General features: G+C 34.3%; 2 protein-coding genes and 2 non-coding genes across 7 annotated transcripts; 2 read left to right on the top strand and 2 right to left on the bottom strand.

The window, feature by feature from the left end:
- Positions 1-2,925: 2,925 nt before the first annotated feature.
- LOC107844416 lies at positions 2,926-3,918 on the bottom strand. Its single transcript, XM_047397731.1, has 3 exons — positions 3,722-3,918; positions 3,344-3,613; positions 2,926-3,298 (listed from the first exon to the last, which is right to left on the bottom strand). Exons 1-3 carry the CDS (start codon positions 3,916-3,918, stop codon positions 2,926-2,928), a joined length of 840 nt encoding a protein of 279 aa, XP_047253687.1.
- A 28,130-nt stretch (positions 3,919-32,048) lies between these two features.
- LOC124888053 (lysine--tRNA ligase-like) lies at positions 32,049-38,241 on the bottom strand. 4 transcript variants are annotated; one of them, XR_007045939.1, is made up of 15 exons: positions 37,841-38,222; positions 37,337-37,394; positions 36,910-36,978; positions 36,643-36,814; positions 36,476-36,569; positions 36,212-36,297; positions 35,869-35,987; positions 35,691-35,771; positions 35,229-35,354; positions 34,858-35,140; positions 34,662-34,758; positions 34,414-34,570; positions 34,205-34,307; positions 34,024-34,092; positions 32,049-32,931 (listed from the first exon to the last, which is right to left on the bottom strand). XR_007045939.1 is itself a non-coding variant. In XM_047398236.1 (15 exons), exons 1-15 carry the CDS (start codon positions 37,876-37,878, stop codon positions 32,782-32,784), a joined length of 1,758 nt encoding a protein of 585 aa, XP_047254192.1. In that variant the 5' UTR covers positions 37,879-38,241; the 3' UTR covers positions 32,049-32,781. The 4 variants fall into 4 exon arrangements, 3 of the variants coding, with proteins under 3 accessions (XP_047254192.1, XP_047254191.1, XP_047254190.1); XM_047398236.1 differs by having other exon boundaries at positions 34,024-34,117; positions 34,174-34,307; positions 37,841-38,241; XM_047398235.1 differs by having other exon boundaries at positions 32,049-34,092.
- Positions 33,275-33,382, top strand: LOC107850182. Its single transcript, XR_007046466.1, has one exon. It is a non-coding gene; the product is annotated as a small nucleolar RNA Z103 (small nucleolar RNA).
- Positions 33,474-33,581, top strand: LOC124888342. The gene has a single exon (XR_007046468.1). It is a non-coding gene; the product is annotated as a small nucleolar RNA Z103 (small nucleolar RNA).
- Positions 38,242-72,089: the final 33,848 nt, after the last annotated feature.

Genomic DNA, 72,089 nt, shown 5'->3' on the forward strand with positions numbered 1-72,089 from the left:
TTAAAATTTAAGGATGCAGTAATGTACCTTGACAAATATATTTGTAAACTTAATTTTCACAAGTTTAATACAAGAGTTTTAAATAGTCTTAATATATTATAAATGAGTAATTTTAAGCCTTAACATAATTTATCAAAATAGTTTAAGTCAAGATAAGTCAATGAAAATGACCGTGCTAGAATCATGGGACTCGAGAGGTACCTCACACCTTGCCTTCGGTCAACAAAATTCCTTACCTGGTCTTCTGTTTCTGCAGACCAAAATAAAGAGTCATTTCTTTTTGACTAGGGATTCAAAAAGGTGACTTGGAGCACCACAACTCATTTCCAAGTGGCGACTCTGTAAATAAATTAATTCGTATTCAATATTGTCACTTTAATTGGAAAAAACCTTTGACTTCGACCCTAGAGCGAAAAAAGGTATGACAGGTACTTTGAAGGCTTCTGGGATTTTCATAAAAATATCATTATCCAATGAGCCATACAAATAGGTCGTGACAACATCTATTAGGCACATATCAAGCTTTTCATGAACTGGCAGATTTATTACATATCTAAAAATAATTTCATCCATCAGATGAGAATATATCTTTGCATAGTCAATGTCAGGCCTTTGCGAAAAACCTTGTGCCACAATTCATGCTTAATATCTTATGACTTCACTTTTTTTATTTCGTTTTCACACAAAAACTCATTTGTACCCCACTGTCTTAACACCTTGAGGTGTTCGAACTATTGATTCGAAAACTTCATGTTTTTCAAGTAAAGTCAATTCGCTTGAATTGCATCCATCCATTTTGCCCAATCATTTCTTTGTCTACATTCATTGATAGATTTTGGTTCTGAATCCTCATCTTGTTGCATTATTTTAGTAGTAACATCGTAAGCAAAAATATTATCAACCATAATATTATTTTGATTCCACCTGTTTCTCGTCGAGACATAACTTATTGTGATTTTTTTATTCTCATTAGTTTCAGGTATTTTAACATCCTCAGTGGTCTTATCATTTGTTAGATCTCGAAGCTCTTTTAAATAATTGTCATCATATCATGATCATTTTGCTCTTTTATTTTTTTTTCTTTTTTGAGATTTTTATCCTTGGAACTAATCGGTTTACCATGTTTCAAATGTGGCTTAGACTCATTTGCATTGACCACTTGTCCTATTGGACATCAACTCAAACTGGAGCATTCGCAGCTGAAATATAAGATTTAGTAACACTTGGAAGATTAGCAAATGCATCTAGCAGCTGATTTGCTATATTTTGTAAGTAAATCATCTTTTGAACCTCTGCTCACATTGATTTATTTGAGGATCTAAATGAGACATTAATTAATAATGCATTCCAAAGACATTAATTAATAATGCATTCCAATCTATCTCATGTTTCGATTGCTTATGTTCTCCCTCTAATGTCGGGTATATTGATTCATCAAAATGACAATCAGTAAATTTTGCCGTAAACAAATCTCCTGTCATAGGTTCTAAATATTTTATAATAGAAGGAGATTCATACCCAACATATATCTCCAACCTTCTTTAGGGCCCCATCTTTGTGCATTGTGGTGGAGCAATTGGAACACATACCACACATTTAAAAATTCTAAGATGGGAAATATTTGGTTCTTGACCAAAAGCCAACTGTAATGGAGAGAATTTATGATAACTAATTGGTTTTATACTCACAAGTGATGCTGTATGCAAAATAGCATGCCCCCATGTTGAAACAGGAAGGTTTGTCCTTATTAACATTGGTCTAGCTATCAACTGAAGGTGTTTTATCAATGATTCTGCTAGACCATCTTGAGTATGAAAATGAGCAACTAGATGCTCAACTTTTATTCCAGTTGACATACAATAATCATTAAAGAATTGATATGTAAACTCTTCGGCATTATCAAGATGAATAGTCTTTATTGTATAATTTAGAAATTGTGCTCTTAACCTTATTATTTGAGCCAACAATCTCGCAAAAGTCATATTACGAGTTGATAATAAGCACACATATGAATACTTCTATCAAGAACATATAATATTTGAAAAGTCTACATGAAGGGTGAATTGGTCAATATATATTACCCTGTATACGTTCTAGAAATACAGGGGAATCAATCCCAACCTTAGCTACTAATGATTTAATTATCAACTTTCCTTGAGAACAAGCAGCACAAGAGAATTCCTTTGATTGGAGAATATTTTGATTCTTCAAAGTATGTCCATGTGAATTCTCAATAATTCTGCACTTCATATTAAAACTGGGATGGCCCAACCGGTCATGCCAAATGATAAAATTGTTACGATCTATAAATCTTTTATTTACTATGGCATGTGATTCAACCATACAAATACTTGTATGATACAATCCATAAGAAAGTGCAGATAGTTTTTCATGCACAATTTTTTCCCCATCTTTTATTGTAGTAATATAAGGATATTCAATCTTTCCTTTATTTACAGTCTCAATGTGATAACCATTTTGACGAATAACCTTGAAACTTAACAAGTTTCTTTGAGACTTACTACAATATAATGCATTATCAATGGCTAATATTGTTCCCCTAGGTAGTAATAAGGTTTCTCTTATAGAGCCCTCAATTAACTTTGTACTACTGGATATTGAATTAACACCGGCCATTTTCATAATTAAATTAGAGAAACATTTCTTTTCTCTTAATATAGTGTGAGTTGTAGCACTATCAAAAACACACATATCTCCATTACTCATCCTGGATCAAATTAAAGATTGAGAAAATTTTATTATCTTCACAAAATAAAAGTACATATAAGGAATGTGAAATCTCACAATCTTACAATAAAATTTAAATACTTTTTTCGAAACGTAAAAACAACATAATGGAGAAACATGATAAAAAACAACCTAATAAAATAACATCATTTATTTCTCCAATAACTTGTTCAAGATTTAGTTTTGATCTCCAAAGAAGTCTTCAACTTCCAAATGAGTTATATCATCAAGGCCATCAAAATCATCATCTTTTAAGACCAAGTTTGCCTCAACATTGTCATCATATTTTTGTGAAGGTCCTGCTTCATCATCATTTTTGAAAGTCAAATGTGACTCCATCCGGGCATTAGAAGAGGTCTCATATTCATTTCTCTTTCTTTTTAAAGTTTCTTGATAAAGCCTAGCAAGATGCTTAGCCGCCCAACATTCATTCTTCCAGTGGCCTTTCATGCCACAACGATGACAATTACCTCTTGAAGGATTATTTTGAGGACTCATTTGGTTCTTCCTTTTCTGATTACCATCACTACGATGATTATTATATCGTTCTCTGCCATTTTCACGTCCACATATATTATTATGACTCCGATCTTACCGTCTTTCAGGCTGGCCATGTGCTTGTACCCCATTTTCTTCCGGTAGTGGAGCAGCTTCAGTGGAATGAGCTTCATGATTTTTCATCAATAGGGCATTGTGTTGCTCAGCTACCAGAAGACATGAGATCAATTCAGAATACTTTTGAAAATCCTTTTTATGGTATTGCTGCTGCAATATCACATTTGAGGCATGAAAAGTAGTAAGTCTATTTTCCACCATGTCCTCAACATTTATAGTTTCCCCACATAATTTCAATTGGGAAACAATCCTGAATACAACCGAATTATATTCAACAATGGTTTTAAAGTCTTGAAACCTTAAGTGCATCCACTCATAATGAGCTCTAGGTAGTACCGTGGCCTTTAGGTGGTCATACCTTTCCTTCAAATCAATCCGCAATTCAAGTGGATCTTTCACTTTAAGGTATTCAACCTTCAGTCCATCATCCAGATGATGACAAAGAAAAATCATAGCATTGGCCTTGTCCTGACTCGACGCTGCATTATCTGAGGTAATAGTAGCACTAAGACCCTTAGCAACTAGGTGAATCTTAGCGTTGAGAACCCATGACATTTATTTTTTCTTAGAGATGCCAAGTTCCACAAACTCAAGGTTCGACAAATTTGACATGATGAAAACTATCACCAAAATAATGAAGTTAGACAACAATACAATAACAAAACCTCAAAATAGTAGACCTTTTTTTCCCAAAGATTTAACACATTTTTTAATAAAACAGCGTGTTCCTTCCTTTTTTATTCATAAAAATAAGGCTTTTTTTTTTTAAAAAAAAAAACTCTACGAAAATATCAACCCAATAATTATAAATAAAACACAAAATATGAAACAAATTATGATAAGAAAAATTAAGTGCTAGAGACATACAAATTATGATAGTGAGAAAAAAAATAAAAGTGGCAACAATTTAGTACAATAAACATGTAACATATTTTTCTAGTATGCATATATAAAGGTGCCCAATGTTATTATATTATTTAACTAGTGAATTTATCCGCATTTTGTGCGGTCGTAGAAGATTCTGACAATTTACGAACTAATTTGTCTTCTAAATATTGAATGTTAAAAATAGGTATTAAACCATACAATTATATACATGCATAACTCATCTACAATTCAAAATATCACTTATGGAGTCCATCAAGTACTATTAAGAGAGAATCTAAGGGAACACATAAATTGATGTTAAAAAATTACTTAACAGATAAATAATATGGATATTAAATCCTCATCTACAAATTCAAAATATCATTTGTGGAGTCCATCAAGTACTATTAAGAGAAATTTAAGGAAACACGTAAATTAATGTTAAAAAATTACATAACAGATAAATAATATAGGTATTAAGGTGGCTAGGGAATCAATTACTATAGGAAGGTAAAGAAAGAAAAGATAGAAAAATAAAAAGCAAAGTGATAAAGACAAAACGAATTTCTTCACCCAGAAATAAATGACAAAACCTTCTTACAATACAAAAGAATAAATTATCTTTTAAATTTTCATAATGTTTGCATTGCTACAAAATTCAACGGATTAAACTAATTGAATAAAAATATCTCCAAAATATGTCTCAATATGTTGAATGTATTAAGAAATATATCGTTAAAATATATTTCATAATATTATTTGAAAATACTATTTAAATTCAGGTGAGAGAATGTGTCATCTTTTTGTAACATGAATAAAATTAAAAATAATGTTGAATAATAAAAGAAAGGAACTAACATAATCACACTATTTATAAACAGACTACATGTTTCTCATAAAACTTTTGAGTTTATTTAAAATAAAAAAATTTCACCTCGTTCCAAAATATTCGTTATGTTTTATTGTTTGAGATAATTTACACACGCAAAATCTATAGAGTTTGTGTCAGAAACAATAGTCAGTCTTGCTTCTTGGCACATGTGCTTGTGTTTATAACCAAATTAATACCTCAAAATTCAACTCTTGTTCCTTTTTATAATCTCTAATCAACCTCTATGACCTTAGTAAAGAATAATTAGGCAGTATATAATATGATCAAACAAAAAATATAAAAGATTAGGTAGTAATACTAAACAACTTCAGTCATATTTGCAGATATAAATTAAATAAAGTCTCTTCGTAAATAATACTGTAGAATAACAACTGAAAATTTTGAAAAATAAAGCAATGCAATATAGACAAAAGACTTAACCGTCGAAAAATATTCTGAGAGAGAAAACGGAATGTTAAGATGCTTGTGGAGGCAGTCAAATTTCTTAAATAATTCTATTTCATGATACATGATTTTTATATTTGTAGTCATTCATTTATAATGAGTTAATGAAAAAAAAAAGTTAGGTCCCTTCACCTAAACATAAGCGTTACACCTAGTACTATTTCTCTTTATGAAGGAAACCATTATGCCCATGACTATTTTTATTTATGAGGAAAAAAATTATTTAATATGAAAAAAAGATAAATGATAAATAAATGAAAAAAAGATAAATGACTTTCTTGACCATTCTTAATTTATTTCCTTAATTGAATTCTGATTGATTAGGACGAAGTTCCTTAAAAACCTCGTCAGCGTTCATTCTGAGTAAGGATCGAACTCTCCATGAGATTCATAGTTGCATCACTTATAGCTTTTGTTCGTAGATAAAGAGAGAGAGATATTCATCTAACGTGGACTTTTGGACTTGAATAACCTGTGACGTCTTTTAATTTCCTTGATTTCATTTCTCCATTCAATTTTCTTTAAGTTATAATTTAAAGCAAAAAAGTTTTAAGTATTAAGAATTGTGATTCGTAATTTAGGAAATACTATGTTGCTATATTAAATTATGTCATCTTTTGAAGTAAAGATATAAGAATCTTATTTTTGTTTATATCTTCTGTTCTTTTGATCCTTTTTTCTATTTTTCAACTTATTTTTGTTTTATAAGACTACTTTTATCCATTATTATGTAATGCACAAGACAAATAAATTATAAAGATAACAATTAAATTATAAAACTAACACTACGTAAAAATCGTACATACAAATATTCGATCTATAAATGTCTTCCTTGTGATGAATAGTAAATCATTATCAATTTCATAATATACATCACACTTACAAATAGTAAAAGAGAATAAACGTATTTGATGTTTAACCTTTACAAAGAAAATTAAGACTACACAATTCTAAAATAATTTGTAATACCTTTGTTGTATTCAACCATCTTTAACATCAATATACATCATACTTACAAATAGTAAAAGAGAATAAATGTATTTGTTGTTTAACTTTTACATAGAAAACTAAAACTACAAAATTCTAAAATAATTTATGATACCTTTTTTGTATTCCATCATCTTTAACATCAACTTTACGGATTTGGCCGTTTATGGAAAGGAAATGATATAAAAAATAAATAAATCATGAAATGCACTCTATTTGTAAGGGCAAAGTTACATAGATAAAAAAAAGCTTAAACATTAATTATAAAGTAATGGAATTTTAAAGAAGTTTTAAGACATTTAAACTCTTACATTTAAGTATAGGAATAAATGGATGAGTAGTAATTGTAATATTCATTTTTGTGCAATAAAAAAATAGAAAAAAATAAGAAAATTGTCAAAAAGTCCACAAAAAAGATAAATAACAATGGAGATCATAGAGAGGTGCCACATCACCTCCTCTATATTTATCCTTTATATATATATATATATATATATATATATATATATATATATATATTAATTTTTTTCATGTGTAACTTTAACGTTAAAATCAAAACTTGGATAAAAGAAAATAACAAACTACAATATTCAAGACAAGTAAGTTGATTATACCTGACGGATTGAAAACTTGAAAAGGAATAGATTCGTGCTGATAACGTATTTCAATATTAAGAACAAGAATTGCAAGAAAATAACAATAGTAACAATATAGAACAAGATAGAAAGATAACAATATGAGATAATTCATTCAAGTGTATTAAACATTCATTCAGGTGTATTAAACATCTTCCTCAAGACCTCTATTTATAGTATTACATAGGGGGGTTTCATGAGATGTCATAAACATGATGATCAATGAGGAGATAGTCGAGGTGTGGGAGTTACTACATTTAAAGGAGGAATTACACCAAGAAGTAATGGAGGAATTACACCAAGGAGTTATGGGCATCCACATTATTACAATCATTTACAATAGATTGAGAAAAAGTCGAATTATGAATTATAAAACATGAATACACAAAATTTATTAACTACTTGATAGTATTTTTTAAGAAGTCAAATTATCTCACAAGATAATTATGTATAACTTACTCATATAAATAAAATTTTTTTGATGCATTTTGAAGTTTAGATTTTTAATCATATGACTGAGATTTGCTACATTAAGTAAAAAGTATTCGATTAAAATTGAAACATAAGACTTGACACTTGTTGTATAAAATAAAAAATAATTGAAAAAGATAAAGGGTTATCTAGTCATTGCATATTACATCACATGTGGGTTGCAATTAATAATTCAAAATTACATTGTATTTCCCTACTAAGCCGACGTAAACATCCTTTACTTTCATTTCTCCTTCTCTTTTATTTGTCAACTTGTTCATTAAAGTTAAATTAAATTAATATTTTAAATTTAAATTTTAAGAGTTTCAAAAATTATATAAAAAAGAAAACTATAAGTTACGGTTTGTCATATTAATTTAAGTTATTTGACTTTGAGAACGTGATTAAACATACTTCTATAGATGTTTTATGTAATTTTCAAATAATATACATTACTTTTCTTGTCCAAACTTTTATGACATTGATAGTCAATAATATATTTAAAATAATTTAAGTTTTTAATTATTGTGATTTATAATACTTTTCTTCTATTCCGATTTAAGTGACACCAATATAATTTCGAGAGTCAACCAAATATTTTATATCTTTAAATTTTTTAACTTGTTAATTATTGTGTTTTGTAGTATTTTATTTTTTTTAAATATATAACATATTAAATTATTTTTTAGATATTTTAAGTTGTTAACTATTCTAATTTATGACACTTTTTATATAATTTTTGAGTAATATATGTAACTCTCGTTGTACAAAGTTTTGTGTCATCGATAGTCAATTATATTCTTTAAATAATTTAATTTTTTAATTATTTTGATTTATAATATCTTTTTTTACAATTTAAGTGGCACAATGTTTAGATGACCACAATAATTAATTAGGGATGATATAGTAAAATCACGATTGAAGCAACGAATCATAAATGTCTTAAATAACTTACAACAACTAATTAAAAGTGATATAACAAAATTACTATAAAAATACTTGTGAAAAAAATTTAAGTGGACCTCATATAAGATGTCAAGTTAATTTAAAACATTATGAGTTAATTTACCATTTTTATATCTATTTTACCTTTTTAATTAAATATTATTAAATTTTTAATACTTAAATGACTTATAATAATTAATTAGGGATGATATTTAGTAAAACTATGGTTGAAACAATTGAAGTAGATATGTCATAAATGTTTATTTTACCTTTTTAATTAAGTATTATTAATTTTTTAATACACAAATAACTTATAATAATTAATTAGGGATGCTATAGTAAAATCACGGTTGAAGTAGTTGAAACAGACATGTCATAAATCTTTATTCGGAAAAGTATAAATATATCCCTAAAATATCTTAAAATGATACATATATATCCTCTGTTATACTTTGGGTATATATATGTCCCTGTCGTTATATTTTTGGTACGTATATATCCCTATAGTCTATATTTTGGGCTAAATATACCCTTAGCTCAAACAAAACGACATGGGGCATGATCTCTAGGTATTTGTCAGATTTTAATTAATTTTATACCTAAAATTTTAAAACCCACCCAAAGTTTCATTACCCAAACCCAATTATACCCGAATTTCATTTTTTGATTTTAGACCATAAACACCCAGCAATACAAGGATCATTTTTTTCATCATCATCATCAACATTGAATCCACCATTACCGCTGTCCCTTACATTATCAATACCCTTTCTCCATTAACACCACCTCATCTCCCTCTTTCTACTCCGTTCAATTAATCAGATTTCGACTTTCTTATGATTTACGCAGAACCACTTCATGTATTGATGTTTACCCTATATCCCAACATTGCACTGAGACAATGGCAAGAACTAATATATACTCCACGTAGCATCAATTAATCAGATTTCGACTTTCCTATGATTTAGGTAGAACCACTCCACGTATTGATGTTTACCCTAGATCCCAGCATTGCACTTAGACAATGGCAAGAACTAATACATACTATGATTGGTTTAAACTGCATTGATCATTTAATAAATCTTTATACTGTCAGTGTTTACGAATTATTTTCATTAACTTAATCATCAAAGCTACTTTAATTTGCAGAAACCACGGTAGGCAGTTTGCAACATTTCATTGATCAACTCCCATGAGGACTAATAACTTCCTTGAACTGCTCGAGACGAGATTGAACAGAGTAGAAAGAAGGAGGTCAGGTGGTGTTGATGGAGAAGGGGTGTTGATGATGTAAGGGGCAACTATGATGGTGGATTTAATGTTGATGATGATGAAAGAAATGATCCCTGTATTGCTAAGTGTTTATGGTCTAAAAACAAAAAATAAAATTCAGGTATAATTGAGTTTGGGTAATGAAACTTTGGGTGAATTTTTAAATTTTAGGTATAAAATAAATTAAAATCTGACAAATACCTTGAGATCATGCCACGTGTTATTTCGTTTGAGTTAAGGGTATATTTAGCTCAAAATATAAACTATAGGGATATATATGTACCCAAAGTATGACGCCCGTGGCATATATGTATCCAAAGTATAACGGAGAATTTATATGTACCATTTAAGATATTTCAGGGGTATATTTGTACCTTTTTCGATGTTTATTTTATATTTGTACCTTTTTCGATATTTATTTTACCCTTTTTAATTAAATATTAGTAATTTTTTTAATATATAAATGACTTATAATAATTAATTAGGGATGATTTAGTAAAATTACAGATTGGATATTATTAATTTTTTAATACCTAAATGACTTATAATAATTAATTAGGGGTGATATAGTAAAATTACGATTGAAGTAGCTGAAACATATATATCATAAATATTTATTTTATTTTTAATTAAATATTATTAATTTTTTAATATATAAATAACTTATAATAATTAATTAGGTATCATATAGTAAAATTACGGAGCAAGCAGCCTGCTGAAGCAGGCATGTTGAAACCACGCCGACACTGACAATACATAAATGACCTGTAATAATTAATTAGGGATGATATAGTACAATCACAAATAGGATATTATTAATTTTTTAATACATAAATGACTTACAATAATTAATTAGGGTGATATAGTAAAATTATGATTGAAGAAGCTTAAAAAAATATATCATAAATGTCTATTATTTTTTAATTAAATATTATTAATTTTTAAATATATAAATAATTTATAATAATTAATCAGGATAATATAATTAAATCAAACAGCAAACAACCTATTAAAGTAGGCATGTGGAAACCACGCCGAAACTGGCTCTTCTGTAATATAGAAATATTTATTAAGGATAGTCAAAATACTCTTTGCACAAGCTAAAACAGCTACTATTTATTTAGGAACGAATATAAATTAGGACAAAGAGAGATTTTAGTGTTAATTTCTTTTATATAGAAAAAAGGTTATTAATATTTATGGAATTTTAGGGATTGTTTGGTAGAAAAAATAAGAAAAATAATTTTAAAATGAGATTAATTTTATTTTATATTTGGTATAAAATATTACTTAAATTCAAAATTATTTTATTCCATCATTTATATTAAAATAATAAAATTACTATACTATAAAAAAAAATAATCCCATAAAATATCTCACCTCACATGTCCTTAATTCCAAACGTACAATAGATAATTTGTTTGCCGTTTTTGGACTAAACACAACGGCTTTTGGGTAAAGAAAGTCCAGGTTTATATAAGTCATATGGATTGCTGAATGCCTCCTTCGATTTATATTACATCTCTTTTTTAGGAAAAAAAAAAAGTTGTACTAAGAAAGATTTTCAGTTACGTCTCTTTGAATTAATTTATCTAATCACTAAGCTTTATTTATATGACAACAGTTTATATTTCAAAAGTTAAACTTTTAAGTTTTGATAATAAATTTATAAATATAAAATTTTAAGTTTCTTGAAATAAAATTTACTTATTTGAAAATGATGTGGTACTTATGTTTTTATCTTTTTCTTCAGCTACCATATTAGTTATTTTTGTTAGAGGTGGATATGATAGGATATTCATCACTTCAATTTGATAATTTCTATTCTCCAATTTTAGAAATACTATATTAATTGCATTCCAAATCAATTCAAGTATTTTAAAGTTTGATTTTTCGATACGGTATTTTGGCAACGATTGTTTGTTTCATTTTTAACTTTCATATACTCATATATTAAATAATTATAACTTTCACTTTTCAAGAAAAGTCTCAATTATATCATACTAACATGGATAATTGAAGGAAATGTGTCTTTTAAGTCTTGAATGAAGGATTGGTGACATTAACCAACAGATAGAGTCAACATCATTAGGAAACTTGATTAAGTGAATTGTGGACTTGATTAATATTTTCAAAACTTTCTAATCTTTTCAAAAATACAAATCAACCCAATCCACACCTCTCTTCAATCCAAATCAACCACTCTCTCCCCTCTCTCTCTCGACGGCTTCTCTCAACTCTCTCCCAGCTAACAGTTCTGCAAAATTTCTCCCTTCAACCCCCGACGACTTCTACCTCCGGCGACAAATAGTTGGGCTTCGAGTTCCCCTCTTTTCTCCCTTCAACCCCCGACGACTTCTTCCTCCGGCGATAAATAGTTGGGCTTTGAGTTCCCCTCTTCAATTCAAATCAACCTGTCTTTCATCTCTCTCTCGACAACTTCTCTCCACTTTCTCCCAACCAACTATTCTGCAAATTTCTCATTTCAATCCTCGGTGACTTCAATATTTGACTACAAATAGTTGGGCTTTGAGTTCCTTTTCGACTTCAACCTTCAATCGATGTGACAGACTTGCTCTCCGGCCACAACAGCTTCGAATTCTTCATTGTTCCTTTTCTTCTTTCACAGGTAAAAATTTATGGCCTTTTTAGTTTTGAAGAAAAAGAGAAACTTGAGCCAACTTCTCTTATAGTGTTGGTTAACAATTTCAATATTTGTTGCATTAATTTGAAATGCGGTCTAAATAAAACCCTAATTTCTGGTATTTCTTCTCTTCTCTTTTCGAAGTGAATTATGATATTTTGTTGTTTGTTACATTTTTTTGAAGTTTGATTTTTATTGTTTGTGTTTAGAAAAATTAAACGACAATTTGGGTTGATTTGTTCTGTTCTTGTTCTTGGTAAAAATGGTGAAGTTGCTGTTTTTTTATTGAATAAAATTATGCTACTGTTTTTTGTTTCCTCTGACAGATTACCCAAATGGTGCAACATACTATCCATCTGATGCAACAGATTTATCATATGATGCAACAGATCAACCATCTGATGCACTAGAGGAACCATCAGATTATAATTCTGATGCAACAGATTAATAATCTGATGTAACAGATTAACTATCTGATGCAACGACTTTACCATATGTTGCAACAGATTAAGCATCGAATAAAAAATCTGATGCAACTAATTAACCATCTGGTGCAACGGAAGAACCACCAGATTAATGATTCGATGTAATAAATGAACCTCCTATTGGATAAAATCCTATCAACTCTTCCTACAGGAAATGTCCAAGACTTGATTTTTCCAACCGATCATTCATCTGCCGCGATAGACGATCCTATGTTGGAAGAAATCTAAATAATATTGACCGTTGATAATTGTTCCAACAGATCACTCATGTGTTACAACATATGTGTGATCTATTGCATAGATCATTCATCTTTCTCAACAGATGAGTGATATGTTTTGCATCATCGCAACAGATTACTCAGCCATTGCTGCAGGTTAGTTAACTGCTTTGACAGATCACTCATATGTTGCAACAGATGTGTGATTTTCTGCACAAAGCATTCATCTTTCTCAACAAATGAGTGATATATTTTGTATTATCGCAACAGATTACTCAACCGTTGCTACGAATTATTTAACTATTCCAACAGATCACTTATATGTTGTAACAAATGATGTCACAACAGTTGTATGATCTGTTGCACAGACCATTCATCTGTCTTAAAAGATGAGTGATATATTTTATATTGTTGCAATAATTACTCATCCGCTGCAACAGTTTGGTTATATACTGCAACAGATATATTACCTGGTGCAACAGATTGGTGATTTGTTGCAACTGTTATTTTACTATTTTACTTGTTTGATTTACTGTTATCCTTTTTAATGATGCATTAATCAACAATAATATATTATTTTATGTTTCTATTAATTTTTGATAATATGGTGCCCAAAAGAACAGAAACCGAATCAAGTCCAAGTAAAGGAACAAGTGAAGCAGCTAGGCTATATCCACTACTCTATGAGCTTGCTTTACAAGCGTTATCTCAATCGGGAGAAGAATATGATGAACACGGGGAGGAGGAATATATCAAAAGAGATGATGCAAATGCTAATAGCCCTTCCACCGAAGAGTTGGTTAAAGCCTTCAGCCTTGATCGTTATCTTGTGAGAATGCAGTGCGATGGTACCGCAGATTTAACGGGTGATTTCATGGTTAAGTCAGCCATGGGAAAATCTTTCGACGCCTTCAAAAAAATACTTCAAGAACAAAAATTAGATGCTTATTTCAGGGACAGCTGCTTTGGGAAATATCTTGATTTGTCGGAGGACAACAATGCTCGTTTCCAAATGAAAATGGTATATGAACTTCTCAAGCGTTGGTTTATGTATGAAAACAAAGATAAGATGGATAAGGTATGGATAAATTATTGTGGCATGCCTGTTTGTTTTGGTTGGAAGGAGTTTGCCATAGTTACTGGACTAAAATATTATCCTCCTTCTCAAGTTATACCTATTCTACCCCAAAAAAGCACCCCGCACACCCAAAAAAGGCAAAGGCAAGTCGTGTGATCATGATGACCTGGTGTCCATTGTTGGTCCAAGCTTCAAAAACAAAAATTTGATAGAAACTTGAAAGGTAAAGGACTTTCAAAGAAGCACAAGCAGTCATTGTGCTTGGTTTAATTTGTACATAATATTCTTTGGGCGAGAGACGTTAGCAAGAACATAAACCTCGATTTAATAAAGCTCTCAGAGGATGTTGAGGCGTTTAACAGCTATCCTTGGGGGTATGAAAGCTTCAAAATGACAAGCAAATATTTGTTGACTCTGTTAGCGCCAAAGACAGTCAACTTATATGGCTTCCCATGGGCTTTCATGGTAAATGTTTCTTTCTTCTATTATGATATTATTTATTTTTGTCACTCAATAATGGTTTTGATTTATTGGCGTTATTTTATAGGCTTGGACGTTTGAAGCCATTCCTTATTTGAGACAACAAGTGAACTACCAGGAAGGAGTTTCCTGTCTAAGAATCTTGAGATGGTTGTCGGCCAAAACTGATAAAAATGCAAAATTTCTTGATCTCTTCACCCCCCCGAAGGATGCAGTAAGTATAATTATAATTAATTTTTTCTTTTAACTAATGATTTTTTTTGAATGATCTAATCATCATTCTAATATATGTAATGATTTATGTTAGATTGTGCATCCGTCGCTAGTTTCGACCAATCGAGAGTTGAAGATGCCATTTTTTCTTACTTTATGGTTTGTGTAAACTTTATCGAACCCTAAGGTCATCGACAGAACAAAACTAGAATGGTTTGGAATAATAACCATTACAAGAAAAATAATTTTGGAGGGTGGGCTTGTTGTTGTTGATGGTCTTAGTGGTGATAGAGCTGTTGGTGGTGGTAGTGGTGCTACTGTTGGTGCTAATAATGCTCCTCTTACAGTATTTAAAGTAAAACATATTTAGTATGATCATACTGGTTATACAAATTTCGTCTCTCTCAGCGAATGTTCTGCATGCAAATGTCAAGACTGCAGGACAAAACATGATGTAGTGATTAATACTATTAATGCATTAACTGCTTCTGTAAAGGAATTACATCTAAGAGGGGTCTCATTCCATCAAATAAGATTTTATTTCCATCCACTCCATTAGAGATTAGGGCTAAGAGGAGAAGGAGAGTGATTTCCAGGGCATTATCAAGCATCTAAAAAAGCAAAATTGCAACTCCTCTGTTTGTGTATGCACTGAGCAACGTACAATGTCCAAAAGAGAGCAGAACGAGATGAAGAAGGTGAATATATTATGTCTTCCAACTGAAAAAACAAACAGACACATATCTGTTTCAACAGGTGACACATCTGCTGAAAATTATCAAACAGATATATACATCTGTTGCAATAGTTGACTAACTTGTTGCACCAGATAAATTATCTGGTGCAACATATGCCTCGTCTGTTTTAGCAAATCAAATAGATCTTCGTACCTTTTTTATTTGTACCAACAGATGACCTATCTGCTGCAACAGATGATTCATATGTTGCAATGGATGGTTCATCCATTGGAAATTATCATACGAGGTCTTCCTTATGCAGAAATTTATCCCAACAGTTGATTCATTATTGCAACAAAAATATAATCTATTTGGGATAATTTAAAATGGGAGGAAGACCTGTTTGATTTGTTTGAAGAGACGAGTTATCCTTTTCCATTTTGTTGTATCTCCGTGATTAGCATTGACCAATTCTGGCTTTCCAGGTGGATGTAAAAGAAGCTACTGCTAAACAACATTGACAATATGCTACTCTTTTTATGGAAATACGGAGAACAGAAAGTGCAGAAATCGTACGTAAGCGACAATAAAGATCCATGACGAGCAAAGCCGAATTCCATAGCACCGGATGAAGAACAACTTGTCGATACTGAGTAGATCTTTATAGATTGAGCCTATCAAAGTAATCCTTGGTAGTATACTTAAATTATTATTGATGTATTTGTTGAGATCTGTATCCATAATAATTTTATTACATTTCATTTATTTGTCGACTTATTTCAGCTAATTTATGAAGGCTTTAATTTATTTTATTTTATCTATGAATTTTATTTATTCCTTAGATTTGAACTTATTAATTAAAAATGAATACTAGATTCAAATATTACAACAGATAATGTATCCGTTGCAACTGACGACATATATATTGGAAAAATCGAACAGATTTAGACATATGCTACAACAGGTAGGTAATCTGTTGGAATTTATCAAATAGGTCTTTCCACTGTTGTAACAGATAAACTTAGATAGAAGCATCGAGATAATGCAACAGATGACCAACCTATTGCAACAGATAAACTATATGTCAGAACAGGTAGAATAACTGTTACAACGGATGAAGAATCTATTGTATTATAAAAATTCAACTTTCGTTGGACATTAAAAATTGCCACTACATGTAAAAAGGTTAAAGTGAATTGAATTGAAATAAAAAAGGCGGAACCCATCGACGATGTTCAGTTCAAACACCTAAAATAAAATAGGCATCAAGTAGACAGTGTTCATTTTAACTACGTAAAATAAAATAGGCATTAAATATGTCAGTCTGGCACATTTTGCTGACTTGCCGTCACCGTCACTTGACCCCTCCCCCCCAACGGTCATTTCCCCCCCAATTGTTTTATATATTCATTTTCCTCCTAAAATTTAACCCAAAATTCCCAAATCTTCTTCTTTATCGTCATCTTCTTTTATCTATCCAAATTCTTCAAATTATCTTTTTCATTTTTTCCAATTGAGCTTGACAATGTCGAGCGCATCTTCCACTATTTTTTGTGATAAAGATTTTTGATATTGTAAGTGCGGTCATGAAGCTCTATTAAAGACTTCTTGAACTCAAAAAAATTTAGGTGGTAGGTTTTTTACTTGTAAGATTTCAAAGGTAATATTTTTTTATTTAATTAGTTGATTAATTATTGACTTGTAATTATTTTATAATTGTGTTCTCTTTTTTATAGAAATTGGGTGGATGCGATTACTCTGATTGGTATGAAGAACGACACCCTTCACAAGAAAATTATGTAATATGGGGTTTGTTGAACAAAGTCAAGGCTTCTGAAGAGAAACAAAATCGAGCACGAAGATACTACATTGTTGCCGTTATTGCTACTGGTTTGGTGTTGTTGGGCACATGGATATTCAAGCCTAATTGCTAAAATTTTTATGGCAGCGTATGTATTTACTACTGGTTTAGTGTTGTCGAGCACATGGATATTCAAACGTAACTGTTGGAAAATATAAAAAAGATTTAGGCATATATTGTAAAATTTAGGTCATCTGTTGGAAATTATCAAACAGGTCTTCCCACTGTTGCAACAGATTAGACTTAGATTATTAGATTATTCATAAAAATAACATCGGCGTAATGCAACAGATGACGAACCTATTGCAACAGATAAACTATCTGCCAGAACAGATTAAATATATTTTACAACAGATTGACAATCTATTGCATTATAAAAAACTCAACTTTCATCAGAAAAAAATTATTGCCACTACATGTACATGTAACGTAATAAAGTGAAGGGTGACTTGAAATTAAAAATTTCTATTTCACAGGCTCTTTTATATACACAGGCTTCAAGCATCCAGTTAGTACCCCATAAGTCTAGACCTATTGCAAGTTTGCCACAGCGTTGTCACACAGAAAATTTGTTGGCTCGGCCATTTCTGTGCCGATCAGCAAACATTCGATGTGTGCAAGAGCGTGCGAGCTGCTCGCTTTAGAGGCATTATCTTTTGGAAGGATCATTCCCTTGTTTTGACCTTCAAAATCCCATGATTTCTTCATCAATACTTCCTTTGGCAAATGATTCATCAGTTTACTCTCCCTCAACAAGATGGGCAACAGCACCATCAGTGGCTCCACGAGGAGAAAAAGATCGAAATCGTTGATGAGAGGTACGTTGGAGTCATAAACATTGATATTTCCCTCCTCGAGTAGTATCTCAACATCCTGATAATACATGCCGTTCACGCTAATAACTGCAAGAATCCTTTTTGCCTCGATCCAGCTCTTGCCATGTGAATTTGGCCTGTCCCCTCTAACATATTTTATCATTTCTTCTTCATCCAAGACCAACGTAGGAACTAGGAAATCAAGTCCTACGCCAAGGGCTGACGCCTCCCCATTGAATTGATCGTACCTATCCTTGAGCTTTTTGCAGAAATCGAGGTCCATTATCCTATCGGCAACGTCATAAGTTTCCCGATACGTTAATTGCCTTTTCCTCATGAGACAGAGAATTATGTCAACATGTTGTGAGATAAGAAGTTAATTTTTAAATAGGTTAGTAATTGTAAAGATGCAACAGATGGTCCATCTATTACATAGGGTTCTTTGAATCAATAATCCAATGTAACTTATGCAACAGATAGATAATAAGTTGCAACAGAACCACTACTAATTGCACCAGTATACCGATCTGTTGCAACAGATATGAAATCTGTTGCTTAGCTTCTTCTTCATGGGGTAGATTAAAATGGCTAGGTTAGGAAAAGTAAACTTTCCTTGTCCTCGTACGGCATACGCATGTCAGTCATTGTTTGGAAGTCTTGGGAGGGAAAGGGAGGCCTGCGGTAATCTAGTACGCCTGGCTTGGCATTCTTGGCTTGTCACAGATTCCTCTTCTCTTTGGCACCGAGTTATGCGTATATGTCCACCTTATTGACTGGCCCCTGAACTTCAACAACTTTTGGAGAGGGAGGAATTACAATTTCTTTTGATTTTCGACCGGAGAGTACACCTCTAATTGCTCTTTTTTTTCTCCTAACCAACACTGTAGGAGTGTGCGGTTCCCTCACCTTCTTGGATGGTATGACATACCTTTTGGATTTGAATTCCTTGATAACTTTAGAGATAGACTCTACTTTTTCAAAGAGTTTATCCTGTTTTTCCTTGCACTCTTCGCATTCGCAATGAGAACACGAGGGTAAAGAGGGGTGAGAGGGACCTGTGTAAGGGCGAAAAGAGGTATTTTTAAATATATTTTTTTTTTAAGCATCAACATGCTCATCATCATGAGTGGTAGCAGCATCAGCATGCCTGCCACCAACACCAACAACTCTACCAGAAGAAGCATCCAGATCTGCCTTAGTAAAAGGTTGGTCATGAAGAGCCTCAACATTAGGCTAACCTTGCCTAACTGCTTTTCTTATAGCTGTTGCTCCAGTCAATTCCTTCTTTATTAACTCCACCGTTGGATCTTCTATAGTATCAACATGACCTAGAGTAATATAAGAAGTCATCACCGACTCCTTATCAGTAGGCACGATCCATGGATGCACAACCTATAAAAAATAAAAAAAAGATAGATACATTTAAATCATATAATATAATAATTTTCATAGTTGGGCTACATTTAAAAAAAGACCCATCTGTTGCATAGTTTGCAGTATATGGTTAAAATCCGTTTGAGTCTGGTTCAGAGAAACAAAGCAACACATGGATAATTTGATGCAAAATATCAATCATCTGTTGCAACAGTTGCACAAAACGGGTAATCTGTTATGCAACAGATGATCTGTACGTCACAACAGATGAATAATATGTTATCAGATTACATATCTGTTGCATAATTTGTAGTAGATAGTTAATCTTTTAGGAGTTGGGTTCAGAGAACCAAAGCAACAAATGGGTAATCTGATGTAAGATATACCCTGTCGCAATAGATGTCCCATCTGGTGCATTAGATATAACATCTGTTACACCAGATATAACATCTGTTCAATATCTTTCTTTGAGTAGAATTATTTTACTTGAAGAAGATGTACTACATTATCCAGAGGGTTAAAGAGACCATCCTCCTTAATATTGGTGTTGCTCTTTGCAGCCAACTACCTAAACATCTTTGGATAAGAAACCTCATCCGGGTAATCCATTAACTGCTTTCGGAGGAGAGAAATGGCTTCAAATGCCCAAGCCTAAAAAATGTAAACAGGAAGCAAGCAAAAAAAGTGATAATAACTATATTCAATATAAATTAATGGATCAGTAAAATTAGTAATTAATTTTACCATGAAATCCCAAAGAAAGCCTTATAATGTGGTCGTCCCTGAGGATAACTTTGTCAGTAAATATTGGACAGTCAAGTAGAATCTGTCATATCCTCAGGGATACTTGTTGAATTTATTAAAATCCTCAGCACGCGCCAATAAATCATCTTCTATGACCTTGTTGACATCAATTGCCAATATAACCGAATGGGTAAACCAAACTAAGCATAATTACTCCCTGTACTGCTCTGGTATGGTTTTATCCTCGAGATCTATCAACAAATTCGATGCTTTGTAGCCACGTCGAGCAATGTCAAACAACCCATCTATTTTTTCCTTGCATTTTTTTACCTTGGATCTTTTGCGGGATGGTGGTCCTTCTGGATGATGGCATCTCAAGCCCGTCACTATGACAAACTCTTGTAAACCAAAACAAACAGGCATGCCACAGTAGTTGATTCAGATTTCACCCATCTTCTTTTTGCCCCCTCCTCCGGATCTTTATTATCCCCCACGTACTTGATCCTGCGCTTGAGAAAACCATATACCATTGTCATAGGAAAATAGATACGGGCAGAGGGGTCCTCAAGCAGCTCAAGAAAGCGTCTAAAGCAGCTCTTCTTAAAAAGTCTGCTTATGTTTTCGTTCTTCATAATTTTCATAAAATGTTTAAAATTTTTCCCCATATGACATTTAAGTACAATTTGACCAGTTAGTTGTTTTGCTTTTGGGCCATTTATCGGCATCGCAACTTGAAACCTATCAATACTAAAAGTTTTGACAGGATTATGCTGGGATATCGATATTAATTCACGTCCCATCGGTGATCCATTATCATCATGTTGATGATCATTCTCTTTCTCTTTCTCACTCTCCAATTCCTCCTCTTTCTCACTTTTATTTTCTTCATCACCATCTATAGGCCCTTGTCTACCTCCCTCAACATTGTTTTCACATCTCTCCTTAACTTTACTTTTTTTTGACTGAGATTGTTCAGGAAGCTCCTCCAAATCCCTCTGTACTGTAGCTTTTTTTTTGGGTGGTCAGACGTTGATCCACTTTCACTTTCTTTTTTTTGGGAGACATGTTTTACCTACAAACAAAGAAAAACAAAAACTACATTGCAATTGATGTATGCATAAATTTTAAAAAATACATTATAAACACCACGAATATCGACACACCAACAACCATCACCACAAACACCACCAACCAATACCAACAAACAAACACCATGAATACCAACACCACCGATAGCCACCATAAACACCGCTAACCAATGGCACTACCAGTGCCACCACGACCACAAATACCACCACCACCACCACCACCACCACCACCACCGCAAATACCATCCAACAATATCACGACAGTTAACGTAACACTGCGATGGAAACTAGGGATTTTTTGAGTTCTTTCTATGATTTTACCATCAAAACTCAAAATTGCAAACCCATTCTCAAAGATAATACAACTAAAAGTTTTATTTTACATCATTAACTTAAAAGCCCTTATTTTTTAGAAAAAAATAACAAATATAGAGCTCTTCTCGAACTCTGTTGCGTACGAAGACAAAGAAAATGATTGATACAAGCAAGAATAAAGTAAAAAATAACACCCATGTGATTGGAAATGAAAAGAAAAGCAATCTATTGTGGAGGATTGAGCAAATTTGTTGAGTAGTTATTGTTTGTACTGTATTGTTGAGTGAGAATGAGAGAGAAAGAATGAGACGTTAAGATTTGAAATGATGAAAAATTTTGTATGGGTTGATTTGTATTTTGGAAAAGAATGACAAGTAGTTTTGAAAATATTAATTTGGTCCAAATTGATCTTAATTATTTTTAAAATCATAAAAATATGCGTAATTTTTAACCCTCTCATCATGCAATTGCCAAAAAGGGTAATTCAATTGAAATTGTATGAAAACAATTAAAGTTATAGTTGACCGAGTACTCTAGTTGACCCTATGAAAACTCACCCCTGGTCCTAGATTAATCAATTTGGGTACCATTAGTCTAACATATGAACTCAATTGAAATTGTAAAAAATAAATGTTAAACATGTTGCGTCAGATTTCTTATCTATTGTAAATTATCAGTCAGATTAGGTAATAACAGATTACGAATTTATTGTAAATCATCAAATAGATTAAGTCATCTGTTGTGACAGATTACCCATCTGTTGTAAATTATCAAATGGATGTCATATGTCACAACAGATTACCCATATATTGTAAATTATCAAATAGGCACTGTCATCTGTTGTGGCTGACCCTATGAGAACTCACCCCTAATTCTAGATTAATTGATAGTTACCCTATAAGAACTCACCCCTAGTCCCAGATTATTCAATCATGGTATTAGTACCCTAGTCCCAGATTAATCAATTAAGGTATTAGTCTAATATATGAGGTAGTAAGAATCGGTTCAGCTCAGAGTGGTCGATTGACAACTCTGGTCGGGAGAAACGCAGTAACATCTCATCACACAATTATCAAAAGACTCAATTGAAGTTGTAGTTGACCCTATGAGAACTCACATTCAATTAAGGTATTAGTCTAACATATGAACTCAATTGAATTATACATAAACAAATGTTCAACCTATTGCAACAAATGTATTTTCTGTGGATCAAATCAAACAGATTATGTAATCTGGTGTAACATATTATGCATCTATTGTAAATTATTAAACAGATTACGTCATTTGTTGTGACAGATCATGAATCTGTTGTAAACTATCAAATAGATTAAGTCATCTGTTGTATATTATCAAATGAATTAAGTCATATGTTGTAATAGATTACCCATCTATTTTAAATTATCAAATAGGCACTGCCATCTATTGTAGTTGACATTATGAGAATTCACCCCTAGTCCTAGATTAATCAATTAAGGTATTAGTTGAACATATGAGGTAGTAAGAATCGGTTCAGTTTAGAGTGATCGATCGACGCCTCTTGTCGGGAGAAATGCAGTTCCGTCTCATTATGCAATTGACAAAATACTCAATTAAAGTTGTATTTGACCCTATGAAAACTCACCCCTAGTGCCAAATTATTCAATTAAGGTATTAGTACCCTAGTCCTAGATTAATCAATTAAGGTATTAGTCTAACATATGAGGTAGTAAGAATTGGTTCGGCTCAGAGTTATTGATCGACGACTCTGGTCAGGAGGAACACAGTACCGTCTCATATGCAATTGCCAAAAAACTCAACTGAAGTTATAGTTGACCCTATGAGAACTCACCCCTAGTCCCAGATTATTCAATTAAGGTATTAGTACCCTAGTCCTAGATTAATCAATTAAGGTATTAGTCTAACATATGAGGCAGTAAGAATTGGTTCGGCCCAAAGTGAATGATCGAAGACTCTGGTCGGGAGGAACACAATACCGTCTCATCATGCAATTGCCAAAAAACTCAATTAAAGTTGTGGTTGACCCTATGAGAAATCACATTCAATTAAGGTATTAGTCTAACATATGAACTCAATTGAAATTATATATAAACAAATGTTTAACCTGTTGCAACAGATGTCTTTTCTGTTGGATCAAATCAAACAAATTAGGTAATCTGTTGCAACATATTACATATCTCTTGTAAACTATCAAACAGATTATGCCATTTGTTGCGATAGATCACGAATCTGTTGTAAACTATCAAACAGATTAAGTCATCTGTTGCACTTAAATGTTTTAAGATTTTTTTAAAAGTAATTTAGGTATTTCCTGTTCGAGATAAAATAGTTAAAATACTAAGGCGGTAAAAAATATTACTCGGTACTACTTGGATAACTTAAAAATCTCCTGAGTGAGTAGTCTTATCTGGTCTTTTCAATGTCACCATCTCCTTGTTCCCCTCAAAAGTTATTAATGAATATTTAAAACCCCCCATATCTAGAACTCTCTCTCTTTCAGCCATAAAGTAGTCTAGACTCAACTTATCACTCTTCTTTATTCTTTATTCTCAATTATCTTTGTTGTTTCCTTTTTTTCTCTCTTTTCTCTCTTCTTTCAGATGAGGATCCTTTAGGATCTCAACCAATCAATATCTTTTCTCAACTGAACTGGATGTTTTGATCCATTTTCTTTTTTGACATTGCACGTATGGTTTACTGTTGCTTTTTTCATCTCGTCTTCTTCTTTGTATGTCATTTAAGTTAGATATTTACACCTGTTGCTATTAATGATTTACCCATTACAAGTTTTTTATTTATTGAGAAAATTGAAGGAAATGTGACTTTTAAGTCTTGAATGAGTGAACCGTTGTTTTTATTAAAATATGCAAAAAAAGTCATCTGTTGGGAGAACTTAAAAAGCCTTGTTGTCAGTATAGTTTTTTTTTATGTCTTTTGTTTGGTACTTTGGTGGTGCTGTTGTTGGGGGTGGTGGTTGTGTTGGAACATATGATATTTGTGGGGGTCTCATATTTGTGTTGTGGATGGTGTTGTTTTGTTTCTTTGTTGTTGATGCTTTTGTTGGTGGTGTTGCAATGGTTTCCTCAACTGTTACAACTGATGAATCAGCTGTTGGAACAGACGAAGCAACTGTTTGAAAAAATCAAACCTGTAGCAAGGCTAATTTGATTTATTCCAACAGATGACCCATCTGTTGCAACATGTCATCCATCTTTTGCAATGATGCCTCATCGGTTGAACAGATGGGTAATTTATTGCATCATATTGGTCATCTGTTGATTCACTCAATTTTGTGTTACCCTTTTGTAATGTTTTTTTTGTTCTTCTCTTGTTTGACATCAAATGTATTTCTCTTGTTTGCAGACAAAAGAAAGTGAAATTGGATCCACTTTTGCCCGGCCAACATTAAAGGCTAGAGTAAAGATGGGTTCAGAGAAATAAGCTGGTTGCAGATGGAACCACTTCATATGTGGGAGGTATGTATTACTGATCAACCTATCATGAAAACACACATCCAGTACAATGATTTTGTGAATATTTGTTCTTTACCTATTAGGCATTAATCCTTCAAACAAGATATGATATTTTACAATTAAGATTATTAGGTTCGAACTGGTAAGGTTGAGGGACCAAGACGATGGTGTCGATACCCCATTATAATTTAATGGCAGTTTATGCTCATTTTTTTGTGTCAAGTTTGGGGAAGGGTTTAAGTTTTTAGAAGCAGTGTAAATATCCAATAGTGATTGGACCGGTTTTAATGGTGTAATGGACTTGTTGAAAGGCCTTCGAAGCCTCGCACTGCAACAAACAACGATCGATCTAATAGAAATTTCCCTGGTCCAAATTTGGATGGGTTATTGGAGTAGACTATTATAAACAGAAGGTGTTTGGGAGAAAACCTATGCGGGAAAAGGGAGGTTGAGAAGATCATATATCATCTCAGTCCTTGTTTAAGAGGATATACAGGGTGGGAAGGAAAGTGTAGTAAAATTAGCTTATGAAATTAATGTGAAAAATAAAAAAACTGGATGAGCTGCGAATGTCAAAGTGTATCCAAAAATGAAAATCCATTAGTCGTTGAAGAAAAAGAATAACGGTCAAGAGGAATTGAGCTGGTCAACTTGCTAGAGACTGCAACTAGCGAGCACAGTCTCAGCGAAGACCCACAAAATGTAGGACTAGAACTCTAAGGAAGCTGCTTCACGAGCATAGAAGGTGGTAAGATTGTCGGTCTGAATTGACATATAGGTTTCAATTTTGACCGACAATCTTACCACCTTCTGTGCTCGCGAAGCTTTTTCCTTGGAGTTCTGGCCCTGCACTTTGTGAGAGTCTTCATTGAGGCCATGCTCGCTAGTTACATTCTCGAGCAATGTATCCAGCTCTAGTCCTGTTGACCATTTTTCTTTTTTTTCATCGACTGACGGATTTTTATATTTTGATACACTTCCACATTTGAAGCTCATCCAATTTTTTCATTTCTCATGTGAATTTCATTGGCCAATTTCACTACACTTTCCTTCCTAACCTGTGTTTCCTCTTAAACAAGGTCTGAAATGATATATGGCCTTCTCCACCTCCTCCTTCGTACACAGGTATTCTCCCAAGCACCTTCTTCTGTAAGAAAGTCTCCTCCAGCAATCCATCTATATAAATTTGGACTAGGGGAATTTCTATTGGTTCTATCATTATTTACTGTATTATGAGGCTTCAGAGGACTTTCAAGAAGTTCATTGCGCCATTAAAACTGGTCCAATCACTATTGGATATTTACACTGCCGCAAAAAATTTAAACCCTTCCCTAAACTTGACACAAAAACATGAGCATGAATTATCATTAAATTGTAACGGGGTATCGACACCACCATCTTGGAACCCTTCGGCCTTATCAGTTCACACCTATCAAACTAAACTATACAATGCAGGATTTTGTTTGAAGGATCAGTGTCTAATCAGTAAAAAACTGCATTCACAAAATCATTGCACTTTATGTGTATCTTTACGGTAGCCTGATCAATAATATACATAACTCGCACGCATAAAAATAGGATCTATTGCACGCACCTTATTCTTCCTACCCCATCAGGACATGTCATATATTATTTTTTATTCATCTGCACGCATGTTATGACTATTACAATGGAGGTGCGAAGAGTCATGACTTTTTATCTTAACACAATAAAAATAGCTGATGAATCAAAATCTCCATCTGTTATAACTAGAGAATCAGATGTTGGAAGAAATCAAAATATCTCCTCCAATATATGGTCCATCTGTTGCAACAGATAATTCATATATTGCAACAGATGGTAAATCTGTTGTGATAGACCAGACTATTTTTTTAAATGTTTGGTTCAATTTAGTTTTCCTATTTATAAAATTTAGAGAATTCCATTATATTCTTCCAAGATTCCTATTATTAAATAACTACATAAAGTATATTGTTCATATTTATACTTTCAAATCATAATTAATAAGGCAAATTTGATAAAATAATCACCTAATTTATATTTTTATTAATTGGTGTGCCAAGCCCATAGGGCCTAACTAATACGAAACGGAGGGACTATTAAAAAGAGGTGAAAAGTCGAGACTTTTTATCTAACACATTCAAAACAGCCAATAAACCGAATACTCCATCTGTTGAAACTGATGAATCAGCTGTTAGAAGATATCAAAATATCTCTTCCAACATCTACTATCCATCTGCCGTAACAGATAATGCATAAGTTGCATCAGATGTCTTATTTGTTGCATATACAAACCATCTATTGCAACAGATGGTAAATCTGTTTTAATCGACCGTCTGTTGCACATTCAATCCATCTGTTGCAACATATGCTAAATCTGTTACAATGATGGACGATCTATTGCAACAGCTCAATAATAACGAATTTTATCGAGTCTCAAACCGCTATGAAAAGGTGATAAGTAATTAATGTAAAAAAAGTTATGACTTTTCACAGAAAATAAAATGCCACCAGTTTGAATGTAATTAATACAATGGAGCTGAACAGTCCTGCCTTTTTGGCCTGACACGTCCAGATTCAATCCTCTATAATAGGTCCCTCCTTAATCTCTATTCAACTCTATTTATTTCTTACATTTTTTTCCTTTCGTGTGACATCTTCAACCACTTCTCTTCAAAGAGCATATTCCTTTCTCGTTAAGGTAAGTTTTTTTCTGGTGTAAATTTACCAGTTGATCGTATACGTTGTATTACATTTTGGACTTTTTTCTTTATATTTGTCAATTCATGCATGTTCTAGATATGACTGATCCTTTTTCGGACATTGCTATTCTACGCGACACAGTGCGGGAACTTCAAAGGCAGGTTAATGACCTACAGAGTGAGTTAGTCGCTGTGAGAGCGATGATGTTCAGAGAGATGCAGAGGCTGATGAGAGCCCTGCTGCTGCGAGTTGATTGGCCGACAGTCATTAATGATGATGATAATAATGTGTTTTTTCTTTTAGCGTATGTATTTTAATTTTTCTATATCGGATCTATACCTAATATATTTTATTTTTCGTTTAATGAAAAATTTACTTTTAGTCAGACTTTGGCATTTTAATTCTTATTCAATTTTTATTCTGTCTATTTCTTCTAATCTAATACATGTTAACATGTCGACGGTTGGAGGCAATGTTGAATCCAGTAGCACTAGCAATTTTGACTTTTGAGTTCTTTCAACAGATCGACCATGTGTTGGAACCGATTGGTTATCTGTTGGGTTTCTATCAACAGATTATCCATTTGTTTCGATAGATTTGTCATCTGTTGGAGGAAAGAATTCCAGTTGTTTGTGCAACTGTTGAGAATAATTGTGGTCTGCTGTATTATTTAGTTCATGTTTTGCCTCTTTTTATTGATGCATAAGTTATTTAAAAAAATATATTTTATATATAATAAATGATAACATTAGGTTCACAATAATGAGTTAAATATATAAAAGTCCACAACAAACAAACAAACAACAACACAAGTTTCTGCAATTACAACAATCATGGTGGATTATGATTCGGGCATGTAGTTCTTTTGTGGCCAGCACACTTACATTTGGAGCACTTGTTTCTTCTTGATGAAAATGATTCTCCAACTCCACGCCTTTTTTTATAGCTTTCTTCCCGATTTGATAGTGTTGGGTCAATATATGGAGAAGGTATTAATCTCCCTATAAGCTCTACTAGAACAACCCAAGATTCTTCGGGAGGCACTGGAGTAATATGCCCACTATCTGCCATTTCATATTTTTCCACTGAATAATATTGAGAGGAGTGATCGTAAACTTCAAGTCCATATTTATGATCGTATTGAGCTCGAAGGGCTGCCATAGCATGTGGACAAGGTATTTTGTCCAAGTTAAAAACTCTACACGTACAAGATCTTGTTTGAAGATCGATCATGGCAGCATCACCATGACCGGTGATACGAAATTTGAAATATGCTATTTTATGAGAGAATAACCTATTCCCCAAATTGATGTTCGTTGATATTTTCTTTTCAATTTCAAGAATAAATCGGGTTTTTTCTGGGCACTTGAACTGCACACGCCTTTCGTTAAAAAAATCGCTGTACTTCTCGCTTATTTTTTCAAACATAACCTTGATGGGAAATTTTCTTTCATCGCCAAATAATGAATTCACCGATTTAGCTATGTTTGATGTCATAATATTGTACTTATAGAAAAGAATCATTTAGTACGACATCATACTAAACTTGTAAATCAAACAAGACATTAAATTAATAAGAATGTACCTATTTGCTGGACAGAATGCCCGACTCCATCTCTCGAAACTGACACGTGCGAGAAATTCTGTTACCTTGGGATTCACATCTGCTATTTGATTGAAATAGTCTAAAAACTCCTCTCTACTATATGCTTTAGCTGCCCTATAAAAAAGAGTGATGACCCTTTCGTTGTGATAGTTATTTCGAATGTTCTCTCCAAGATGCCTGATACAACAACCAAAGTAAGCTGAAGTGAAGAAAAGTGAACCCATCTTTGGAATACTTGGATGCCTATCCGATACAAAACACAACTCTTCGATATATTCGGCGCAGCGTCGCAGTTGTCCAAAAAAAATCCATAAGAGGCATCACATTCCTTGTCCGCTACACAAAAAGCGACAGGAAAAATATGATTCTCCACATCCTGCGCTACCGCCGCTAGAAGAACTCCATTATACCTGCTCTACAAGAAGGTACCGTCGACGGCTATGCCTTTTATCAAATATCGAAAACCTTGAATCCATGCACCATAGGATACAAAAAAGTACTTGAACCTTCCGGTTTCATCCAGATACATGCCGTCTTACTTTCGGGATTTATAGACTCAATCATGTAACGGTAAGCATCCAAGACTTCATACCTATGCTCAAGTCCCCCTAACTAGGTCCTTGGCAATTCCCATGGCCGTATATACCTTTCAATAACTGACCAGGACACCCAAATCCATAAAAAGTTGATTTCCATAAGCCTTGTTGAAGGGCCTTTGCCATCGGGGAAACTACTCCTGAAATATTCACCGAGGACCTTTGCCGTGGCATGAGGATTTTGGCCCGAGATGTGCTCCGAACCACATGTGTAGTGCTTTTCATGTTTATGAATGACGAATCTGTCAGAACTTGTGTACTTCACCGCTCTCAACCACCACTTGCAGTTCGAATTAGTACATTTGAAGCAAAAGACACTACTCGAATTGATCACCTTCTTTATTCTGAAATCTTTTTTCAAGCAAGAAATAAATAAAGTGTTAGATAGTTCATTCTTGTCCTTGAATGACATTCCAATAAAAAATCGGTCCCGTCGTCTTGAAGATTCCTAGATTGTGTCGATTGAGAAGAACTGCACATCGTATTGGTCGCATCAACGGGCGTAGGTGTTTGATCATCATCTAGAATATTCATGTCTAGATCATCCAACCTATCATCAAAGAAGTCTTCTTTTTCTTCTTCTTCTTCTACGTTCTGGTTCTCATTCTCTCTCATCTTTTCAACCATGTACACCCTTAACACCATCCTGGTTGAATCACTTAGATAAGCACGCAACCGAACCTGATCGGTTATATTGAAAGACAGTACCCTCTGAAAGAGCTGTGCATATAGCTGATGACGAATTCTTCCGGTTGAAAATTCAGTCCACAAAAGCTGTTGATTAAGTTCACAAAATCATCATACGAAATATCACTTTAGACTGTCATAGCTATCGTCTCTAGCATTTCATCCTCCTTCCAATGCCATACATATCGATTGCTCTTCTTGACCCATTGACTATGACAATCCACCCCTATTGTTATTGATCCCTCCATTAGTGGTACCTAAATAAAGTCATTTGTTAAAAAAAGTTGATAGTGATTTCATAGTGCCGTGAATGAATCCCAACAGATGTGTTATCTGTTGTAATAGGTAAGTGATCAGTCGCAATAGATTCTTACCTGTTGGGATTCATGTTACGCTCCTGAATATCTGTTGTAATAGATGAAGTGCCTGTTGGGATTGATGTTACAACTAAATCACCTTTGAAGCTGATTCCAACAGATGAGTGACAGTTGCAACAGATAATTAACCTGTTGCGACAGATGACTTACCTGTTGTAACAGGTTATTAATCTATTGTAACAGATGTTGGAATCGTGTTCAGGTTCTGTTGCAACAAGTAACTAATCTGTTGCAATAGATATGTCAAATGTTGCAACAGATGACCCATCTGTTTAAACATGAATCCAACATATCAGTCTTTCGTTGAAACAAATGTCTCATCTGTCACAACAAATGATTTATCTGTTTAAACAGATAGATCTTATGTTGGATTCATGATTGGGTTCTATCCATTGTTGGAAAACAACAACACAATAACAGTTACTCAGATGACAAATTCAACTAAAAATCATAATTTGACTTACCAACATCTCCTATGAAGTAATGCCAAAGTGGAAAGTGATGTTCGAAACAAAATTTGACCTAAGAAATTGGTCAAATAGCAACAGTAGCGGTAACAACAACAACAAAAAATGATCAACGAGAACAAGATGAAGATGATAATGAAGTAGAAGATGATGATAATGAAGCAGAAGATGATGAATGAAGCAACAACAACAATGAACAACAAAACTTGCTAAGAGAAAGAAAACAATAATGGGTGAGAAGAGAGAGAAAGACTCCTTTTGGATCAAAGTATAAATTTAAAAACTTGTGGGTTATTTTCAAACTTTTCCAACTTTCTTAATCCATAATAAAGTAATTGTCACCTCCACCTAATAATTAAGACTTGTGTCACCTATACTTCATTTTAAAACTCTTTTGTCACGTGTGGCTCAAACCCCCTACTAACATCTTACACATATATAAGACTATTAAAAAAATGTACAGTCATTACGTTGAGATACTAAATGAAAACACTAAATAAATTACTGATTTTGAAACTTTTATGTTGACTTGCATGTCAAGTCAATCAAACTGATCATCATGGTAAATTCTTTCTTTTCATTGTGGTCTCATGGCTGGAAAGAGGATAACTTCCTGAGAACATAGAGAAAAATGTTGAGTAAGAATTCATATCTGCTCACATTTTTAAAAGGCATAATACACAAACATGCCTTTAACTTGATCCCAAATCACATCAATGACCTTCAATTTTGGGTGTGCACAAGTAAGCACTTAAACTTGTATAAAGTTAAACAAGCAGACACGCACATCCTATGTGACATAATATACGTAGGACGCCATTTAAGACAAGAATTGGCCACGTAAGATACCACATAGAACGTGAGTATCTGCTTGTTCAACTTTTTACAAGTTTAAGTGCCTACTTGTGCACATTCAAAGTTGGAGGTCATAGATGTGATCTGAGGCCAAGTTAAAGAGCATGTTTATGTATTGTGCCTTTTTAAAAACTTCCAAGAATTAGAGTTTACTAAACATTGACATTTAGTGAATCTGTTAGCAACATTGTAAGTCTATGAATCCCCATGCCTAGACCACCAGTAGGGGGCAATCCATACTCTAATGCAGTAATGAAGGATTCATCACAAACCGTTGCCTCGTCGTCTCCTAATTGTCGGTCCTGATGTAATGAAACAGCAATGTTATGCAGGAAAATGAACATCATACGCGTCTAGGAGATGGAATTTGAAGATTTTTGAAATGAAATAACAGTAGATCATAAGCGCAATTTTCATGTTTTCGTCTGGTGGTAAGTGGAAGTAGCAGTAGGAAGTTAATATTTACATGTGTTGCTACATCGCTATCATTTTGGAGACTTTTAATTCTTCCATTTTATTTTGCTACATCTCTATCCATTTCATTTTGTTCTATATTTTCGTAATGTTAGTGTAGCTTCATAAATAAGTCTTTTCAGTTTTTATCTCGAGCTTAACAATAATGCTTTATGTTGAATGAATGTGCGTATGGATGTGATGAATATTTCCCCAGATGATCAAAGCTGAAATTACTGAGCGCTTTTCATGTATTTTCTCCTTTGGGGGCGAAAATCCAAGCCAGATATTCTGATCCATATCTTTTCATTGCTAAATTCTGAATATGTGAAATTAATCTTTTCTAGAGTGTGAATTTAACTGTTTTGGTTTTTGTTTATTGAATTTGTTTATGGTTATGATTATTATTTCCCCAGATGATCGAAGCTAAAATTGCTGAGCGCTTTTCATATATTTCCTCCTTTCACTGTGGAAATCCAAGCCAGATATTCTGATCCATGTACTCTCCATGTGAACTTTTTTATTTTCTGTTTTGCACATATTTGGCATGTTTCATTACGCTCTTGTTTACTATTCTTTATCTTGAGTCGGGGTCTATCAGAAACAGCCTCTCTACTTCTTTGGAGGTAGTGGTATGGACCGCGTACATTTTACCCTCCCCAGACCCCACTTTATAGGAATACACTGGGTTTGTTGTTGTTGTATAATTCTTCCATTTTACTGGATGAAATTTCAAGGAATTAGATCTACAAGAACTGCTAAGTCCTTGCTTTTGAGTCCAAAATGAATCATTTAGAGCTCTGATTTCCAGTACATTCTATTTTCTTTTGGTAGTTCTATCGTGGAGTTTCTTTGTTTTTGTATTTCCGGTGTATTAGTGTGTGATGTGTTATAATTGATCCTATTGATAGTACAGAGAAAGGGTGATGTTACAAAGAAACCTTTAATTGTTCAGCAAAACGTTCTCTCTGTGCTGTAGGATCATTTAGTTCAGTATAGGCATCACATAGCTGGAGAAAAGTGAGATAAGATGAGCTGATAGGTTAAGTTAAAATAGTCACAATTGAAATATATAACACATTTGCATCAACGTGAAAAATAAGTTGAAGAGCTCAGTCAAACCAGGTTCTGATCTGTGCGATTTTGCCAGAGGGCTCATGATCTCAGGATGGTTGATAATGAAAGTCGGTTTTATGCAGTTCACTTCAACAAAATGTCCAACTAGCTGAGAAACAATCACACAGGTATTAGTATGTCAATAGACATGCCATTCAGCTTGGAAAACAAACTATAGTAACACAAAAACATGCTTTGGTAAGGCAGGAAGTGACCTTATCGAGCAATCTTGTTGTAGTTTGAGGTGGAGGACATTTGACATCAAACTCTTCACATACATCTAGGAAGTACTTATTAGCAGCTTCACTGGAAAGATCTCTAGGTATGCTGATGTTAGCCACTTCCTCCAACTCCGACAGCATATCAATCTTTCTGCAGTTAACACACAAGAGTAACTCCAAACATTAAATAAATGCTAGTCGGGAAGGAGAAGTTTTACATCATTAATCACATATTTAGATACCTGAATGGAGGAGTGAAATCAATTTCTACCGGTTCATTATCCAAGCAATTAGCATGGTACCTTATTTTGTAGCTTCCGGTTAGTTCCTTCACCATACCTAAGATCAATATGCAAAAGTCAAATCACCTGCCGTTTATATCTATATCAACAGATTTGAAGACGAAAAGCAATCTAGATAGCTAATTGAGAAGCTTGCCTGATAGTAGCTGCTCTGTCAAATCCATCAAGTCATTGTAATCAGCATAGGCCATATAAAATTCACACTTTGTGAATTCAGGAGAATGAGTTAAATCCATTCCCTCATTCCTGAATTGCTTCCCGGTCTCATAAACACGATCAAATCCACCAACAACCAACTTCTTAAGATAAAGCTCGGGGGAAACACACATAAATAGCTTTGTGTCCAACTCGTTATGGTGAGTAACAAATGGTCTTGCTGAAGCTCCTCCAGCAGTCAAATTCATAGCAGGAGTCTCTACCTAAGACAAGCAGAAATCTGAGTGAGAAAAGGACACATTAGTCAGAAGAATAAGTCAGCATTGAAAGGGCTATTTATAGGATTTAAACCTCCAGAAACCCAAGATTATCGAGGAAACTCCTGATGTAAGAAATGATTCTTGCTCGAGTCCTGAATAAAGTTTGAACTTCTGGATTCATCATTAGATCTAAGTACCTTTGACGATACCGAGTTTTCTGAAAATCGCAATGTTAACACACTTGGAGTTTAATTAGATGCAAGACACCAGATTAACCAAATATGGTACTCTAGTAAAATAATTGAGAAATTCTTTTTTTCTCCTTATATCTCTTCTTTGTCTCCGTGTGACCTATAGATCACAGGTTCGAGCTGTGGAAGCATCCACAAATGTTTGCTTTAGGATAGGATGTTTACATCACATCCCTCTGACCCTGCTAACACTGAATTCTTTGTGCATAGGGCTGCCCTTTTATCCCTTCTTCATCTAGAAGTGGAGTGGGAGGGGGCTTCCATTTCACATTATAAAGGCCAGATTCTTGATATGATCATACCTGATCCCTCAACACATATGAATCAGGATTTCTTGCATCTCCTGGAATCCAAGTATCATTAGCAGTTGTTCCTTGGAAACTCTGTAATCAAACAAATCCTTCGAGTCTAGTGTTAAGAATCATTGATGTAATATGTACTGGAAGAGCCAAAAAGTAGGCCTCTTTGTGGCTGTTTCACCTGTGTCCGAGTTTCATCTACGACGGAGGAGGCGAAATGCTTTGGCAGCATGTGTAGGCAAGGTGCTAGTACTACAAAAGATTTCACAAAGATACTTAGCTCTCCTCTCTTACTCTTCCCTGCAGCATTAGCAGCGGCATGATACTTTAATGCCTTAAAAAACTTCATCCAAATAATCATATCTTCAACACTATTATTTGAAAATGTCATTACTTTGGAATGATTTAGTGAAACTTTTTTGTGAATCAAAATAATAATCAAATGGGATCCCGATATTCTTTAAGTGGTGAAATGTAAACATCCTCTTAGTTTTCTATCTTTCGATGGAACTTAAAGGACTAACCAGGATATCCGCGGACACCAATGATGTCACCTTGCTTCACTCCCGAGTGATAATTAGAAAATGCAACATCATCCATATCTGAATCCCTACTCAACAAATATAATATTATGAGTCAGAAAATGAAATTCAGTTGGATCAAAGTAGTTCTCTATGCCATTTCTGTTAGTGATAACATAACTCAAATTGAAGAAATAGTAAGTATTTTATAGAATGCCTTTATTTCATCACTCGTTGAGCTCAATTACTCAAATATCGACTCAATACCTTGCACTAGCCAGTACTTGTACTCTCACCCCACCACCAAGCAGTTCATAGAAATAGAGTTTTGACGATGATGCTCTCTTGCTTATTACTCTCCCTACACGGACGTGAATAAAAGTTATTGAAGTTTAAATCTAATCAAATTTTAAAGGGAATCAAATTCTAAGAACCTGCTAAGGAGGTTTCAAATTCAATGGCCTCAAGTTTCTCTCCAGCACTTAGATAAGCATATCTGCAGACAAATTCAGGGATAGAAATTGTGATGTGAAATGTATGTGGATATGAATTCATTCCAGATTCTTTCAACAATTCAATTCTCCTCAATCTGTTCGCCAAGTATTGCTGCCGCAAAAATTTCATTTTTTTAACCATGGCTGAGTTTTTGGGGCTGTAAATTCGACAAGGAATAATTTGAACAAAGTGGTAGAGGGACTTACAGTAGGATCCAAATTATCATTCTCAGGTATATTGTGATGCTCCACTTGACTTATAGCTACTGCTGCAGCCTGTACATACAATTGGAACAAAGCTCATCAACTTGAAAAATGTACACTGGCACGCTATGTTGCTCTGATTCTCCAAAAGTATTGTTGCACTCGTGTCAAATCTTCCAAAAATACACTATTTTTGGAGGATCTGACACATACCTATCGACATTTTTGTAAAGTCTGAGCAACATAGTTGGCAACTATGCAAATAAGCCTAAACATGTTTTTGGGGACCTACATTAAATATGACTCAAGACAACTGCTACTTTACTAAGTCTTGAGTGTGCCCAATCATATCATTTTATGATTGATAAACCAGATAGTCCAGAGAAGTGAATAACACATAAACAAAATATAATGAATAGAAGTTTTTTACCTTCTTTTCCTGTTCCAGGTGCTCCTTATCCTTTGCCTTCTTCACTCTCTTAAGAGCACTGTTTCGTCAATGATATTAAAAATATAAGAAAGCAGAATACTTATTGACCTACTTTTAGTTGAATCTTTAGTCTTCCACCATCTCCTAAAGCTGTTAATTAGTTTCAGACTGGAAAAAACTAAAGGGGATTCTCACTAACAAAAACGATAAATTGTAAATCCAATATTTTATTTTAAAAAAGTCTATGTTGCTTGGACTCTCCAAATTTATTGCCGCACTCATGTTGGATTCTTCAAAATATACTACTTTTGGAGTATCTGACACTCATCTATTGACATTCTTGAAGAGTCAAGTTCATAATTTCCTACTCTTAGGAACAAATACAAGATTTTCTCCAACAAAATGATAATAGCAACCCAAGTTCTTACGCAAAAATATTTTGTTTACTTTCAGAATTGTACATAGGAGACTGAATTAAAAGACTAAACAGCTAAATCACCATACCTCTTGCTAAGTGGATTTGTTGAAACAGATGATTCCATTGGTAATTAGTGTTAAAAATTTTCAAGAACAAGAAAGGAAATTTGACTATAATTAGACTCAGCAATTTGATGAAATTATTGAAGAGTTAGATTATGCAACTACTTAATTTAGGATTAAAAAAGTTGTTAATCTTTTAGCAGAAATTTGTCACTTAAATAAGGTTTAGCAAGGTTTAGGATTACTAAACAATGAAGTGATGGACAAGAAATATGTCATTGTCATTTTTATAAAATATATTACTACTACTTTTTCATCATGACAAAGTAATTGAATTACTAATATCCGTTCTCCTTTGTTGACAAGAAATTACTGTCCAGAATAATGATACACCACTTTTCTCCCACAAATTAATATAGTAATACCCATTACTTGTCCCAAGCTCTTTTATTTTCTAATTGCTAAATTCTGGTACCCTTCAACTACTAGCGGAGAAAGAGGGTCCGATTAATATCAAACTAATACATACTATATATCTTTTTGAATAGCTTATACCAACTTTTCATTAAATCTTAGTAACTCAATTAATTGACTATCTGAACTTTCAATTGAGGATTTAATTTTTATTATATTATAATTCCCTCCTGTTTCCCATGCCCCCAAATTTAGTTTATTTTTTTTTTTTCTAAAAAACTTGTCGCTATACAAAATTCTACAAATTTAAACTTCATTTTTGTCTAACTTTCTGCAAAACACAGAACTGATAGCGATCTTGGTTGAAAATCTTTATTATCTTCCTTTGTAAGGAAAATTTGGTCACGTATTTGTTTTATTTAGCCGGAACTCGTTGATTGGTCCATATGATTTATTTTAGTTCTTTACGTTTCACATTTGAATTCCTCTCCTATATATGGACATCAAAATTTTATTTACCCTACACGAATAATCCACCTATGGAGGCTAGTTTATCGTAGCCTAACTTGGGAGGTCCTCTACCCTAAAGCCTAAATCCTAACTTACTCCTATTTAAAGGATAACATATTTTGTGAAAAAGATATCTCAAAAATTCCACAAAGAGATAAATGCTCTCTTCTTGATAACAAATACTTCAAGAAAATCTACAAAACTCCCCTTTCACAGAGATCAAATCCAAAATCTACAAAACTCTCCTTTCACAAAGATCAAATCCAAAATCTACAAAACTCTCCTTTCACAGAGATCAAATCTAAATCATTCTACATTCAAGAAATACATTATCCACAATTTATTCAAGAGATAATACATCAAAACCTCACTGAACTAGTCTTGACAACTTATTTTAGCACCTAAACTTTATGAATAATTATTTATAACTACTGAGAGTGTATTACACTTGCGCCACATTAGCGCCACGTCGGAGCCACGTAAATAAAGTATTTTAAAAATATTCTATATATATATATATATATATATAATATTTTAAATTAAAAAAATAACTTCACCCCCCATTTTCCATCTTCTTCATAACCCCTCTCCCGTCCACCGCACCTGCACACCCCGTCCACTCCTACACCTGCACACACCCTTATCCACCTCCGTCCTCTCCCCCACAGCCACACCTGCACACATACGCCATATTTTTTGGCGAATTTTCGCCAGAAAACATCATTATCACCATCGAAAAATATCATAAAATAGTGATAAAAAACTCAATTCACTTGATAAATTCGATCAAATCAACACCCAATTCTCTAAAATCTACAACCAAACATCCAAATCATGTATTTTCTTTAATTTTCAAATTCAATTTGTTGACCCCAATTATTAGGAATGCTTTTAAAAAATTCATATCCTCATATTTTTTTTTCCAAGGTTGAGGATGAAAATAATGTTGAAATTCGTTCGTCGATGTGCGAATTTTTTTTTTGGGTCAGCCATGTGTGTATTGTGAGTAATCTATGTGTTTCTCTGTGAAGCTGTGTGTATGTGTGTAACCATGTGTGTGAGGTGTGAGTGTAGCTGTGTGTGTCAAGTTAGTGGGTAGGATTAGAAGAAAAAAATGGATTTTGAGAAGTTTAAAGAAAGAAAATGGGCGGAAGTGATGAAGAAGAAAGGACCGAGTATGATTTTTTTTTTTTGGTATTTTTTATTTATAACAAATAATTTTGGAAATTATTTTTATTTTTTTAAAAAAATGCGCCTGATTTTTTATTTTATTTTATTTTAATGCCACGTCAGCTGTAAGGGTGAAATTTATTTACTTCAAAAAGATTTAGGGGGGTAAGTAATTACTTATTAAGTTTAAGTGTTAAAGTAAGTTGTCGGAACAAGTTTAAGGGGGTTTTGATGTATTATTACTTTATTCAATAAAAATTCTTGTTTCTTCATATTTATTTGTGGTTGAAGTTTATTTTTCATGAATTTAAAATTTGTTGTAAACACTAGGTTATCAGAGGCGGATCTAGAATTTTAAACTTGTGGGTTCCCAAGGCTCCTTTCTTGCCACTAAGCTATTCCTTGGTTTAGTTATGGGTCCCACCTATTAATATTTATAACTTTTGGTGATTTTTCTATGTAATTTTAAGCCTTACGGTAGCGGGTGTGGGTTCCCGGGAACCCACACCTTCCACTCTACATCCCACTGTATGTTATCAAAACCCATTGCCTTTTTATTAAAATTTTCTGCAATCGTTTTTTCATCTAATTTAGCCATTATGATTGAGATAAAGCTCTTTAGATAGTGTTTTCTATTGTATAATTTTTTATATCTGAGTTAGAGTTAGAAATACATTCAGAATTTAAATCCAGACATTTAAATAGCGTTAAACTATTTTTTTTAAAAAAAACTATTCAACTTCATAGTTGTTCCTGTTTTATAATCTCATCACTTTAATTTTATAAATTATCACATTTCCTTTTATAAGGTTAGACTGCATTAAATCATCTTTTTTTTCTCAACAAAAACACATAATTCTTCAAGATCTGAATAGTATTGAAGAATGGAGGGTAAAGCATATATCTACAAGCTTCAAAAGAACACAGAATCAAAGTTCCAAGTAAAACATTCACAAAAAAGGGCTAATGCATGAGACACATATAACTTTGTTGAAATAAAAGACGAAATAAACTTTGTTTAACGGGAAGAATGATCTAGAAATCTCATAAAACTCTTGGGATATTCACCAGGAGATCAAAACACCAAATACTGTCTTAATTACTGCTGTTGCTGGGCTTTTCAAGCAATCAAGTGCATCGTAAAAAGGTCCAAATCAGCCTATATTTGAAAAATATGCTTTTAGCGGCCGAGAATCAAAAAATAAAAATATTCTTATTTCTTCAAAAAAATAAATAAAATAAAATGAAAGAACCAAAAAAAATAATCAAAATAAGAGCTGGAGATGCGGGGTATTGATCCCCATACCTCTCGCATGCTAAGAAAGCACTCTACCATCTGAGCTACATCCCGAATATGCTTGGCTCTTCTTTAATCGGTACATTTCTATTTGAATTTTCTGAGAAAAGTTTTTTGAAGACAATAGTTTAATTAGTGTTTTAAAAGATTTAGGAAACAAATTGTTTGGGACATGAGATTTTTCAAAAACTCTTCTATCAGTTCAGCTTATATGGTCTTAATTATAAACACCACCAAAAGTCTTCTTAAAGCAACAGCATGTAGACTAATTGTAAACACGTGCTATGGAAAGAGAAAGTTGTTAGGATGATAAACACCCCTCATTTTCAACCTTAAGATTGTGAATTCGAATCGCTAAGAGAGCAAAAAATATGAAGTTAATAGGAAGGAGTTTAGAAAAAACACACTATGTAACATAAAATGATAATGTTTGTTTTGGTATTAAGCTTATAACTTGATAGTATTTGTTTATTTCTTTTGGTATTACAAAAGAAGAACGAAATCAACATACATGTAGTTATAATAATTTTTTTGTATATTAGAAGGAATTTGGAAACTATTTAAGGGTTTATCAATTTGGTATTCGATTCTACAGATCGTCGAAATTGCTATATTTTTCAGATCGCTGAAATCGTACTTTGAAATTTTCGGATGTTATATTCCTTCTTCTCTATCTTTTACTATTATAAACCTTCTTTAGTATTCCTCCGCCGCAAACTCCATCGCACTTTGTAACTTCAGTAGCATATTCCAGCGAACTCCGGACTGGCGACAGTTCCATTATTATCACAAGAGATATCATTCTCCCTCCATCCGGGAGCTAAATCGCCAACGATCTGCAGTAGTGAACTCCGACGACCGTCTGGGGCGATATAGTTATCTTTTTTTTTTTTTCTAATCTCTTGCAGGAACTACAAGTCCGAGGCAACTTCTTCGGCGACTCACAACGTACATTTTTTGGCGACTAAATTCAAGGGCAGTATTAGGAGAGGGTAAAGGTGACAACGACAAAATTTTAGCGATCAATTTCTATACCAACTTACCAAAATTTGACGAATCGATCAAGAAAATGCCCCTACTTCGTCTTTTCCCTAGAGGAGGTGCAATCGCTTCATCTCCTCTAGTTGTTTTATCTAGGTTTCTTGACTATTGATGATAGATATGTCTAGTCTCTTTTGGTATTTGTATTTCAGTCTTTTCTCTCATGGTTTGTTGCCTAATTATCTTTGATTGTTCTTGTTGGATTACTGATTCCTATTTCTCTGTTATTTCATCGTAGGTGAGACTAGCATATCTATTTACTATAGTCCATGTTGTTATTTTCTGTTGTTGTTATTATTTTCTAAATTCTTGTGGGCAGTATAGTTCTTGTTATTGATTATTTATCAAAATTGGCGTGGTAGTATATTGGTTTTATTGCTTGTGGCATACAATTTTGATTCTTATTTTTTTCTTGTAGATTCATCACTTTTGTCATACGATGTTGATTCTTGATTTTTTTTTTATAGATTTTTGTTTGTTTCCTTAGCATATAGTGGTCAAAATTTTAAGATTTATTACCGATTCACTCATTATTACCATTGTGTCTCATTAGCCTTACGTATTAGTTTTTAGCCCTACCTATTTGCACGCCTTCTTATTTTCTTCTCTCTTTGAGTAGTGGTTGTGGTGGTCGATGGTAGACTAGTATTATGTCATAGTCGGGGTTAGGGTTTAGACTATTCATTGAGTTTTTTCCCAAAACTGGGGTAGAAAATACCCCTCCTCCATAAGGAGATCTGGTCTAGGTGAGGTCGGGGTCTGGTTCAGGTGTTAGGGTAGGGGACAAGAGGTAGTAGGGCTAAGTGGGATAAGAGAGCCTCTAGGTTAAATATTGCTTTTACATAGGGACTACTCAAGGTAAGTCCATAGAATTCGTGAAGATTCTTAAGAAGAGGAGGATTAGTATAGCTTGTGTCTAGGAGACCAAATTGGTAAGTTCTAAGGTGAGGGATGTGGACGGGTATAAGTTGTGGTGCTCCGATAGTGTGAGGCATAAAAATGGGGTAGGTATATTAGTAGATGAAGAGCTTAGGGGGCAAGTGGTGAAGGTTAAGTGGGTCGATGATAGGTTGATATCGATTGCGTTGGTCATCAGAGGGTCTACATTGAGCGTTTTTTGTACCTACGCTCTACAAGCAATCTTGGATGAGGAGGGGAAAATAAACTTTTGGGAGGTCTTGGATGAGATGGTGAGCATCACTTCAAGCACTGAGAAGCTTTTCATAGAAGGGGATTTCAATGGGCATATTTGTTATTTATCGAGAGGCTATGATGATGTGCATTGAGGTTTTGATTTCGGGAAAAGGAATCAAGGAGAAGCTTCACTTTTGGATTTTTCTAGGGCATTTGGGTTGTGGGTAGCGAAATTGAGCTTCCTGAAGAAGAAGAGACACCTTATTACCTTTTGTAGTTCGGTGGCCAAGACTCAAATTATTTTGCTCCTTAAAAAGGGTGATAGAGCTCTATATAAAGATTGTAAAGTCATACCTAGCAAGAATCTTTTAACCCAACATAAAACTCTAGTGATAGACTTGGAAATCAAAAAAGGCAAAAAGAAGAGAGGTGTGGAGGACCTATCTAGGATTAAGTGCGGTAGCTTAAATTTGGCTAGTCCTTTAGATATTAAAAAGACAATTGCCAATTGTATTAGAGAGATAACTAGAGAGGTGTTAGGTATCTTGAGAGACCACTCGTCCATGCACTGAGATGACTGGTGGTGGAACGAAAAAGTTAAAAGAAAGGTGGATACTAAGAAAGTGGCTAATGCAAAGTTGGTTAAGATCAAGGATGACGAGAAGAAGCGAACGAATACGGAGGAGTATAAGTTATCAAGGATAGAGGCTAAGTTAGCTGTTAAGATGGCTAAGGCAACAACTTTTAAGAGCTTGTACGCAGCTTTAGAGAAGAAAGGTGGTGATAAAAAGTTGTATAGGATTCCCAAGACTAGGGAATGGTGGGACCCTGACCTTGACCAAGTAAAGTACATCAAGATGGAGGATATAAAAGTGTTGGTGGAGGGTGCCCACATTAGGAGGCATTGGTAGTCCTATTTCCATGGACTTTTGAATGATGAGGGTGATAATGATTTTATGCTAGGAGAGTTGGAGTACTCATAGGTGTTTGATTATGGTTATTATAGACGTATCAAGGTTGAGGAGGTCAATGGTGCTATTTGTAGGATATAGAGGGGTCAAGCTACTGGATCAAATGAGATTTTGATAGATTTTTGACAAAGCATTGGAAAGACAGGTATAGAGTGACTGTCAAGGTTGTTTACTATTTTCTTAGGGCAGAGAAGATTCTCGAAGCTTAGAGATGCAGTATGATGACTCCATTATATATGAACAAGGGGGATATTCAAAATTACAACAACTATAGGGGTATCAAATTTTTGAGTCATAGTATGAAGGTTAAAAAATGTGGTAGAGTTGAGGCCGATGAGGATCATGACTATTTCTAAGAATCAATTCAGCTTTATCCCAGGTCACTCGATTACTGAGGCCATTCACCACGCTAGAAGGTTGGTGGAATAGTTTAGGGAGAGGATGAAGGACTTAAACATGGTGTTCATTGATCTCAAGAAAATGTATGATAGAGTCCCAGAAAGATTCTGTGGAGGTGCTTGAAGGTTAAAGGTGCTCCCGTGGCATACAATAGGTTGATTTAGAACATGTATGATAGAGCAAAAACTCTTGTGAGGACAGTAAGATGAGATTTAGAGCACTTTTCTATTTTGATAGGGTTGCACCAGGGATCATCTCTTAGCCTATTTTTATTTACCTTGGTGATGGATGTTTTGACATGGTGTATTTATGGGAACATGCCTTAGTGTATGCTATTTTCTGACAATGTTGTACTAATTAACGAGATCCGAGGATGAGTTAATGATAAGTTGAAGATTTGACGACAGACCCTAAAGTCTAAGAGATTAGGTTAAGTAGGACTAAGATAGAGTTTGTAATGTAAGTTCAGTGATTTGATGTATGAGGTTGACGTGGTAGTAGAGCTGGATTTTCAGGCCATTTGAAAGAGAGATAGTTTTAATTATCATGGAATAGTTTTAATTATCATGGATCTATAATTCAGGGGAATGGTGATTTTGACGGGGATTTCATGAACCATATAGGTGTAGGGTCGTCGAAGTGGAGGATCATTTTGGGAATATTATGTGATAGAATGTGCCTCCTAAGCTTAAGGTAAGTTCTATAAAGCGGTAGTCCGACTGACAATGTTGTACGAAGTGGAGTGTTGGCCAGTTAAGAACTCCTACTTCCAAAATTTAAAGGTGATAGATATGAGTATATTGAGATGGATGTGTGAACTTAACAGGACTGATAGAGTTATAAATGAGGTTATTCGAGAGAATAAGGAAGTGACTTTGGTGGAAGACAAAATGCAAAAAGTGAGGTTTGATGGTTTGGGCATATGATGATGAGGTATACGGATGCTATAGTATAGAGGTGTAAGAAGCTGGAGATAGTGTAATACTCTAGGTTTTGGAATCTGAAATTTTTAAAGTTATATTGAACTCTGCCCAGGAAATAACTCAGGTGATGAGTCCTTACCACTCGTCACGAGTCGTATGATGCCATTCATTACCTAACCAGTAAGGTTTCCCTAGGTTACTATCATGGTCATGACTAGACCCCATAAGTCATAGGGAAAGGTCATAAGTCGTGGTGAGGGACTCGTGACTATAACAATATGAATGCCCAAAGTTTTTGCTCAGGCTACGAGTCCAGCCAATGACTCGTGGCCAGTCATCACGAGTTGTTACCCAACCCATAACGACTGGGAGCCATTTTTCCTACACGTTTTAATTAAGGGCAATTTGGTCTTTTCTTTCCTTTACACTTTCTGCACGACCTTAAAAAATCCAAGGGACCCTATTAACATTAGTTAATCAAATCAAACACTACTCTCATTATCTTAAACTCCTTAAAGCAAGAGAAAACTAAGGTTTTCAAGTAATTCGATCTTCAAGCTCTTAACTTTGGATTTTCTTCCTATTCTTGTGTGTTTCAGGCATGTCTCTCATCCCTACACTTATATTTTTATGGCATGAATTGGTTTAATAATCATGTGGTTTATTTGTGCGATTAAAAATTGGGTTAAGGTTTTCAAATGGTAATCACTTGGATTATTTTCCCATGGTTTTAAATACATTATTCATACTTTAATTAATGGTTTGGGGCTGAATTAGGCAATATGGTATGGTTTGGAATGGGACATATGAGTTTCCCCAAATTGCTAGATTTTGGCTTGAAATTGGAATTAACCTTAACTCACTTTGTAAATTGGTTTGAAATATGAGTAATCACATGGGTTTACTTGTTCCTCTAAACTATTGCATTGCATTAAAGGCTAAATGAAAAAAATGGTTTTGAAAGGCCTTGGTGGCCATGGTTTTGGATTAAAATAGAACTTGGGAGTCTAATGGTTAACAAAATGGTTATGGCATAATAGAATCAGCTTACAAGTATAATTTGTATTACGATACCAAATGGTAAATAACTTAATAAATGAATCCTAGGTTAACGGTTGAGATTATGTGCAAATGTTTTAATTTGGACTTAAATAAGGTTGCGTAGCCTGCCATGAAAGTAGAGGTCCCAGGGGACCAATACTAAAAACCACGTTTGCTGGTGTGGGGGTCTTTATTACCTTGTGAATGATTCACACATTATATATATATATATATATATATATATATATATATATATATGTTTGGGATGGTTGGATCCTTGGTGTCTCTACCTCTCCCTCATATTTCCTCAGTTCGTACGGCTAATATATGTTGGGGCCTTTTCAGCAGGGAGAGCTGAACCCATATAGCCCGTGGATGCGCTTAGGACAGATAGAGCTGCGTAGTCCAGGTTAATGGTTTTAAAATGTCATGTTCATGATCGTTGTAACTTATCTTGGCATATTATATATATATATATATATATATATATGTATATTTACATATGAATATGTGCATATGATTTTGACAAGTTTGGACATGGCATTGTTTTATCCCTTTTCCTAAGTTACATGCTAGTGCTTATCCCACTGACCATCCCTGGATGCTACAAGTCCTAGGGTTCTTTGTTTACTCGTGTGTAGAATTAGGTGGAGTGGATATTGATTAAGTTGCTATGAAGTGGTGAGCCTCCATCATCCGAAAAGCTTTACTATTTTCTTGGGTTTTTTTTTTCATATTTTGGGAATTGTTAGTTTCCATTTTGGATTCTACTTTGGTCATGGTCGGTGGCATGTCCCAACCCATTTGGTATTCTAGTTTTTAAAGGCTTTTATTGACATCTATGGGTTGGATGTCCATTATGATTCTTAGACTTCTTTGTCTTATCTACTTTTATTTCTATATATATGATTGTCTTCCACTATTTATCTTTATTATGTTTTGGATTTTTGGCTAAGGAGGTGGTCTCTGGCTCATGGTGAGCTTGAGATACCCATCATGACTAGGCCCTAGTTTGGGTTGTGACAAGCTTTATATCAGAGCACAGTTTAGGGGTCTTTGAGTATCCATAAAGCTGTGTCGAGTAGAGTCCCTTTTATGGGTATGTAGCATGCCACACTTATAAGGGGGAGGCTACAAGGCATTTTGGAATGTTTCTCTTTCTTGTGTTTTATTTTGTGCTACACAATCTAGTGTCATGAATTTTCCTAACTCCCGATTTACTCACATTTCAAATTATGCCTCCCCAAAGATTTAATATTCGTAGGAAATCTACTGGAACCTCTGTTCCACCTGAGGATAATGTGGATGGAACTTACCTTATTTATAGAATGTAGACCCGGTCTAGGGTCCCTGCTTTTGATTGCACTCCCTACATGGAGTTCCACCAATTCCTACTAGTTCTCCTAGGGCTTCTTCGGCTGATAATACTGATGCCCAGATGCCTCAGGGTGATATTTCTAATGCAGAGTTCCTCCAGTCTATTCACCTGCTTACTAAATTGGTGGAATCTTAATCTTACAATTCCAACCGTGTTAGTTCCATTGCTCTTTCATTTAAGGTTAATTTTGTTGGCTAGTTTATGAGGTTGAATCCCCCAACCTTTACAGACTCTAAGGTTGAGGAGGATCCTTAAGGGTTCGTTGATGAGATAGAGGATTTTTAGGGTGATGCATGCTACTAATACTAAAGATGCAGAGTTTACTGCATATGAACCAAAAGATAAAGCTTATTAGTGGTATGAGTAGCGGGAGCAACTGACAAGTGATGATGCTGAGACGGTCGCACGGGATGAGTTTTCAGGTGCCTTCTTTGATCATTTTTTTCCTTAGGAGTTAAAGAAAGCTAAAGCTAAGGAGTTCGTGAATCTAAAGAAAAGGAAGTTGAGTGTGAAAAAGTATGCATTGATATTTTAGTAGTTATCTTATTATGCCCTAGAGTTGGTGTCTACCATGAGGGCTAAGATGAGAAAGTTTGCTTTTGGGTTTTCTTATGACTTGGTATTGAAATGTAAGGTTGTAATGTTAAATGATTATATGGACATCTCCAGGCTTGTAGTTTGTATGCAACATGTAGAGAATAAAAAAAATAGATAAGAAAAGATGGGAAAGAGGTAGAATAAGAAGTTTAGATATTCAGAGCAGGGTACGAATCAACAGATTAGTGGGAGGGATGGCAGGCAATGGACCAAGAAGAAGACTTAGGGAAATTTTTATTCATATTTTTTGACTAGTGCTCCTTATCCCAAGATGTCTGGCGATCATCATTTTAGGCTAGCAGTAGTCCTAGCAGTGGTCCTAAGGAACAGGGTGCCTAGTCTTAAGCTAGTGGAGCTCAGTCGACCCCACCTTATCTGCCTTGTAGATTTTATGAATAATTTTACCATGGTTATTGTGATAAGGAGAGGAATTTGTGTTTTATTTGTGGTCAACTTGGACATATGCAGAGGAATTATACTTCAACTAAGGTAGCCACGGGAGCTAATAAGGTTCTGATCGCCACCTTTTTAGCTCCTGTACCAACGGATGCCACTTTAGGTACCATCATTGTCCGAAATCATCTCTATGCTCTTGCCACTTGTTAGGAATCTAAGGCATCTCCTGGTGTTGTTATTGGTATGTTACAAATCTTCTCTTATGGTGTTTACTGTCTGCGTAATCCAGGGTCTACCCTTTCTTATGTGTACCCTTATGTGGTTGTACATTTTGGTTTTGGTCTTGAAAATATTTCTGAACCCTTTTCTATTTCTACTTTGGTGGATGATTATATAATTTCTAGAAAGATCTATAGGGTTTATGTGGTATCTATCGTTCATAGGAAGACATTAGATGGATCTGATAGAGCTTGACATGGTAGATTTTGATGTGATGTTAGGGATGGATTGGCTTCATTTGTGCTATGCATCTTTGGATTGTAGGACTCAAAATGTCAATTTCTTATTCCCTAAAAAATCGGTAGTTGAATGGGAGAGAAGTTTCTTAGTGTCTAAAGGGAAGTTTATTTCCTATCTTAGAGCTCAGAAGTTGATTTCTAAATGGTATCTGTATCATCTAGTTTGGGTTAAGGATTCTAGTTTAGAGGTTCTCTCCTTGCAATCTATCCCCATAGTTAGTGAGTTTTTTGAAGTGTTTTTCGATTATCTTCCTGGAATTTCTCCCGATAGGGATTTGATTTTGGGATTGATCTTCTACCAGATTCCCATCCTATTTCTATTCATCCTTATAGAATGGCTTCAACTGAATTAAATGAGCTCAAGAAGCAGTTAAAGGATCTTCTTAATAAGGGTTTCATTCATCGTTGTGTTTCCCCGTGGGGGTGCTCCTGTGCTTTTCGTGCATAAGAAGAATAGGTCCCTTCAGATGTGTATAGACTATATCTACAGCTAAATAATGTCACAGTGAAAAATAAGTATCCCCTTCCTAGAATTGATGATCTATTCATCTAACTTCAGGGTGCTTGATTTTTCTCTAAGATTGATCTTTATTTGGGTTATCATCAGTTGAAAATTAGGGAGGTTGATATTCTCAAGACCGCTTTTTGAACCTGGTATGGCCATTATAAGTTCTTGGTTATGTCATTTGGGTAGACTAATACTCCAACTACTTTTATGGATCTTATAAACTGGGTATTTAAGCAGTTTCTAGATTTGTTTGTGATAGTGGTGTATTCTAAAAATAAGAAGGATAATGCTAATCACCTCCGAATTATGTTGCAGACTCTTAAGGATCAGAGGTTTGTATGCTAAATTTTCTAAGTGTGAGTTTTGGATGAAGGCTGTGATCTTTCTTGGGCATGTGGTATCTAGTGAACGGATCAAGGTAGATCTATAGAAAGTTGAGGCGGTTAAAAGATGGATTAGACCCACGGCTCCAATCGACATTAAGAGCTTCTTAGGCTTGGTTGGGTATTATAGCTGTTTTGTAGAGAGTTTCTCTTTCATTGTTGCTCCACCAATAAGATTGACTCAAACGAAGGTTAAGTTTTTGTGGTCTGATGTTTGTAAGGGTAGTTTTGAGAAGTTGAAGGATAAGTTGACTTCTGTACTAGTTTTGATCCTGGTCGAGGGTGCTGATGGTTTTTTTGTGTTTTGTTATGCATCCCATATGGGACTGTATTGTGTTTTGATGCAACATGGTAAGTTTATGGCCTATGATTCTAGGAATCTTAAGGTTCATGATAGGAAATATCTAATTCATGATCTAGAGTTGGAGGCTATAGTCTTTTCTTTGATGATTTGGCACCATTATCTGTATAAGGTGCATGTGGATATTTATTCAGCCCATAAGAGCTTGCTGTATGTGTTTACGCAGAAGGAATTAAACCTCAGGCAGAGGTGGTGGCTCAAATTTCTTAAGTATTATGGCATGAGACTTCACTACCATCTAGGTAATGCTAACGTTATTGCTGATGCTCTTAACAGGTTGTCTATGGGAAGCTTATCTCATGTTGATGAGGAGAAAAGAAGGTTGGTGAAGGATATTCACCGATTGGCTAACTTGGGAGTCTATGTTTTGGACTTTAAGGATAAGAGAGTGATTGTTCAAGAGGTGGTCAAATTATATCTTGGTGCTGAGGCGAAGGAGAAACAGACCTTGGATCCCATACTTGTATAGATTAAAGAGGATGTGGGTCAGCAAAAGATTATGGTATTTGAGATTGAGGGAGATAGCATTTTAAGTTATCAAGGAAGATTGTGTATTCCTGATATTGATAGGCTGCTGGAAATGATCTTAGCTGAGGCTCATGAGTCTAGATATATGGTTCATCCTAGATCGACTATGATGTACTATGACTTGAAGGAGATCTATTGGTAGAATAATATAAGAAGAGATATAATGAATTTTGTGGCTAAGTGTATGTCTGTCAGCAAGTTAAGGTAGAGCACTTGAGGCTTAGTGGCATATCTCAAGAGATAAAGTTGCCCATGTAGAAATGGGAGATGATCAATATAAATTTCATTATGGGTCTTCCGCGGTCTCGAAATTAGTATGATTCCATTTGTGTCATTATGGATAGGATGACTAAGTTTGCTCACTTTTTGCCTGTGAGGACTAACTACTCTATAGAGGACTATGCCAAGTTGTTCATTTAGGAGATTGTCAAGTTGCATTGAGTGTATGTGTCCATCATTTTTGATTGAGGTATGCAGTTTACTTCTCACTTTTGACATTCGTTTAAGAAAGGTTTGGAGACTAAGGCGAACCTTAGCATCACTTTCCACTCTTAAATGAATGGACAAGCTAAACAGATTATTTAGATATTGGAGGATATACAAAAAGCCCATGTAATCAATTTTAAGGAAAGTTGGGTTGATTACTTGTCTCTCATTAAATTTGCGTGCAATAATAGTTATCATTAGAGCATTTAGATGGCTCCTTTTGAGGCTCTTTATGGTAAGAGGTGCAGGTCTCTTATTGGGTGGTTTGAGTTGGTGAGACTAAGTTGTTTGGTCCTGACTTGGTTCACCAAGCCATGGAGAAGGTAAAGGTGATTAGAGAAAGGCTTAAGACTGCTCAGAGTCTCCAAAAGTCTTATGCGGATGTAAGGCAAAGAGAGTTGGAGTTTGAGGTTAGTGATTGAGTATTCTTAAAAGTTTCTCCTATGGAAGGAGTGATGAGGTTTAGGAAGAAGAGAAAGCTTAGTAACTATTATATTGGTCCCTATTAGATTTTGAGAATTGTTGGGAATGTTTCTTATGAGATAGATTTCCCACGAGTTTGGCTTTTATTCACCTTATTTTCCATGTGTGCATACCAAAGAAGTGTGTGGGTAATCCTTCTTTGGTTGTTCCTGTGGAGGATATTGATATTTAGGATTCCTTGTCTTATGATGAAGTTCCAGTGGAGATTTTGGATAGGCAAGTCCGTAGGTTGAGAACTAAGTATGTGGCTTCATTGAAGGTGTTTTAGAGAAATCAAAAGGTGGAAGAAACTACATGGGAAACTGAAGATGATATGAAGGCTAAATATCTGTTCTTGTTCCTCGAGTTGGATGAAGATGCTTAAGGTATGCGTTCTTTTATTCTAACTGCATTTTGAAATTATTACTTAGTTCTAGTTGTATTCTGTGTTGTATTCATGCTTGGGTGCCCCTAACTTCTTATTTGGGGACGAATGATCCATAGGGGGGATAATGTAATACCCCAGGTTTTGGACTCTAAAATTTCTAAGGTGAAATTGAACATTGACCAGGCAACGATTCAGGTGACAAGTCATTACCGCTCGCTACGAATCGTATAGTGCTATTTGTTTCCTAACCAGTAAAGTTGCCTTAGGTCACTTTACTGGTCACGACTAGACCCCACGAGTCGTAGAGTAAGGTCATGAGTCATGGTGAGGTACTCATGAGCATAATAGTATGAGTGCCTAAAGTTTCTGCTTAGGCCACGAGTCCAGGCAACGACTCGTGACCAATCCTCACGAGTCGTTACCCGACCAGTAACGACTGGGAGCCATATCTCCAGCATGTTTTTAATTAAAGGTAATTTGTTTTTTTACTTCCTTTACACTTTACCCACAACCTTAAAATATCTAAAGGACCCTATTATCATCAGTTAATCAAATCAAACACTACTCTCATCATCTTAAACTCCCCGTAGCAAGAGAAAGCTAGTGTTTTTAAGGAATTCAATCTTCAAGCTCTCAATTTTGGATTTTCTTCCTATTCTTGCATGTTTCGGGCATGTATGTCATCCCTATACTTATATTTTTTCATTATGGAATGAATTGGTTTAATAATCATGTGGTTTATTTGTGCTATTGAAAATTGGGTTGGGGGTTTTGAATGGTAATCACTTGGATTGTTTTTCCCATGGTTTTAAATGCATTTTTTATACGGTAATTAATGATATGAGGCTGAATATGGACAATATGGTATGATTTGGAATGGGGAACATGTGTTTTCCCAAATTGATGGATTTGGGCTTAAAATTCGCATTAATCTCAACCCACTTTGCAAATTGATTTTGAAATATGGGTAATCACGTGTCTTTACTTGCTCTTCTAGACCATTGAACTGCATTAAAGGCTAAACAGAAAGTTTTGAAAGGCCTTGGTGTCCATGGTTTTGGATTAATATAGAGCTTGAGATCCTAATGGTTAATGGAATGGTTATGGCATAAAATATAATTAGTATGATGATACAAAACAATAAATGCCTTAATAAATGACTCCTGGTTTAACGGTTCAGATTATATGCAAATGTTTTAATTTGGGCTTTAATGGGGTTGGGTAGCTCACCGTGAAGGGGGGATCAATATTGGAAACCACGTTTTTCGGCGTGGGGGTCTTTATGACTGTGTGCATGGTTCACATAATATATATATTTTGGGATGGTTGGAGCCTTGGTGTCTCTGTCCCTCCCTCGAATTTCCTTAGTTTGTGTGGCTAACACGCGTTGGGGCCCTTTCAGTAGGAGAAGATGAAACATTATAGCCCGTGGGTGCCCTAAGGATGGATAGAGCTACACAGTCCAGGTTAATGGTTTTAAAATCTCATGTTCATGACCCTTGTACCCTATACCGATATCTTATATGTATATGTATATAAATAGGAATGTGTACAAATTGTTTTGACTGACTTTGGACATGTCATTATTTTATCCCTTTTCCTGCGTTACATGCTAGTGCTTATCCCACTAACCGTCCTTGTATGTGATGATGTCCAAACTATACCTCTTCTTAGAAGATGATATGGTCGCTATCAAAATATAGTAACCCAACAAAGGTTGGGGTCAAACCCAAGGGAACACGCAGAATTTTGGATCTCAACAGTTGTAGTCAACAGGTAGAACTGGAAAAGTAAATGGGGGGATTTTGTGTAGTAATATCTAGCAAGTAACTATATTAAATTTGGTTGTAATCAGTCATAGGTGAACAATAGGATTGTGTTCTCCCTGTCTTCTCAACTCCGTAGGCTTATCATGCTTTATTAAACCAACCAGATACTTTGTATGCAAAATCAATTAGTTATGTACCTTCTATAGTCTTTTAGATGAGCAGAAGGATTTCACCCTTTACTTTTTGTAGTAAACTTTATCTTGATCTCAGTTGACTATTAATTTTTGGGTCTCTAATTATTAGATGAAATCTATCTTACTAAGGAAAGACCTAGGAGCATGGATCGACAGTTAAACTCCAAATTACTATTGTCTTTATCTTTTCCTGGTCACTACTCCTCTTTTAGAGTAAGTAGCAATATCTAGATAGGATCCTTACGTGTGCACCCATTAAGAAAACTATTATAATAAAGATAAAGCAATACATCCATGGGCATCGATTCAGAAAAACAACAACACTGCCCTTACTTTGTCAATATGCCAGGGTTTTCACAACCCTAGCTATGGGTTTTTAGCCGCTCATGCTTGTGAAGAGATCAATAACATTCATACTCAAAAGCATAGATGAATCACAATGATAAGAAGTATTAAAACCCACAACCATGAATGAATTAATCAACAGAAGTCAATATAAGAGATTCCCAAGATCAAAATTGAATCATGGAATCAGAATATATTTGTGGGTTTCAAAAGTGCTTAACTCCCACTAAAAAATATATAAAGGGTATTTATAGTACATGAGGAAACCCTAAAATCAAAGCCCGAATAAAATAGGAGAAAATAGGGTCAGTGGCCACTTATGGCCCCTACTTACGCCCTAACCCTGGGCGCAGGTAGTATATGCAGTTAGCAAGGTAGGCGTAGGTACAGGGTGCAGGTACCAAGATTCAAAAATCCTGCAGGTCAGCTCTCGAGATTTTGGACTTCTGACACTTACTTTGCCTACTTGTGGTCTATAGGTCCTACTTGCAGTCTACATGTTGGCTAAATAAGTGTCGGGAGTCATTTTTTTAGCTCTTCTTCAATTCTCGAACATATTTTGATCACGACCAAGACGAACATCGCTCGAACAACCATAATTGCTCCAAAAATTAGACAAAAATACCTTTATCTTTTTTTTTGCGAACTTCACATCCAAAACATAATTTCCTGTAAAACATACCCAAAATTCATCATATTTAACAAAATAACCTTTGAAACTTGTACATTTTTATCTTTTTAAACATCGAAAGTGCTACGTTTCTATAGAACATCAACACCCTCAACTTAGAATATTTGCATGTCCTCAGTCAACAAAACACAACAAAAACAAGAATGACGCTTAACTAGGAGAATCTAAGTTGTTCAAGTCAGTCAGTCATCACTTTAAACTCAAATTACAACATCCCCCTTCTATCTCGTTTTTCAAAACCAATTGTGTATGAACATAAAATACAACAATGTGAAATAGTGAGATCAAGGTATGTCAATTACATTAGAAATAGACAACCACTCATATATACAAGTTACATGACCCAAAACAAGCAAATAGATTGCAATATGACTTAAGTGCCCTTACAACAAAGATGTCCCACTCACTTATATGAATTAATTCATGTCAATGCAGGGACAGTCAAGAGACACTCATACTCAGAAGAGAAGTTCCAATCAATGTGCATCAAATACCATAGGCTTGCCCTTATTTTCTTTACCTTAGCATTCAGATAGCCAAGTTAGAATCACTATAGGACTTTTCTCAGCTTGTAATATAGGATTGGGGGCTGGTATGGTACATATGGACATATTAAGTGACTAAGACTCCTTGGCACTATACTAATCTTGGGGTCTCACTTACTAGCCAAATTTCTTTTATTCCACCCTTATTTCTCCCTTTTTATTATTTATTGCACATTCAGGTTGGGTATGGTCTTTTATTCTTTTTCTTTTTCTTTTTCACAATTTTTGTTTTTTTTCTCTTTTCTTTTCTTTTCACATCCATCCCTATTAACTTTTTCTCTTATTTTACCCTTCTTTATACCCATTTTACATGATTCACCTTTATGATAGCCACCCTCAACTTAGGCGTTTTTCCTGAGTTGAGGTACACTATGTCCAAGAAAGACCAGGGAAAAAACAAGTTCATTATAATATAAATGGGAAGGAGAATGGTGAAACAAGAAAAATAGGCTTATAGGCTCAAAAAAGGGATCAAGGGATATACTTCACACAGGGAAGGTCATTTAGGCTAAAAGTGGACTAAAATAAAAAATGACCTATTATCCTTTTCTAATCTACTATTCTTTAACCTAGGAAATTCTAGGTAGGCAAGTTCTGAATTCAACATACAAATGGAACTAGGTAGTATCTCATAAACACATGGCACATAGTCAGTATTACCAACTACTACCTATCTAGTTTGTGCAATTGTTAGCAAGTGATTATAATTCTAACGCCATTACAAGATCCACAGTGTTCACACATATATACATTCACCCAATTCTTAAACACAAATTTTTGGAGGGGTATCAAAAATTAATCAAAACATGGCTACTGCCCTAAATACTTAAAAATCTCCTAATTACATAAAAGAACACAATACGACATAAAATTATCTTAGATATGTCGGCTCTACAACTATGTCACAACCGACAGGAAAAGAAGCACGCCAATAAAAACCTATGATGACATGGTATGTCTACCACCAACTAAAAACTATAGATTGTCCTCAATGTACTATAATAAAGTAAAATAGAGGACAGTGAGAGCATACCTGGGACACATCAGGCTCCCAAATCATGAGCATCTTCCGATAGAAGCAAATCATCTGGCAGAGGTAGTGGTGGTGGTGGTGCACTACTATATGATACACTAGCTGCTATAGCTACAAGCCTCTGCCTATTGATGAATGCAGTCTTCATTGAATCTTGTATGACCTTTTTAATGGCCTAGTCATATGGAAAATTAGGATCCTGCAAGTATTCTATATAATCTTTCTTGGCCCTAACTACTAGGACCTTCTCAATATCCTCTACAACGAAATCAAACTATCTCAGTGCACGTGGAAGTGATAAATGGACCACTGGGGGGTATAACTAAGGGAGTGGCTACTGTAGAAATTTTTGTGAAAGAGTGTACCTCTGTTCATAATATATCAAACTCCTCCATCATCTATGCTAGATCCGACACATCTATCTCTGTGAATCAGGTTGTAACTTATCTCTCAAACTTATCAAGCCATGTATGGAAATCATCACGTAGATCAGATAGTGCAGCTCTCACTGTGGACTCCTATCTGACCTCTGCCTACTTAAATCTAGTCCTAACCCTTGATCTTATCTGCTCATATAGGGTAGTCATATTGGTCTGAACAACCCTCAACCTAACATCGATGGCCCTCTGGCTTTCCACAAAGCTCTGCAAAAACTTGCTAGATATAGTAATTATACCTATGATAGGAGCTTTAGTGGATGGGTGAGTAGGCTCTAAAGATACACCAGCTGGACCTAAGGTCAAAGATGGGGCCGAAGAAGAAGTAGCTGGTGTCCCCTCGCCCCATGTACTCGAATCTGAAGCCTCTCTCTGCTCCTTTATCTCTATATTAACACTAACACCCACATTCTCTTGATATGTATTAGCAGATCTGTAGAAAGTTTTTGGGCCCTAGGTACTATTGCTGGCTTTGTAGATCTCCTGGGAAGGTCTTGGTGTGCTAGACCCTTTATAGTCTTTGTCTGTACAGTCGCCATCGTAATTACCCTCTTGTCTATTTTTGGTATCTAAGGTACACCGACCTTATCACATAACCTATGAATCATGAAAGATAATGGTAAATTATTCAACTCCCTAAATACTCTATCATGTAACTTATATTGGAGAATGGCAGAAAAATCAATAGCATATCTAGCCATTATACAAGCAACTAGTGCTGTCTCCTTCTAAGTCAACGTATTATACGAATCAGTGGGTATCGGTTAGTATTTGATCAACAACCACCAAAACTTGACCTCAAATATCAATAGACCCTTCTTGATCATACCATGCCCCTCTATCTATAGGATAGAATCACCCAAAGGTGAAATATAACTGGCTAACCACCTAGCCATCTCAATCCCTTCTCATCGGTGCTCAGCCTCCCCTATGATATGTCGATCACGAGAGACCCTCAATTTATGGTCACACTCAGCTGTGGATGCAAGAGTAATATAATCTGGGATGAAGATAACTTTGTGGATAGTATCTACTGAAATATTAGCTTTGACCCCTCTAACTAGTGTTTGATTAAGCTGTGGATGCCTCACAAATCTCACCATCCCTGGTGCTCTGCGTATAGGAATGAATACTGTAGCTTTTTAGGATGCATAAAATTCTTATACCATAGCTATACTCTATGAATTTAGTGGTTTAGTCATCCACTCTAACTAATATTGATCAAATGCCGCCCGTAGCTGTGGTACTCAACTCAGCCCTAATAGATCAATCCGATGCTGCTTATAAATATACCTCGTAGGAATTCCTGCCTCATAAACATGATTTTCAATATAAAATATATCCTGCATCCCTTCCACACACTACCTCAGATGTCTCTCCTCAGGAGGTGCATTTGAGGCATATGCGGGTGCGGGACTCTGCCCCTACTGTACTGATGCGTCATGGGTAGCCTGCTCTGTACCCTCCCCAAACTAGGGTACATCTATTTTTTGTATAAGAGTAGAGGTAGCCTCTTCAGAATGGGGCACCACTGATGGATTTTGTTGCTCTACCTCCTTGGATAAATCTTGGGACCTCTCCTTAAACTGGAGGTCCTGAGCAGCAACCTGGAGAGTAGACTCAAAATTTATCTCCTCTTCTTCATCCTTCTCATCATCAGGTGTAGGAGTGTGTGGGGTGACAACCTTGCTGACTTCATTCTTAGTCAGGCTATAACTATATAAGCATTTTGGCGCGTCTGTCCTCTAGTAACTTTATGTGTCACCTTAACTATAGTGTCTCTACAATGCTGCCATGGGCAAACCACTAGGATTGAGAGACTCTGCTCGTCTCCTTGAGGTATCAACCTTCTTCTTCTTCACAACTTTAGGTGCCATATGTACCTTGAAAATTAGTTGTTAGTTTCCAACAAAAGTGAGGGATAACAAAAGTTGAAGAAAAAGTCAAAATTTAAAAAGTTTGATTTTTTCCTTAATTTTCACGCCCCTTTAACCTATTTGAAATCCCAACAAGTCCCATGTGCACACACCTATCATATATCATAACTTTCAACACTAACAAACAAGCTTAACTAGTGGTATTACTCTACTCGTTTAAGTTCAACTTCTGGTTGGGGCATTACTTTAGATTTTACATCAAAACAAGGCCTTACATTAAGATTTTAGGCTACTTCAAGGCTCCTACATTCAATTATGATAGATTTTATATATTTTGCAATGGAATCCACATATCAACTTTTTTAAATAATAAATAGATCAATACATAACCATTAGGAGCTGAGAAAGTTACCTCTTTGATGAAGAATCGGAAGTGAATAATGAAGAAGTCAAGCAAAACGAAAGTTGGAACTTGTTTTTAGTAGGTTGGGACAAGTTGGTATCCCAAATTAGTGTCAATTTAGCCTTCACTTAAGTGTGGGGTTAGTTTGTATTTTAAGAGGTAAGTTTGAATTTAAAGAGAAAAGTAAAGTTCTGAGGATTTAAATGAGTCAGACTAAGATTAAGGTTGTTTAATTATAGGAGGGGTGCTATTTTAGGTCATATATATGTGTTGGTGGGCCCAAAACTTGAATTATAAATTAGGTCCACTTTTTGCCCTAGTCGAGATAGCCACCTGTGGCCAGCAGGTGCAGGGTGCAAGTACGGGGCCAAAAATTTTAGCCCACTTTCCTACAATTTGGACTTGGCATTTTGATATTTTTCCATCTACTTATGGCCCCGTGACCTAAATTTTGGCTCCCAAACGTATAAGTAGATGCGAAAGTCCACAACTTTCCATTTTTCATTCTCAAAATTTCAACCTTTTAACTTATTACTTAACTTACCATATGGGCTTGTAACCATGATGGGTTTATCACACAACCCACTTACTAGGAAATTAATGAATGTAGTAATTTTTTTACTATATTCCAGGTAAGTCCAAGAGCTAAAAACCTACAAAAATAAAAAACAAAAAAAACATAAACACTAAATATAGTGTTGCCTCCCACTCAATGCTTGATTTAACATTGCGGCATGACGCGGCTGTGTGAGTTACTCAGACTTCACCAACAAGCCCATGGGTTGCCTCCCATGCAGAGCTTAATTTAATATCACGACATGATGCAAGTATCTTGATTGCTTAAAATTCATCAAGATACTCATAGGAGTATCCTCCAGGGTCATCAATACAATTAATCACCGATACTACCCTCATGTTGGTTGACTGCTTCATTGACTTTCAGATGTTGAATATAGCCTTTTCACTGTGGCCATAAATGGTCTCCCCAATATAATGGGCATCTCAGTGTCAACCTCATAGTCCAGGATGACAAAGTTAGACAAAAATATAAAGTTATCCACCCTCACAATCACATCAAAAGAGATTTCCATAATTTTTTTCATCATGCAGTCAATGATCAATAGCTGCATCAAAGTTGGTTTCGAAGGGTTCAAGACTAAGTGATTGAATACAACAAGCAACATTAAATTAATGCTGGCTCCTAAGTCACACAAGGCTCTGGCAAATCGGGATGACCCAATAGTGCATGGTATAGTTACTACTCTGGGGTCACTCTTTTTCTGCGCCAAAGACCTTGGTGTGACTACACTGCAATGGTGCACACTATCTACATCCTCAATTGTTGCTTTTTTATTTGCGATTAATTATTTCATGAACCTGGCATATCTAGGAATCTACTATAACACCTTAAGAAGAGGTATGTTCAAGATCTATTCTTTCAATATCTCAATAAATTGCTTGAACTTACCTTTATCTTTTTTCTGCTTCTATCACTGAGAAAAAGGCAGGGGTGGTCTCAGAATTTGTCTGACTTCTGGCTTAATAACCGTACCCTTACCTTTTTCTTTAACAACTTTACCTTTATTATCTGTTACTTTTTCAGACTCAATAGCAGGTGTCTTATCATTAGCATCTTCTATAGTAGGTAGTGGTGGATCCATAGTAGTGATACCACTCCTCGTGGAAATAGCAAGAACATGGCCGTAATTTTTTGGATTTTGTACAGTGTTGCTCGGAAGGATACCTGGCTTCCTTTAGTTTAGAGTTGCTGACATATTTCCAAACTGGTGCTCCAACTGTCTGGTATGTGACTCGACCTTCTGGGTCAACCCTGAAATATCGGCCTTAATATCCTTAAGGCTGATCTCTTGATTTTTTGACCCTTTACTATCTAAGCCAGTATCTCTTCTATTTTAGATTCTGTATCTTATCTGCCAGGTGGAATGTAATTTTCTCCCTTGTCTCTGTAGTCATCCTTCTTTCTCTAATCACTATCTTACTCTCTGCTACGATCTTTATATCTATCATAATAGTTCTGACTTTGGTTCCCGTGCCCTTAGGCTTGGAAACTCGCTAAATAATGATCCAGATAATTTGCTTCCTCCTCTAATTCTGGCTCATAAGCTTTAGAAGCTGACCCCTGTGCTGCTATTGCATTCAATTTCTCGGAAGTCACTGCTGCAATCTGCTTTGCTAGTACCCCTAGATCATTTTATAGCAGCACAATTTATTGCACCACTGAATCATCAGGTACTTTTTGGTCGCATGAGGCACCAATAGTATATGTGCCAGATCCCCTCTCAGCCTCTCAAGTTTTCCACCCTCAATTAGTGAGTGAGATCAGATCTAACATCTCCGAAGCTGCCTCTCAAGGTAGTCTTATAAAATATTCCCCAGATATGGTGTCTTCCATGGGTTTAGAGCTGATGGTCAAGGCTTGGTAAATATCACCAATAAGTTTGTCCCTGACAATCGATGGTTAGGCACCATACTCAGCTTCTTCTTAAACCTGAACCATGCCTCGTACATAGATTCTGACTACAACTGCCTGAAATTATAGATCTCATCCTTAAGATATAACATTCTAAATGGAGTAAAGGACCTGTTCAAAAATTGCCTACATAACTTATTCCATGTAGTGATAGAGCCTCTTGGCAGTTCCCCTAACCATAAAGATACTTCTCCTGTAAATGAGAAAAGGGACAACTTCAGTCTAAGCGCTTCCTGATTTACCCCTGGATTTGTAACGAACTGTAGATCCTGATGAAATTAGCAAGGTACAAGTTTGCATCATCTATAGGCAGGCCTGCAAACATACTTTTTACATTTAAGAGTTATATTATTGCACTCGTGATATCAAATTTGATGCTTAGTGGTAAAATAAGAGGAATAATGGCTCCAGTCTCTATCGGCTCAATGCATCCTAAATATTTTTCATCATCTATATATGGATACACATACTGATATGCTGGGTTACTTAAACACAAGCACCTCTAGCTCTATTCTGATTCCCATTGAGTGCTGCTCGGTAGTCTACTGCCTATCTCTGCTCAACTAGATCTGCCTCTCTAGTTACCCACTCAGCTTCTTCCATAGCCCTCCTTTCAATTTTAGCTTAAGATAACAGATCACCAGTCTGATAATTAATAATATCTTGTACTCATTTGGAGGAGGGGGAGGTACAACATCACGAACCCTTCAGAAAGTTCATCTCTTTTCTGCTCAAATATCCTACTAGGTATTTGTAGGATCCTCTCTGGATTAGGATTTAGTAGGAGTAAAGGATTGCCTTTACTCTATGTGCTAGGCATACGATAAAAAAACCCAAAAACTACAACAACCTCAAATCACAAATCAACACCATATTCCCCGGCAATGGCACCAAAATTTTGATGACGTTAAAACTATACCTCCTCCCATAAGATGATACGATCTCTGTCAAAATATAGTAACCCAACAAAAGTTGGGGTCGAATCCCAAGGGAACCCACAGAATTGTGGAACTTAGCAGTTGTAGTCAACAGTCAGAACAATAAAAGTAAATATGGTGATTTTATGTAGTAATCTCGAGCAAGTAACTATATTAACTTCAGTTATAATCAATCGTAGGTGAACACTAGGATTGTGTCCCCCTTGGATTTTCAACTCCGTAGGCTTATCATGCTTTATTAAACCAACCCGATACTTTGCATGCATAATTTATAAGTTAAGTTCCTTCTACAGTCTTTTGGACGAGCAGAAGGATTTTACCTTTTACCTTTTGAGTCTCAAGATATCGGCTTACTAACCCTTATCTTGATCCTAATTAACTATTACCTTTCGGTCTCTAGTTATTAGATGAAATCTAACCATCTTACTAAGATAAAAGCTAGAAGCGTGGACTGCCAATTAAACTCCACATTACTATCGTCATTATCTTTTCTTAGTCACTAATCCTCTTTTAGAATAAGTAGCAATATCTAGGACGGATTCTAATGTGTGCATCCATTAAGAAAACTATTATAATAAAGTTAAAGCAATACATGCATGGGTATCTGTTCTGAACAACAACACTTCCCCTACTTTGTCAATCCACCAGGGTTTCCACAACCCCATCTTGTGAAGAGATCAATAACCTTCATAATCAAAAGGATAGATGAAATCATAATGATAAGAAGTATAAAAACCCAAAACCATGTATGAATTAATCAACTGAAGTCAATACAAGAGATTCCCAAGATTAAAATCAAATCTTGGAATCAAAATATGTTTGTGAGTATTAAAAGTGCGTAACTCCTACTAAAAAATACATAAAGGGTATTTATAGTACATGAGGAAACCCTAAAATCAAAGTCCAAAAAAATAGGAGAAAATAGGGTCGGTGGCCACTTGTGGCCCCTACTTGCGCCCTGACCCTAGGCGTAGGTAGTACCTGCGGTCAACAGGGTAGGCGCAGGTACAGGGCACAGGTACCCGAATTAAAAAATCCTGCAGGACAATTCTTGGGATTTTGGACTTTTGGTACTTTCTTTTCCTACTTCCGGTCCGTAGGTCCTACTTGCGGTCCATATGTTAGCTTAGTAAGTATCGGGAGTTATATTTTTAGCTCTTCTTCAATTCATGAACATGCTTTGATCACGACCACGTTGGAAAGTGTCTCGAACATCCATAATTGCTCCAAAAGTAGTTAAAAACACTTTTTTCATCTTTTTTTGCAAGCTTTGCATCCAAAACATGATTTCTTGTAAAACATACCCAAAACGCATCATGTCTAACAAAATAACCTTAGAAACTTTTATATTTTCCTCATTTTAAGCTTCGAAAGTGCTATATTTCTATAACACATCAGAATGCTGAACCATTTCATGATGTAGGGCATAAGGTTCTTTATTTACTTGTGTGTAGTCTTAAGTGGAGCAGATATCGGTTGAGTTGCTGTGAAGTGGTTAGCCTCCATCATCTGAAAAGATTTACCATTTTACTAGGTTTCTTTTCATATATTCAGAACTATTAGTATTCTATTTTGGATTCTCCTTTGGTTATGTTCTGGGGCATGTCCCAACCCATTTGGTATTCTAGTTCTTAGAGGCTTTTATGGACATGTATGGGTTGGATGGTGGTTATGATTCTTAGACTGTCTTTGACTTATCTACTTTCATTTATATACATATGATTGTCTTTTGCTATTTATCTTTATTGTGTTCCAGATGTTTGGATATGGGGGTGGTCTCTGGCTCATGGTGGGCTTGAGATACCGATCATGAATAGCCTTTTGTTCTGGTCATGACATATAGATTGTTTTAGACGGAATATACGTAGGCTGAAAAAATATTGGAGGGAGGTGATTAGGCATGACATGGAGCGGTTACAGCTTTCGGAGGACATGCTCCTTGATAGGAAGGTGTAGAGGATGCGAATTAGGATAGAGGTTAGTGGGCAAGAGTGCATCCGAAGAAGTAGGAAGGAGTGATTTGTTTGTATATGCGCCAATAGTTTCTTGTTTTTTATGTTCTGATGATGTTTACGATCTCGAATAGATAGTTTATAGTATTACTCTGTTGGTGTCTTATTTTTTTATTATCTAGTAGTGTGTTATCCCATTTTCTTATTTTTTTATGTTTTTGTTTGTTATACTATTATTTATCCTGAGCCGGGGGTCAATAAAAAATAGCCTCTGTACTTCATCTGAGATAGTGATATGAACTACGTACACTTTACCCTCTACAGATCTCATTTTATGGAAATACACTAGGAATATTATTGTTACTAATGCTCTAATTTAATTTTCTATTCTAAAACTGTGATCCTTACTTCATATGCGATGTTTCATATCTATGGCTTATTAAGAGGTGTTTTCTCCATTCTGATTAATCTTTTCCCTTGCTACTATAAAGGAGATGGGTCCGGAGGACAAAAAAAGGGAGAGGAGAAATAAACTTTTATTAAAATTCAAAAGTCAACCCCAATTTATCTGTCACGATTCCCCTACCTAATTGATTGAGTTTCAATATAGATGATGTTATAAAATATTCTAGAGTAAAATTATTAATGGTTTCACGTTGTCATTATATATATATATGTGTGTGTTTTGTTTCTGCCGTATTTTCTCGTTCTTACTCATCCTATGTTCAATATCGTGGCCCTAATTAATTTAAATTAACATTGTGTAAGCTAATTAACGGGAAAAGCGTGTCCTGCTACGATTTTTTTCATTTTTAGGTCCGAAACCTCAAACATCTAGTTAACAATGCATATTTTATTTAGCCCATCATGATCCTTGTGTTTTGTCTGTTGTAGGATGACGCTAATGACAGGAATTATTCTAGAATACTTTCCTTTGATCATTTCTCTAAGCATCTTAACTGTGTTTTTACTTGTTGATACTGTAACATTACTAATTTCATGACAGAAATTCCAATTAAATAAGATTTGTTGATCTATTTCGTCCTTCATTTATTTTGATTTACTAATATATTACTTGCATCCTTTTGTGTCAGCCTATCATGCTTAAATGTTTTCATTTTTGAATCTTATTATATATATTTTTTTTCCGATACACTAGGCTTAATTTTCACAAAAAATAATTAAGAAATAAAATAAGTGTTCGCGAATCACTTGGAGACATATTTGATTGATGGAAAAATATGCGAAGAATGAACGAACAACGAAGAGGTTTGTGGGTTTAAAGCAATCAATCTTAAAAATTTTCAAACATGGATGGAAAATTGTCACGATCCAATTTCTCAAGTCATATGGAGCCTACCTTATCCCACCAGCAGGCAATCCAAGACATAGTCCAGAACAATAGGTAACGGGATAACAGACAAAAATTAGAAAAGACCACATATAATGATAACAGTAGTAATAGTAAGCGAAAAACAGAAAGGAAACATATAAAGTATATCAAAACGAGAAAAGAAAAATAACTAAAATATAAAAATGAATCCCTCCAAAGACCTGGTATGGTCGGTACTGGAGCCACTACTAAAGAATATCCAGAGTAATAGACAAAATCCAAAATATACACAACATATACAAGCAGTCTCGAGTACAAAAGACTAAACTGGAATATATAAAGGAGGATTAGCCTTGGATGACAACAAACTCACCCTGCTCCGGATCAGTATTGGAAAATAGGAATCACAATAATGCCGTTACTAATACTCGGATCTATATCAGGAAAATATGCAGAAGTGTAGTATGAGTACTAAAGCAACGGTTACTCCATAGGCATCATCGTCCAACTTATCTTGATATAGGAAAAGTATAATTAAAATGCAAGAGTGTAGTCTAAGTCAACCAAAAGTAGCGATACAAAGGTAAAGAACTATTGAGCAATGCAAATGCGATATAGGAATAATTAAAAGCAATACAATAAGATAAATAACGTAATAATAAAAGGCAAACCAAACATAACCTAACTAGGCCCCCATAACCTGCTAGGCACATCAAAGAAGATAATTAACCCAGCCTTATCCCCAAAAGCCGGTGGATCACACAAGAAGTAATTACAAAAAATAAACATATATAATCATTTATAGGGGGGTGCGCGGATTAGGTAGATTAAATAGATTTAGTAGGTTTCTAGTGAATCTATTTTTATTAATGCGTGGATATTTTGTTTTAATATTTTTTAATAATTTACTTTTTTCGTAAGATATATTCATTAATTATTTTATCCTGTAGTAATTACAGAGTTACAAATTCTTGTATAATAATTTATCCTATCTGTACTATAATATATATCTAATTCTAGATTTTCAATGTTATTTATTATCTTGTGTTGTTCTTCCCGTAGTGAGTTTTTTAAATTATATAAACTATCACATGTATTTTTATCTAAATTTTCTAAGGTTTTTTCTATCCATGCTAATTTTTCTTTTAGGTCTTCTATTATTTTTCTAATTCGGTTTCTATAACTAATTTCATTATTTAGATTTTCTTGATTTTCTCTAGTTTGTCTAATATATTCTAACATGTTTTTAATCTGAATAATATTCTTCTGGGTAAATTTCTTCGTATAACTGTTCTAGATAATTTGTAGTTTCAATTTCGTAGTCTATTTTTTCTAATATTATTTTCTTAATATCTATAATTTCTATATTTTTAAGTATATATAATATTAAAACTTTAAGATAATCTAAATGATCTATTTTTAAAATTGGTTTTATTATAATATTTTGTAGCTGTTTGTTTTAGTCTTAGCAGTTTTTGCATATTTTTATTAAGAAATTTTATATCTTTGTTTTCCATGTATTTATTTTTTATTTTTTCTAGTAACTGTAAAAAAATTTTTTTTTTTTTTTTATATATTTTTTCTAAAATTTTATATAACTTATTACCTTAAGTATTTATAAGAGTAGTTAGGTATTTGTGGTATATAGCTTATTCTAGACACATAATTTTTACCAAAAGCTTTTTCTAATATGATTTTTCTTATATCTGCTACTTTTATATTTTTAAGTGCATACAAAATAAGTATCTTGAATTTATCTACCATCACATCAGATATATTATCATTCATTTTTCATAAATTTGCTTTTTTCAAAATATTCCCTTCAATCACGTACACAACAAAATATGGTCATATTGGCTTACTATATACTAGATTATTCTTAAATAATATGTTCTTCCGTCACTATTAACATGGTAATCCGGATACTTTTTCCCTTAAACAGCGCCTCTACTCTGGTTACTCCCCGCCACGGCTTCTTGCCTCAATGGTTTCACCTTTAGGATGGCATAGTCCTTAGGGATATTTCTCCGTTTCCTCTTTGTTAATAAACTTCTTAACATATTATTCTTCGAATAATTCTACTATAAAGTAACTAATATGAATTTATTTTATCATATCATGATTGTTGGGAATTATGAAATTAGCTATTCATAATTATAAATAGATATACCTGTTCCGGTAGCTTTGATGTTTCTGAGTTTTGTTGTTCCATAGCTTTTTCCATTGGAGTATGTTTATCTAATTAACTGAGTAATATATTTTTTTGTGGAATGGAGAGAGATTTTTTGCTTCAAAAGAAGGCTTGTGAAGGCTTGTCCTCCGCAATGCCCTCTGCCTTTCTATTTATAGAATGAACTTACAAATTTACATCTCTGCTGTTTTCTAAAAAGTAATGAAAATTTAATAAAGTGGGGCCTATCCCCATCTAACTTCTCCTAAAATTCTAAGTAAAGTAAAGCCTAAAAAGGTATCTAACTTACATACAATTTCTAAATCTAAAGAAAAATAGTCAACTATAGTGGCTACATATACATTTTTTCTACGTGAAAGTCTAACAAATTAATTATTGTACAGTATCTTGTCTCCGTTGATTTTTGTCGTATCTGCTCCATTATTGCTCTGTATCTGCTCCATTATTGCTCTTTATCTTTATCCTTCCAGCTGGCATTTTATCTTCTTTTATTCTAGATGTACCTCTGGAATAATATTATCTTCTCCATTGCACCTCGAACATTGGTGGTCTGGATATTTATGTCCAATTATCTTACAGTATCTCGTTAGTAGTCCATCTGAAATAAATCCCTTTTTTATTGCTCGTGCGGTAGATTGTTTTTCTGGGTTGAGTAGCGTCAATATCCACTGTCTTACATCTTCCATATCTGCTTGTCTTAGTTCTTTTGAATTTGAGTATATCATTTGGTGGTCTCTTGAATAGTAGCTCCATATTGGATTTCCGTTAGCGTAGTTATTTGCTAGTTCTTGTATGATCGTAGCTAGTCCAATAAGTCTTTTATTTGCGTAAAAATCTGGTATCTCTATTCTAGGTATCTCCGTTTGTTGCGATATATCTTCTGGTATAATCATATCTCTTGTCAGTCCTATCTTTACAACTTGTATCACTGGTTTTATCTCATCATATAATATCTCTGCTGGTGCAGTATAACATTTTATATAAAATAAAGTTCCTTTTGTTATTCTTTTATAGGTAGTGAATATCTTATATAATTCTTCCATGGCTGTTAGCTCTTCTCCGTCGTGGGTGTATATGGTATTTAGTAGTCCATAGTCAAAACAAGTTTTAACTAGGCTTGGGTTAGTTTTGGGTAGTGCTATCAGTTTATTGTATCCTTGTAGTTTTTGGGTTATATAATTGGTATTTGGTTCTTGGATATTTGTAGCTCTGGGGTTATGGTTTAGAAAGGTTTGGACTCTATATATATTTTCTATGTATTTTTGGGCTGTGTAGTTGTATATTTTCTTGTCTTGGTTTAGGCTGTCTCGGTATGTGTTAACTTGTGGGGGTATGAATAAATGGTCTTTTTGTGTTTTTTGGGTAAATGGTTTTTCAAATATTTTATTCATATTTGCATTTTGGTATCTTGGCCTGTTAACTTCTTTGCTTGTACCTGCAGAAGTAGATTGATAAATGTTATGGGTTTTATGGAGTGTCCCAACGTCTCCTTCTAGCTCTGGATTTTTAATGTCTTCCGATCGACATAGCTCTGCACACTGCTGAGTTAGCTGATTTGTAGCTATAGACTTCAGTTTATCTTCATTAGTCTTTAGCTTTTCTATCTCATTTCCCATACTGTCCACTTTCATAGAAAGCGTAGTTAGGGTGTTAAGTATTTTTTCTAGAGTATCTTCCTCTACTATTTCAGTCTGTGTAGCTTTGTCTTGATATGTAATCTGCAATAACATTTTTGTTAGTACTGATAACTTCAATTGTAAATGTGAAATTTAATATATTTAAAACTAGTCTTCGAATCTCTTTTGTTGTAACTGAATTTTGTATTTTCTTTGTTAGCCACCAGCGTACCTGTGTATTATCTGTTCTTACAATAAATTTGTTATATACAATATATGGCTCAAATGCTAATAAACATTTATATAATGAACATAATTCTTTCCTATTTATTTCCCATTTTATTTCTGTCTCGTTGAACGTACCTGAGTAGTATCTACAATGATGTTCTATTTTTTCTGCTTCATATCGATATTTAAGTACTCCTCCGTAACTATATTCACTTGCATCTGCTTCTACTATATATATAAATTTTTTATTTTCATCTGGAAATTGTAATTTTGGTAATTCCTTACAAAGTAATTTTATTTTTTGAACTTGTTTTTTATCTTTTTCATCATAATTATATTCTATATCCTTTTTTAATTTTTTCTGCAGTGGTTTTAAGGTTTCTGCTAATTTTGGAATATATTCTCTTACTTGGTTTACTAATCCTAAAAATGATTGTAATTTCTTTTTTGTATCTAATTCCTCTTTCGAATTTATTATTTTTTGTACTATATGTTGTTGCATTTTTACTCCACTTTTATCTATTTGTATTCCTAAAAACTCTATCTGGTTTTTCATAATTTCAGCTTTCTTTTTGCTTAGACTTATTCCTGATTTTTCTATTATATCTGTGAACTGTTCTAATAATTTTAAATGTTCTTCTTTAGTTTTTGTATATAATAATATATCATCTATATATACTATGCAATTAGATAATTGTTTAAAATAATTATCCATAAAATGTTGATATCTACCTGGTGCATTTTTATATCCAAATGGTAACACATTCCATTCATAAAATCCTTGTGGTACCGTAAATGCGGTTAATTCTTTAGATTCTTCTTCTAGCTTTAGGTGGTAAAATCCTGATTTACAATCAAATTTACTAAAATAATTATATCCTTGGATTTGTCTTATTTTTAATATCTTATTTGGTATCGGATAATTATATGTTATAGTTTTTGCATTTAAATTTCTATAGTCAATAACCATTCTACTTTTTCCTCTTTTTTGTTCACTATGTTTATTTACTATAAATGCTGGACTATTATGTTTACTATTACTTTTTTGTATATATTGTTTTTCTAATAATTCATCTATATGCATTTTAAATTCTTTTAAATCATCAAAATTATATGTTAATGGTTTTTGTGTTATTATGCTATTCTTATCTATTAATTCTATTTTTATAGTAGTTTTGTGTTTTTCCCATCCTTTTAATGGATCTTCACTATATAATTTTTCTAATTTTTCCTGAATTATTTCTATTTTATTTATTGAGAATATAGTTATTTCTGTTTTATTTATCGAAAATACTACTAATTCTACTGTATCTTCAGTATTATTT

Source organism: Capsicum annuum, chromosome 10, assembly GCF_002878395.1.
Source record: "Capsicum annuum cultivar UCD-10X-F1 chromosome 10, UCD10Xv1.1, whole genome shotgun sequence".
NCBI lineage: Eukaryota > Viridiplantae > Streptophyta > Magnoliopsida > Solanales > Solanaceae > Capsicum > Capsicum annuum.

What these genes read in the sequence shown, in the direction of transcription:
- LOC107844416 (XM_047397731.1), bottom strand. Translation starts at nt 3,918, where the DNA reads ATGTCATGGGTTCTCAACGCTAAGATTCACCTAGTTGCTAAGGGTCTT. An exon ending in CGGATTGATTTGAAGGAAAG is followed by an intron (nt 3,614 to 3,721) that starts GTATGACCACCT and finishes GGTTGTATTCAG; the next exon opens with GATTGTTTCCCAATTGAAAT. An exon ending in CATGGCCAGCCTGAAAGACG is followed by an intron (nt 3,299 to 3,343) that starts GTAAGATCGGAG and finishes TGAAAATGGCAG; the next exon opens with AGAACGATATAATAATCATC.
- LOC124888053 (XM_047398236.1), bottom strand. Translation starts at nt 37,878, where the DNA reads ATGGAATCATCTGTTTCAACAAATCCACTTAGCAAGAG. An exon ending in CAAGTACTGGCTAGTGCAAG is followed by an intron (nt 36,298 to 36,475) that starts GTATTGAGTCGA and finishes TTTGTTGAGTAG; the next exon opens with GGATTCAGATATGGATGATG. An exon ending in CAACAAGATTGCTCGATAAG is followed by an intron (nt 34,308 to 34,413) that starts GTCACTTCCTGC and finishes ATTGTTTCTCAG; the next exon opens with CTAGTTGGACATTTTGTTGA.